Raw genomic sequence first — 72,089 nt, 5'->3', positions numbered from 1 at the left:
CTAACAGTAGTAGTTTACTCCCTAGTGCCCTAAGTAGCAATAATAGTATGCATAGTGTTGTCATAGATGATATTTCGAAAAATTCCGATGCTAGCGCTTCGGGTCCGATCTTCGTGCCAACAACAATCTCGACCGTGTCCACACCCAGCATGTCGCTACCGGCTGCTACAGGCACCGGCACTGGCGCAGGTTCCACAAATGGCACTGTTGGCGGTTGTGGTGGAGGTAACGCAGTGAGCAGCATCGAAATATCGCCAATGAATGTCGCCGTTATCGCTACCACAGGTGCTATGTCTTTAACGTCGACAGCTACTACCACAACAGCATTGGTAACGCCGTCGAATGCCTCACAAGCCAGCAGCATTGAAACGCCGCCCACACTGCCGTCTACCAACGCTTCAGCGACAATCAGCACATCGCTGTCCGGCATGCAGCGTATACCGAGCCTAAAGCGTTTCAGACGCAGCAGTTCGAAGCGCAAAAAGAAGCCCGCTGATGCCGGCAGTGGCGCCGAAGATGACGAGCAACAGCAGCTAAACAATGGCAGTGACAACTCTTGTCTACTGGCTCCACATAGCAATGGCGGCGGCGGCGGCTCTATGCGTTCGGATGCGTTTCTCAGTCCGTCGCGTACACAGCCTGCCAGCGGCGCAACGCTCACAGCCAACAACCAGACGAATCAGCAAAAGACTAAAGATACAAATCGTTTAAGTCCACAAAACTCAATACGTCGTCTCTCCACAACACTTAGTATTGGCAGCATACCGCCGTTGGGTAGCCGTCGTGCCTCTGCGTGCATCTTTAACTCGCAGCTCTATCAAAACCTGAACCAACCGCCCAAATTGTATGCGCCCTCAGCTGCTCACCGACGTATGTCTTCATTTGAGTTGGCCTTCAGCAAGAGTTCACAATTGAATTTACATAATTTGGAGGCGAATCGCAAGTCAATGTCGTACACGAACTCCAAACTCGATTTGGATAAGTGGCAGAATTCGTATATGAATCTGCCAGAGCCAGATATGTTGCAACAATACATACAGGAACGTGAGAAGCGTAAGGGTTCTATTAGTCACTATTCGCGACAGCAGCAGCCGCAGCAAAAACAGCAAAAAGAAAACGAGCTTGAGGATCCACAATATTTGAGCGCTGAACAGCATTCGCGTATGCAGAGCTCTGGTCATATGAGTAAGCTAAAAATACTGATCGAACGCTTAAAACCGACAAACCTCACCGAACAAAGAGAGTCATACTCGCTGTACATTTTCGCGGAAGACAATAGGTAAGTGGCTTTGAAGAAAGAAGTTTATTTCAACGGAAATTCTGGGTTTGCTAACAAGTATATAAAGAATACAAGATCCTTTGTACTATTCCACTTTCTGCAAGTTAACAGTTGGAATTGTTCATAGTCATACCACCATACGAAGCAAGTTACCTGTAGGTCCACAACTGTAATGCGAGGCTCGGTTTTAGTTTCAGCTCCGTAGTATAGCCCATAATCTCTTTTCGGCAGGCGGAGATACTTCAAAGCCTCTTATAGCTGCAAATTTAGTTTCAAAAATATATTTGATACATATTTCGCCTAAAAATTTCATTTGGACCCCGCATTTCACTTTCACCAGAATAAAATAAAAAGCTACACCACCAATTTGCCACAAATTTTGTACTCCGACAATAAAATTCGTGGTAAAACCATTTATGGCAACATTGTTGTCTGTTCTTTTCAGCGGTCGCTTGTGCATTGTGAAGCTGGATTTTCGTACGTCCAACTAGACTACAATTACGAAAAGCTACCTCAATACTTGCAGCTTGTAATCCGCTAGAAAAAATGGCGTACTTTTTTGCACTGCTTTTCTACGTATTCACCTGTTACTTTTTATGCCGCTTCGTTGCTCTCTCGCATTGAGAGCGCAAGGCCATGGGGTTTTTGCACAATGAATGCAGTGAAGCATTTAATTCAGCTGCTATTTTGTAACGGCTCATTGCTAGTAATACTATTACTATGACTGCAATAACAGCAACAACAAGAACTTAAATAAAGTCGTAAGCCTCCCTCAGCAATGAGATAGTTTTTGCACGGTAGTTTTGCATCCTGTTTGTGAAAAGTTCGTTTGCCAAACGAGCATGTAGTGGGCAAATAACATAAATACATAGACATATGTAGATACACAAATGCTGATTATTCGCTTCCGTAATCCCAACAGTATCCAGCTGTGCATGCAACCGGTCAGGAGTCAACTCAATGAGTTGACTATCCACGTGACCAGTCATACATACATATGTATATTCAAATAAAAGATGTAGGAAACACCAGCAGCAAGCTTCCCTAGTCTGCAATTCATACATTTATACAGTCATAAGCTCAATACTAGCGACAGAAAATCCATTTACGGCTCGGCACTTACTATTTGACAATGTAATTGGCTTCAAGAATTCGAACAGGCAGGTGGTCACAGGCGTTTGTAATGCTTGATTAACCCTGTAGGGAATAAGATTGTAGGGTGTGGAACAATTCGGAACTTTAAAAAGTAGACAAAGCTTGCTGCACTACAAAACATGGAACAAACCAAGTTCCACTAAAAATCTCAGAGACAGCCACAGAATTGGCAATCTTAAATATTTTCAATCGATCAAATTATGTAGAGGAGCAACCCCTAACGGATCCATGCTACACCCATATTACATTCAGAGATCCCTTGAATGCTTAATATTGTACTCGAAACCCTGATCTTCCTCTTCCATGGCTCTAAAACCTTTAATACACATGAAATGAAACCGAAAACCTAGTGAGATTTCGTTTGCCTTAACATCTTCTCCAAAGTATTCCTTGCTGTCATTTTCTACACTTAAAAACCGACACCTAAAAAATCTTTATCAACACTGTTCCAGAACTCGAGGTACATATCCGATCTTAGCTCTCAGAGCTCTGGTAATGGCGTGTGTGTTAGACCAACAGGCATTAAGACTAAAGACTTTCTTCCTTGACTTCATTCAAGGTTTTCTAGAGATTTTCTAATCAATCCCTAATACTTTCGACAAACCGTAAAATACAGGTTTATTGCATGTTTCAAGTAGGGCTGACCTTTTTATGTTCTCATTTAGGCACTGCCTTTTCATAGAGTTTGTGAAATTGGATACGATATCATTGCTTAGTGTCCGAACTCACATTTCTCGCAAGAAATGCGCTCCAACGTCTGCCAATGCTCACATTTTCTCCGCATACTCATTCACATTTTATTTTATTTACTTTGTTGCATTTACACTTATTTTGTTACTTTTTTTCTTGCCATGCTCAACAGGTTCCGTGAGCTGTGTACGTGGTTTGTTGAACAGAAATGGTTCGACAATGTTGTCCTGCTGTTTATCGCACTCAATTGTATTACATTGGCTATGGAACGACCAAATATACCGCCAACGAGTCACGAACGTTTATTCCTTGCCACAGCCAACAACGTGTTCACAGCCATTTTTACAGTGGAAATGCTCATTAAGGTAAGTCCAGCTTTAATAACAACAACAATGATAATGCGAAAAGCGCTCACTAAGCAGCAACGCAATCGGTTGACTGCCACCTGCATTTACATATGTATATATGTAAGTAAGAGTATAACTGTCTTCCTTTGTGACTTCTGTATCCAACCATATCGTATAACCTCAAATTGCACATTTACCGCAGCAGCAGTCTCCTTTGATTAAGCCCTACTGTCGAATCTAGTGCTCGGCTTTAATAATAATAGCGCTAAAATTTCGGCAACTAACGGTTGCAGTTACGGTACTTTCCTTGCACAGCGTGTGCGAAATCCAAAGAGCTGAGTATTTGCTGTTGCTTGCACCGCTTTCCAGCTGTGCTTTGCTCATTGTACCACTCGTCTTTGGTATTTGCCACGAGTGCTTTTGATCTTTGCGACTTTGCTTTTGGGAAAATGTGTCGACTTTCGCATAGAAACCCTTTGAATGTTGGTATTCTTGGGTAAATGTTTGGCAGGTGGCAACCATTGTATGAGTCTGACTCCGATAGAAGTGCTGGTTAATTAGCCTAATTGTAGTGATGTTGCTTCAAACTGGATGAATTGAAAGGGATTCGTATTTAGGTGCTAATTTTGAAACGAAAGCGAACGCTGAAATCCGTGTTATAAAGGATTGAATGGGGCATTTTAAGAGAATTCCGTAGGGAAGAGAGGGATGAACTTTATTATCTTTTATTTGCATCCAGTTGCTATTTTACCGATGTAGAGTTGTAAAAATTTAGTCAGCATTCTTCTCGTATTTGTCATTTAAAGTCACTACTTAAAAGTTGTAAGATGTTTTCTTCGACTTATTCGACATTCGACTTATGACTCTGGGTCTAGAGTCCACCAATCTCTTTTTGATAGTAACGCATTCAATTGGCTTGACAGGAAAGCTACCCTCAATAAAATTTCCAGAATCTGATATAACACCATCTTAGCCATATACTCAAATTCCGTGCTTAACACTTGGTGGGTCGTGAGAACCGAGACGAGATTGAAACGATTCGAAATAGAAATGAAACACGAAACCAATACGGTTCCCAGCACAGCAAGAATCAGACCCGAATTTAAATCTCGATCGTTGTATAGGAATTTTAAGTAAAACAACGGACGGGCGTTCTTGGCTTACCAATTGAAATTGGCGATTGTAAGAAGATCGATCTTTTTAACCTAACATAACCTCAACGTAATACTAGAAAATCTCACATTTAAAAGAGATAAGATTTAGAATCAAACCTTCGGGGGTGAATTTTTTAGATGAAAAAGTTGTTTATGAAAGCTGTGAGCAATTCAAGGACTGTTGGTAACTTACAAGACCCTCTAAACATAGCGAACGCTACAACAAGCATCGGAACCTGTCTAGGACTCTGAAAATCGACTAAACTCGTTTACTTTTTTTTGTCACTAATAGCCCTGCAGTCCCTATATTAGTTCTGAAAGCCATACTGACTTCAATAATTGTACCTTCTTCTTCCCTAGGTGGTATCGACTGGCATGTTTTATGGACCCGATGCATATTTCACATCCGGCTGGAATATTATGGATGGCTCATTGGTTACAATATCAATCATTGATTTACTAATGTCATTGTTTAGCCAATCGAGCTCTAAGATATTTGGGATTTTAAGGGTAAGTAGCGGACAAAAAATATTGATTAACGGCATATAAATACACACGCATACATATAAATGCATAGATATGATTACTGAAGGGGTTAAGTTAATGTTTATATACAGAGGTGATGTACTTATGGCTTAGCGAGCTGGGCGCTTATTGTAGAAAAGTTAACAAGGGGGTACTAATTATTAAAGACAGACAAAATAATTAAAAAAAAAAGAATTAATATCGTCGCCTAAAATGCAAAATAAAGTACCATCACTTTTCAAAAGTTTACAGGTGAAGGAAAAGCGATATAATAGAAAACACTCACATTGAAAGAAAATTTTAGGTTTGGTTATAAAATAGTTATCTATTGGTTATCATACACTCATATTGAAAAAAATTTGAGTTTTGGTTATAAAATGGTTATATAGTGGTTATTATATCTGACAGTGATTTTCGATGTTTTTCTTATGTATAAAGCTTAATGTTTTGCATTTTAGGTAACGATATACAGTAAGAAAAAAGGGCTTGATATTTTATTGTGAGGGCGATGATTATATACAACAAAATGTGTTTGGTTTTAAGAATGTTAAGAACTAGTTACAAATTAACCTTTAGCGGTTTACAAACATGAAGTAGCCAACAAAACCGATATTATTCACACAGGCGTGTTTTAAGAACCAAAAACCTCTACAACTTCACAGCAATAACGGATAAAGTAACGAAGATTTCCAAACAAAACAACTGTTAAGATTTCAAGATATAACCTAAAAATCCAGAACAATTTCAATACTTTGGTAGAAAAGTTTTTCATTTGGCCAGATAATAAATGTTTCATAGTTGAGTTAGCCATGTTAACATCAAGGGAACAATAAGAAAAATAGTGATTTGAGGTTATGGCTGAAAATACATATGTATATGCCAAAATCATTGAAAGCAACAAAAACTAAATTTAATATATTTTTACAGCTACATATGCGTGTAATTTCTTAAAATTGTTGAAATTTTGTCTATTTGTATATGCAAATTTGGTGTAAAATAATTTTATTTCAAAAAGTAGTTTTTTGACTTAAATTTTTGTTTACGTTTTCTGCACGTTTCGATAATTTATTTTCAAAATTGACTCAAACCTCTAAAACCTTTCACCTTTAACCTTAACTTCCAACCACACTGAGCTTCAATTTTTAATAAAAAATAATAATAATTTTAACGCATCGTAGTAAATTCACCTTTCCAAAAAAGTGTTAATATATTTTTTATTGTAAATGAGTAAGGTATTTACGTTTTACATATTGTAGGTGCGTTTATTGTTGTTTTTGTACATTTAAATTATATTTGTATATGTGATGCTTTGGGGGTTAATAGAAATTTGTAAAATTATTGCGTTCTATTCTTTAAGAAAATCTAAATGTTCCCAAAAAAATGCAATTTTGTAAAAAAAATTGCAAAAAAAAAAGCAAACTTGACCTTTTCTCGCATTTTTCTTAAACCCTGCGCTTGTTAGTTTGTAGATAATAATTTATTTTATAAAAATTTACTGAATTATTACTAATTTTTAAAAACTTTTTTCTTCATACATATATCACATGGACTTGCAACGATTGGTTATGAATTTTCCTTATTGCTTCCAATAATATTAAATACCCCTCAAATTCCCCACACCTCGATCTTATGTTTTATACCAATTAATCCGCAACACTATCCTTAACCTATTTACGTATTAATTATAAATGGCTTAACTAAATTTCTTAAAATTCCACACACTCATGCTAAAATAACCTTAAAAAAATTATAAACCAAAAAATGGTTTACCATAATTTGTCAATATTCACCATACCATTCTCCACGATGACGGAAAAATTGCATATATACAAAATTATCAAACTAAACCACTCTTCCAATTACAAATACGATAAACTTCATCTAAATTGCCTAAAAAAACTTTTTTTATATTCACCACACCCATATTTACTCGTTTAAAACAATAAAAACCCACATTCCTTGTGATGTTTTTAAATCCTATAAACCAAAAAATGGTTTACATTACACTTTTCCAAATTTTGACGGAAAAATTAAATTAAACAAAAATTATCATACAAACTCACTCTTCCAAACACAAATACAATAAAATTCAACAAAAATACCTAATCAACTTTCTTATATTCGCCACAAAAATTTTCATTGCTATCTCAAAAAACGATGAAATCCGAAACTGTCAATAAAAATACTTAAAATTCGGCTTTCTTTAATTATTAATACAAAATCCTAAATAATTGATCCTTAATGGGCCTAACATCGTCCTCATATTCACCACACTAATATTGACGCCATCTAACTCGCAATTCTTACTTAAACCCTTTTAAACATTTTTATATTTATTATGTGCCCCCTCCTGCTCCCGACCACCGCACCAATCGCTCGTCCAACACTCTGCCCATTAACTCATTGCAGGTGTTTCGACTACTTCGTTCCCTACGGCCGCTGCGTGTGATCAACCGCGCCCCGGGTCTGAAATTAGTCGTGCAAACGCTCTTATCGTCCCTACGACCCATCGGCAACATCGTGCTGATCTGCTGTACATTTTTCATCATATTCGGCATTTTGGGCGTGCAACTCTTCAAGGGCACCTTCTACTACTGTGAGGGCGAGAATATTAAAACAGTACGCACAAAAATGGACTGCTATGAACAAGGGTACGAGTGGAAGAATCGCAAATATAACTTCGATGACCTTGGCAATGCATTGATGTCATTATTCGTATTGAGCTCACGTGACGGTTGGGTGAATATTATGTATACCGGTTTGGATGCGGTGGGCGAGGACATGCAACCAATTGTCAATTACAATGAATGGCGTCTACTCTATTTCATTGCATTTATATTGCTCGTCGGTTTCTTTGTGCTCAACATGTTTGTTGGCGTGGTGGTTGAGAATTTCCATCGTTGTCGCGAGGAGCAGGAAAAAGAGGAGAAAATTCGACGCGCCGCTAAACGCGCTTTGCAAATGGAGAAGAAACGCAAACGTATGCACGAGCCACCTTACTATATAAACTATTCACCGACACGTATGTTCGTGCATAATGTTGTGACATCGAAATACTTCGATTTGGCTATAGCCGCTGTAATCGGTCTCAATGTGGTCACCATGGCGTTGGAGTATTATGGCATGAAGGAGCCACTAATCTATGCGCTGAAGGTCTTCAACTATTTCTTCACGGCCGTCTTCATATTGGAGGCGAGCATGAAAGTGTTGGCGCTTGGTTGGCCGGTTTACCTGAAGGATCGTTGGAATCAACTCGACGTGGGAATTGTGTTGTTATCGGTATCCGGCATTATTTTGGAGGAATGGCATACGCAGAAAATTCCAATTAATCCGACGATAATACGTGTAATGCGTGTACTGCGTATTGCGCGTGTGCTGAAACTACTCAAAATGGCTAAGGGTATGCGTGCGCTGCTCGACACCGTGATGCAGGCTTTGCCGCAAGTCGGTAACTTGGGCCTGCTCTTCTTTTTGCTCTTCTTTATTTTCGCCGCCCTTGGCGTGGAATTGTTCGGTCGCCTAGAATGCTCCGAACGTAATCCATGTCAGGGCTTAGGCGAACATGCACATTTCGCCAATTTCGGGATGGCTTTCCTCACATTGTTTCGCGTAGCGACTGGCGACAACTGGAACGGGATCATGAAGGATACACTGCGAGAGGACTGTGATGATGCGGATGATTGCGTGCGCGATTGTTGCGTTAGCCGGGTCATAGCTCCAATATTCTTTGTGATATTCGTTCTAATGGCGCAGTTCGTATTGGTGAATGTCGTCGTGGCTGTACTGATGAAACACCTCGAGGAGAGCCACAAACAGATGGAAGACGAAATGGACATGGAAGTAGAGCTAGAGCGTGAACTTGTGCGCGAGCAGGAGTTTGAGAGCGAACAGAAGCTGTGCCAGCAGTTAGAACAGCAGACGCAACCGCCGCCACCAGCACGCCAGCTGAACAAGATCAAATCGTTGCCGAAGAACTTTACCTACAGCACGCCATCGCTGGATAAGAAATTCCCAAGCGTGTTGAGCGGCATAGGCATCGGTGGTGGTGTTAGAGCCGCCGGCCTTGCTGGCCGCCGTCAAACCGTGCAATACATCAATCAACCGAATAGCATTGGTTTGGCCGAACTGGGACGCGGCACACAAATTGGCGCCGGTGTAGGTGCTGCTGTTGGCAGCAATGTTGCGGCTGGTGGTAGCGGTGGTGTTGGCGCAAGTGGTGCACTACTCGCACCGCAAGCGCTCAATGCGCGTCTTAACGCATCAGCTGCGGAGAACAGCTTCGATACAAAACTCCAACTTCAACCGACCGCCGGTGCACTGGGACGTCGTGGCCGTCGCAGTTCGACCGCGTTCCGTAGTAAACGCGGCCTGCTCGCCAAAGAGCGCTCTCTCGATGAGCAGGCCATACGCCGACGCACGCTCGAATCGAAGCGTATGAGTTGTGACTCGCTGCCGTGGGGCGGCGATAGCAACGATTATCGGCGTGGCACTATTTTCGAAAGTCTCGAATCGGATGGCGGCGGTAGCCCCTCTTCAACGTATGATGTGCGTAGCATACGCAGCGAAGACGTAGCTGCGACAGCTAAAGCTACAGCACACGGTAGTGGCGCCTCCGATGCGCTGAGCATTGTGAGCGCCAGCGTAATCAGTGAAAAGATCACAACACCTATAATAACACCCTTATCAACGAATGTGGCAGCGGCAGCTTTGCCGAGCGTTGGCACAACAGCCAACGCAACGGCGCCACGTCGCACCTATGGACGTTCACTCTCCACCGACCAAGCATATGCGTCTAGTGTGGGCGGTTCGAGTAGCGGACGCGGCGGCTTACTGTCCGTACCGCGTAGCATGCCACCACGCAGCCGTAGTGGCAGCACAAAACAATTATTTAAGCAACAAGCACTCGACGAAGATCCCGATATGGATGAGAACACTCTACTATTACCCATTGTGGTCGAGAGCAGCTGTGATGGCAATGCGACCAAAAACAGCAATGGCATCACAACTGCCAACGGCAATGGTAATGGCAACATGCACAACACTAACGACAAACTTAACAATAATAGCTGTAGCGGCGCTAATAATCGCATTGCCACCGTCAATGGCAACGGCGCTACAGCTGCGGTCGTGGAACAGCTTGCTTTAAGCAAATCTGACTCGGCCGATATAATGCGCATCATTTCGGAGCGCAGGCGCATGGATCAGCGTGATAATAGCGGCAATGAGGATTCAGACTACAAAGAATTGCTGCTGGTGAAGTCGCCGCACTCCTCCACGGATGGCTAAATGGAATTAAATACTATAAGCTAGAAGGTAGTGTGCTAGATTAAGTTAATATTTACGTGCTACGTAAATGGAATTTTAGTAGTAAGCTATATAGTCCTTCTAACGAGTATGCGCAAGAATTGAAATATTTTTATTGCAAATTGTATATAGAAACGTGTCCTCTAAGTGCTAAATTTGGTGCATACAACAGTGGCTAGTTTCAAGAAAACTTCATTTTTCGTGGAATACTTAAACCTACGAACTCAAAAGCAGTAGCAAAAACTTTGAAATATCTTAGTGGACTTTTTAAAACTTTTTCTGCCACAAATAAAGACAATTCGACCTAACCTTTAACACACAAAACTCATGCTTTCTCAGCATCACTAACTCGAACAACTCAGAAGGAATGCGTGGCCAGCCAAATTTTTTTCACTGCAATTTCAAATGTAACTGAAAGTCTTGCAACTTTCGCCGCTAAAACTTATGTAAATGTGCCACTACTGAAATATCAGAAAGCCATTAGCTCTTTTGAGAAAAACAATGAATTTAGCAAAGTTCTGCACCAATTATAGCTTGTTTACACCATGTTATCCCCAGTATTTCGGCATAAACAACATAAAATCAGTAGTTTAAAGCTAAAATTCGAAAATATAGAAATTTCTTCATTTCAGCCCTATAAACGTATGGAAATTTATATGAAAGGCAAAACACAACAAATTTGTTGAATTTAACAAAATTCACCACCAATCAGCACTTGTTATCATTTAGCCGAGCACTAAACCGGCGCTTTAATAGCTTTTGACACACTTGAAAAAAAATACTTCTGCTATTAAATAATAATATTTTTCTCGGTGTAAGCAAATTTCGTGCGCTGAGCATAGCATCATAACAATTATTACTTTTTCAGTTAACCTTACTGCATACAACTCTGTAGTTATGATAGTGGGGCGCTTGTGTCAACTTTTAGGGAATTTTCTTAGCTATACCACTAACTGTATAAATGTTTAGCACTAAATTCGAAAAATCGACTTTCTGTTTTCAATTTTTCAACGAAAAACAGGAAATAGAAACTAATAGTATTAAATGAAAAATGTAAAAAAACATACTTTTAAGAAAAACTTGCAAAAAAATATGTATTTATGTACAGATGACATCAACTTTAGACTAGTGCAGTTGTTGACAAGTAATTTTTGAAAAATTAAAACAACAAAAACGATTGTTTCATATTACAGTTATGTAAATGCAACACTGTAAAAGTTGCAAATTTGTCTCTAAAAATCATCAACTCTGTGATTAGCTGTAAAAAAAATGTTGATTAAAAATCATAGCTCAAAGATGTTGAGAAGATATAATATACATATGTACGTATGTAGCTACAAATTACTTTTAATTAATTACAATTGTTTGTATATAAACGAAACTATTACAATGCAGCCATAATTGCAAATATATTGCAAATTATATTATTATACAATTTTAATTGATAACAAAGAGGTAAAACGTTGTTTGGCGCAAAAGTTGGCAACACTTGAGCGCATAACCTTCCTAAACACAACAAGTGGTGCAGATTGTGCAAAAATTGCATCTATCGATACAAAAAATGTGTAAAAATATAGAAAATATGTGTTTAGCAATTAAGTTTAGTTAGCGTTTAAAGGAAAAGTAGCGTTAAAAACTGAACAAAAGTCTTATAAAAACTTTTAGCACACAGAGCTGACGGTTCACAAAAGCCTTGTGAAAACTGTTAGCACACAGAGCTGGCGCGTAACTACAAAATTTATGAAACGTGTTTAAAATGAAGCATTATTTAGCATTAATTATTGTGTAGTACTAAAAAAAAGTGCGGTTGTTGTCAACGAAACGCATTGAAATATTGTTTTTTAAATAAATGCAATATTAGCGATAAGCGATAAACGATTAACGATTAAAGTAAAACGATATGTACCACACAACAGTTATGAAAAAGAAAATAATAGGCAGAAATATTATGTACACTATGAAAACTTTCCTAAAACAAAAAATTCAAATTAAAGAATTTAAATAATAGAATTAGTAATTAAATAATAAGAATTAAAAACAAAAGATGAATATATTTCAATAACAAACAAATTTAAATTTAATAAGAAAAAAATTAGAAACAACAAAATATATTATAAAAGGAAATGAAAACAGTTGTAGCGCATTTCTTCTCCCTGAAACGTCTTCCTCATCTTTAAGCAAATATGAAAAATAATAAAATATATCTACAAATGTATTACTGCAAGGTAGAGAAAATACTATTAAAAATTTAGGAGCTGTAAAAATGAAATTGTTTAAAAATTAGTGAATTTGTGCAGCATTTAGATGTAAATTGTACTAATATTTGTAAAATAGAACTTGTTATGCGCCAATAAATGAAGATTTAGTAATATTTCGTTGAAAAAAAAAAACAAAAAAAATATGTAAATAAAGATTTAGTAATATTTCGTTAAAACATAAACGAAAAAAAAATATATGTAAACTGCAATAGTAACAAATATATTCTATAAGAAAATTCATGTAAAAAATCATAGAAAAAGTTACACACAACACTCTACTGTTAAACGAAAAAGATTTTAATAAACACAGATTTTCAACAAATGACAATCCGAGCACACTGCTTTTTATTTTTGTTGCTATTGTTTTACGGTTTGTTTAATCCAGATTACTATTTTTCAGCACATGCCTTTCTCAAACATGCATTTTTTAAATTACATAAAATTTTGTTTCAAATATTTTAAATTCAAAGTAACAGTTTTTTATTGCGATTTTTGCAATTCAAATATTATCGTCAGACACTGCACTCAAATCACCTACATTGTAATGATTTAATGTTCGCAGCAGTTTTGCAACAACAAAAAGTTGAATTTATGGTGATGTGATCCAAAGTAGGCCACCAAGGAAGAATGTATGTTATAGGATATAACTTTTCTACAAACTTTTGTTCTTATATTGAGTGAATTGTAAGAAGAAAATATGAATCAAAATCGAACTCACTGCAAGGACTCAAAAGGTTATAAGGAGAAACAGACTTAAGACCAATTCAACTTCAAATCTACAAGTTCGTACTCTTGAATTCAAACATTACTCAACATATTTAAGCTATGCTTGTTTAAAATGGAAGAATTTGTGCAAAATCGTATAAAAGAACTTTCACAAGTGTTCAACAACAAAGCGTCAAATTTTGTTTTGAGCATTAAAGGTTTTACACCTAATACAAGGTCAATACTCGGAAAGTTGAAAAATAATGTAAAATGTCAACAAAAAATTTGTTCAAAAGCGTAGATCAGACCTATCAAGGATCATATTATATTTTTTATTAATTAAGTTAACAAACTTACCGTTCATATTTCATTTGACAGCTGCTATATCAGGCGATGCGTATTTTTCATTACACAAAATTTATTTATTTTACGTTCATTTATTAATATTGTCTCTAGTTTTGTTTTTAAAATTTTACGTTTTTTTATTGACACACAAAACACCACTTTTTTGATATTTTTTTACAGAACACACTAAGGAAATTTTAATTTTTCCTATTTTCTTATTTGCACACAACCACTTATTTTATTTTTATTTTTTCAAAACGCCACTTTATATTTTGCCTTATTATTTACTTTTTTCTTTTTTATTACTTTAGTGAAAATTTTAATTTTCACATATTTATACTTATTTACACACAACCAAATTTTTTTCAAAACGCCACTTTACATTCAGCTTTATTTTTTATTACTTTTTTTCTTAACACCTAACTAAAAATTAAAAATTTAAATTTTCACTTATTTACACACACATCTACTTTTTACTTTTTTTGCTTTATTTGCACTTATTACACACACACATCTACTTTATATTACCTTTTTTTATTTATTTATTTTTTCTTATTTTATATTTTTTATTTCATTTTTTATATTTTTATTTAATAAACCTTTTACCTTTTTCCATTATTCACACACACATCTACATTTCACTTTTTTAACTTATTTCTTCTTTTTTTTCAAAGACTAACTTGGGAAATTTCAACTTTCCTCTTTTTGCTATTTATTATTTACACATTTTACTTTATTCTTCACTTTTTAACTTTTTTTTTAAACTTTTTTTTTACTTTTTTTTACATTTTTCGTAACACACTATTAATGGAAAACTTAAATTTTCACCTTTTTTGCATTGATTTACACATACAGACATATTACTCTTTTACTTTACATTCACTTACTTCTATTACTTCTACTACTTTTTTCTTGGGAAAATTTTAATTTTATCCAAATTTTTTACTAACTTTGGCATTTTTTTCATTTTCTCTTTTTTCTTATTTGCCCACGCACCCATTTACTTTCATATTTTATTTTTTGCTTTTTTCTTTTTTTACACATTTATTTATTTTATTTTTCAACATTTTCACAATTGCACACACATTATTTACATTTTCACTTAAATATTTTAATTAACACACTACACACTTCCGATTTACTATTTTGCATAATTTTTTTCATAAACGCGCACACAATATGCAATTTTTCATTGTTATTAGTCTGATCTTCTACAAACTTTATGTTCAAACCTGCACAAACATGATGTGCTCTTTACCCGTTATTTTCACTGCAGTTTCTTGACGTGTATTAAAAAGTTTTATTGTTATTGTTTATACAAAATTCTGTTTATTTCCTTCACTATTATCACTTTTATCAGTAGCTTACTTTTTATTTTACGCAATTGTGATATTTTTAAGTATTTTCCGTATTTTCCAATTAATTATTTAGCCTTTATATAAAACACAAGAGTTCGTCACTTTAAACTTCGTTTTTTGCTTTACTTCACGTCAAACTGCAAACATCATACGTTCAAACTTGCACAAACATGAAATGCATTTTCCCGTTGTTTTCACTGCAGTCTATCACCGAATCTGTTATAGCTATTTATGCAGAATTCTGTTATTTTCCTTCACAATTTTTACTTTTATCATTAGTTTACGCTTTATTTTACACAATTGTGATATTTTCAAGTATTTTCCGTCTTTTCCAATTAATTATTTTTCGTCTTTACATGTAAGCAAATGTTCACCGCTTTAAGCTCCGCTTTCTGCACACACACAAGGTCACTCTCAAACTGAGCCTTGCCACATCAACACACTGAAAGAAATAATGACAAAAATTTAAAATGTAAATCTATTACAATTTTTTCGAATTATGTTATGTTTTTTGTAGATATACATATAATGAAATGTTGTATTATCATTGCATAATTTTACTGGAAGTAATGAGAAAAAAGAAAACGGTAGAAGTCCATGTCAGTACAGGTGGACTTGTACCGTTCTTTCTTCTCACTGCTGCCGGCGCATAAACTAAAATATTTAATTAAGCTAATTTAAGTAGTTAAGATATGCTATAAGTTTTATAATAGCGAATTTGTGCATAACACACTAACAAACAAACAAACTTACAAAGAGTTTCGTGTTACTGTAGATATTCATACATTGTAGACAGACTTAAACTGTATATTTAATAAGAAAAAATAGCAGGAAATTTTAAAACAAAAAACTAGCGAATTTTCTGCATATATTAAAGCGTGTATGTATGTATGTATTGAAACTTTATATACAACTTACTATTGCCTTTTTCTGAAAACTTTTTAAAAAATGTAGCATAGCATGTGTTTAACACACTAAAAAATCTAATGTATAGAAATATTACTAACAAAACACTTTTTACAGCAAGTTTGTAAAATTAAAAAAATAAAATAACTTTATAAAAATACTAAATTGTAGCGAAATTGTAAAAGCAAAATATATATACAACTGTACAACTTACACAAATATATTGACTATATAGTTATAGTGTGCTATTCAACGAATTAGAACTTGTAAATTTTTTAAAACTATGAAAGAAAAAATTTCGAAATTAGAAAAGTTGCAGCAAAAGAAATTTTGCGAAGAAAAATTGCAAATTTATGCCTAAAAAATAACTGTCAATTTCATGTTTTTATGTTTTTCTCTCATAAAAAAAACAAAATTTAAAAACAAAAAATTTAGAAAAAAAACAAAAATTTAGAAAAAAAACAAAAATTTTCAAACCTACAAATTTTTTTTTAACTTCAAAATTTCTATATTTTTTTATATAAACAAACTTTAAATTTACTATTCACTATAATAAAGCATATTTTTTGTTTTCTACACAAAAGCACTCAATTTTTGTGTCACTCATACGCACCTTACCTGACTTTCTCACATAGAAACATACAAACACAAATTTCAAGCTGTGACTGCGCACGTTGATCGTGTAGCTAAACCTTTTAGTATGAAAAGTTATAGTAAAACTTAATAAAAATTTACTAAAAATAATTACAAATGAGAGAAACATAATTTCTTCTGTGCCTTTCTACTCAAAACAAAAATTAAAAAAAATCTCTATACCTATTACTATATACACTGTGAAAAAACACACATTTACACTTTCGAACTCAACAAAAAAAATTACCTTAAGTGACTTTCACTCGCGCCACACGTTCACATTCACTTCGTATTCAATTTTGGTAAACTAAAAAGAGAAGAGTAAAAAAACATGGAAATTAGCGAAAGTAGTTGATATATATTGCAAACAGTTATACTAACAAATATGTATAAATAAAATTTAGTTAAAAAGATTAAGAACACCATCTAAGCTGATTTAAGTAACATAATAACTAAGCATAATATAAAAAAATGAATAAATAAATAATGAAAAAAATTAGAAATTATTATATGTAAAATGTTTATATAAACAATAAAAATATTTATGGCATATAGAAAAGAAATTATAAAAAAATATTAATTTTAAAATTTTTAATCGGTACAATTTGCTGATAAAATTGGTTACATCTAAATTATTTTGGTTATTTTTGAGGTTATAAATTAAAAAAATTATGTTTTTCAAAGTTTTATACGATAAAATTTACTGAAAACTACTTTCAGTTGGTACTAAATTATTTTGCTTTCTTTTGAGGTTATAATTTTTTTTATTACTTGTTTTACTGATGCTGAACCATGCTATTTTTTTTCATTTTTTAATCATTTTTTACTATTTGTTGTTTTTTTTAATTTTTTATTTATTATTTTAAAATTTTTGAATTGTTTAATTTAATTTTTTTTTATTTAAAATTTTTTTTTAGTTTAAAATTTTTTTTTTAGTTGTATTTATTTATAAAAAACGATTTTTCACAGAAATAAATTTGTAAAAATTAAAAAAAATTTAAGAACAGTTGAAAAAAATTAATTAAAATTAGCATGAGTTAGAATTGGAAATTAAAAGCTTATTAGAAAGCCAAAAATATCAGTAACAACGCTAACAAATACCAAAACAATAGCTTAGAAAATTTGAAAATTTAATTGTTTGAGAAACATTAATTTTATAAGTATTTCGAGAATGCATATAAATTGATGAATTTTAAAAAATAGCAAACAGCATATTACAGTAAAAATGTGTTAAATTGAACTTACAAATAATTAGCGAAATTATATGGAAAACAACAATAAAATAGCAGTAAATAGAAAGCAAAGCAAACAAACTGAAATATTTTGAAAATTACGTTGCAAATGTTACATAAATATTTAAGATAAAAATATTTTAATATAAAACAATAAAAAACTAAGCAAATGCAAGCGAAATTAAACAATAAATTGACAACAACAATACAATGAATTGAACATACTTTCACTGACAAGTATTTCGAATGCATTTAAGTAAAAAAAACTAAAAAAAAAATACAAATAAAAAATAAAACTTTTACGAGTTGCCAATTTACGTAAATAAAATTATTTAACAAAAATATAATAAAAAAAATTGCAGCATTAAAAGTTACTAACAAAAAGGCAGTTTAAAGATAAATAAAAAAAACCGCTGTGTGGCAAGTGCAGAGCCAAAATTTCTGCGCTTCGGTTGTAAAAGTTCAAAAGTGAATCAATTTATTTACGAAAATTTACATTTAACGAATTTTCACTGTATTCCATAATTAAGTGAAAAAGTAAGCTGCAAACCAATTGGCAACGTCAATGTAACTGCTCATAAATCATTACAAAAAAAAACAGAACAATGTAAACAAACACAAATGTTAAATATGTTTGACAATTATGAAAAATACTGAAAAAAAATTATAAATTCAGCAAACAAAATTGTAAAATGCAGCATATAAAAATATATTTGTTAAAAATAGCAATTCGCATTGATAAAATGAAATCTGAGAAAACAAAAATATTAAAAGCAAACTAAAAACATATGCTAAGGCGTAAACTATATAAATATAAAGTACATTTACAAACATATATACAATTAGTAACAATTTAATACAGCAGTGTGCAAGTGTAACCTTAATTATAATTAAAATTAACAAAATGTCAACAAAAAAATATTTATTTAGTTTTCAGTGCGAAAAATAGTGGTGAAAAAATTATAATGAGTGAATTATTAATAAAAATTATAAAAAAAAATATATAATGTTGTTTTATTTTAGGCACAAGGAAACGAGTTTTGGTTTTTTTTTTTTTTTTTGAAAATATATTTTATTTTATTTAACGCAAAACACAAAGCTGCAACTTTGAGCAATCATTATGCTGTCAGTTTTTATTAATAAATATAAGCTATTTACACTATTCTCAACTAATTGCAAAACAAAACGTCAACAAAATCTTCTTCGTCCTCAACTATTATCCACTAAAAGTAATTTCAAAAGTGATATTTTTCCCCTTTTACGGATCATTGCGGCAAATAATCGATATGCGACGATCCTTTTTCACGTGTTGTCCCTGAAAATGTGACACATCGTTGCCCAGTATTTCATGCGTAAAGTTATAGCGTGAAGAGTGACTGTAATTAAAAAAAAAAATTAAAATTATACGATAGTCGCTTCAATGCACGCACGCACCTCATTATGTACAAGGAGCGACGACGCAGCAGCACATCAACATAAAAATTGTTTTCCAAAGTGGTTTCTGGACGATTGCGATATGCATCATCTGCATCCGCAGTATTTTGTGCAGCTGTGCTGGCAACCTCCGGCGTTTCCACAGCCTTGCCTTGTAGGTATTTACGCTCCTCAACGCGCACCAAACGCATAACACTATCACTTAGTAAGCTAATGCCGGCTATTGTGTTGCCGCAATACTAAAATGTTAGAAAACTTTATTGTTAACTGAAGAAAATTTATATTCTATAACGTAGTCTAACAGTCATACCCTGGTGCTATCCACATGCGGCTTAATGACGCCCTCTGCAGCCAAATCCAGTATGTGTACATAAGGCATTATTGCACCATCGAAGGCTGTTTGACGCACTCGCTCGAGTACTGCGCGGTTGTGTGGATACCATTGTTTACGCTCCGTTTCGCGGAAGCCGTGTATAGCCTGTGTAAATAAATTTATTTTGTTAAAGCTTATTTTTCCTATTTGCTACACATTACATCGTCCCAGTGATCATATTCGTAATGCAGTCGCTTCATGTAAGGTTCAATTTCTTCCAGCAATTTGGTTTCTTCCTCGTTGGTTATGAAATCTGTATGCAAACGCAAATCTTTTATTAAAAGCTGTTGCTCCTCGGCCGGCCATTGTCCATGGAATTCAAAGAGCGTCAACATATCTGAGTAGATAAGCGAATTATGGTTTTAATTATTGTTTTTAACAGCATGATTATAATCATGTAGGCATTATTTACCTTTGGATGAGGTTTTGTTTTGCTCTTGCACCGGCTCTAGCGAACGACGTAAGCATTTTGTGTTGCTTATTTCCCTAATTTGTATAGCTCTGCTGTTGTTAAAGCAAAGCAAAATATTTTTTGTACACTGCTGCAGTTGGCGCAAATTCATTTTATATTTTTAAGCCACAAATTGCTTTAAAATAAACCATTTACACTATTTTATGATTTTGCACAGTTTTGAAAGCACTGTTGTTAACAGCTGTTAATTGTTTGATAAGACTTTAAAGGGTTGTCGAACCACAGACAATATTAAAATTTTAAGATTTTGTTTCCTGCACAATACTCGATTCGCTCAAAATAATAATTTTTTTCACTAATTTCTTTTTTATAAAAAATTGTGCAACCTATTTCGTTGTTAAATATTGATATTTTCACAAACTTTATTATTAATTTAATAATATTTCATTAAACCTGGCATGTCTACTAGCTATCGGCAACAGTTCTCTCTGTTTATGTTATTCCTCTCTGTTATTGTTTTGGCTGTCAGAACTGTCTATTTAGATATCAGCTGTTGCAAGTTGGCGACTATTTTTAGTAACATTTTTTGCGCTAAGCAATTAAAAACATATTTGCACTTTTCTACTTTTCTAAAGCAGGAAAAAACGAAAATAAGTTGTTTCGATTCAAAAAAAAAAAATAATAATAAAGTGACGAAAAATTTACGTAAAACATAAGCCACAAATGTAAACTGTTTTTTGTGTCGTGTCAATTAAGAGCCTACCCACCGAAAACCAAGCCAAAGCATAACACAAGATGCTACATTTACGCACAGGCAGCAGCGTAGCAGTCAAAATACCCGAATGTTGGCGTTTCCAGCAGCTGCTGGCTACACGATTACCACTCTCCACCACCGTATGCACGCTCCAACAGCAAGCCGACTCAGGCGAACCGGCGCAAGCAAATGTGCTGCGAAAGCGTAAATTCAAGCCACACGAGCCGGATAGTGTTGCAGCCATGATCAAGCTGCCTGAACAGGCGCGTGTCGTTATATGTGGCGGCGGCACTGTGGGTGCATCGCTTGCCTACCACCTGGCACTGCAGGGCTGGGGCAAAGACACCATACTCATTGAACAAGATAAAGTGGGTGGCGGCAATCCATGGGCCGCTAGCGGTTTGGCTGGTCGCTTCGAGCCTAGCTACACAGAATTGAAGCTGGCTGAATACTCCATTGACTTGATTAAATCGCTAACGGAACAGGGACTGTCCACGGGTTGGCAGCCAGTTGGTAGCTTGAATTTGGCACGCACTTTCGATCGTATGACCGCTTTCCATCGCATGCGCTCGCAAGGCCGTGCCTGGGGCATCAATTGTGAGATATTAACACCGGAACAATGTCAGGAACGCTGTCCCTTGATTAAGACAAGCGATCTAGCTGGTGGTCTGTGGATACCAGAAGATGGTGTATGTGATCCACATCAAGTTTGTCTCTCCTTCGCTGAGGAGGCACAACGTTTGGGCGTGCAAGTAGTGGAGCAATGTGCGGTACTGAAGATTAACAGTGCGCACGGTAAAGTCAGTCGCATTGAAACTACGGCAGGAGATGTATTGTGTGACTTCTTTGTCAATTGTACCGGTTTCTGGGCGCGCGGTGTGGGCACGCTATCGACGCCGCAAGTGAAAGTGCCGCTGAAAGCGGTGGAACATCACTACTTGCATACGAAACCGATAGAGGGACTCGATCCCATGACGCCGTTCGTGCGCGACTACGACGGTGGTGTGTACTTTCGCGAGCGCAATGGGCGCATATTGGCAGGTGATGTTAAATAATAATAAAAATTTACTGAAGTATAATTTAACTTTGTTTTAGGCGGTTTTGAGCGCGAAGCGAAAATGCTCTACGAAGACGGCATTATACCGCTGTCGCAGGAAGAACGCGAGCTGCCGCCCGACTGGGATCATTTTCACAGCATGCTCGACGAGCTACTGCATCGCGTGCCAATGCTAAAGTCATCGCTACTCGATCGCTTAACAAACTCACTGGAAGCCTTTTCGCCCGATTGCAAATGGATTTTGGGTGAAGCGCCCGAAATACAAAATTACTATGTGTCGGCGGGCATGAAAACGATAGGCGTGTCGGCAGCAGGTGGCATCGGACGTGCGCTCGCCGATTTAATAACGAAGGGCACTACGTACTTGGATCTACATATATTGGATATCAGTCGCTTTTTGGGACTGCATAATAATCGTAAATTTCTGCGTGATCGCTGCAAAGAGGTGCCGGGCAAACACTTCGAAATCAATTATCCATTTCACGAATTCAAAACGGGACGCAATCTGCGCATGTCACCCATCTACCCGGCGCTTAAGGAAGCAGGTGCCGTTTTTGGCCAAACTATGGGTTATGAACGCCCCAACTATTTCGATCCGAATGACAAGAAAGGTGAGCGCGTAAGCGTGAAAATTAAAAAAATAACTCATTTTTTTATTTACTGCGCAGACGAGTTTGGCATAACACGCTTTCGTACCGCCGAAACGCATACTTTCGGCAAACCGCCATGGTTCGATCATGTCGCTAACGAGTACAATGCCTGCCGCGAGCGTATCGGCATCGCCGACTATAGTTCGTTTACCAAATATGATCTATGGTCGAAGGGACACGAAGTTGTCGAATTGCTGCAATATCTCTGTTCCAACGATGTCGATGTGCCGGTGGGTGCAATTATACACACGGGCATGCAGAACCATTTGGGTGGCTATGAGAATGACTGTTCAATAGCGCGGCTCTCAGAACGACAGTGAGTAACATTAGTAGTAGTAAGGTCGTGCATACCTTATTTCAAAACTAATTTGTAACAACAGCTGGAAAACATAATTTTTTTCTATTTCTTTTAGCTATATGATGATAGCGCCGACGGTGCAGCAAACACGCTCCATCACCTGGATACGCAAACACATGCCAAATCATTTGCGATCTGGTGTAAATGTGGCCGATGTGACATCGATGTACACGGCAATTTGCATACTGGGCCCATACACACGCATTTTGCTCTCCGAATTGACTGATACAGACTTGACACCAAAGAACTTCCCATTTTTCACTTACAAAGTGAGTACAGGGTGTTGCTAAAGTTTTATTTTATATTTTGTTATCTTTTTGCAATGCTTTTAACGCAGGAACTTGATGTTGGCTTAGCTAACGGTATACGTGTGCTGAATATAACGCACACCGGCGAATTAGGTTATGTTTTGTATATACCCAATGAATTTGCGTTACACGTATACACACGCCTGTATCAGGCTGGACAGAAATTCGGCATACATCATGCGGGTAAGCAAAATTGTATTTAAATTTGTTATCACCCAACTAACGCATTGCCGCTAGGCTACTACGCCACGCGCACATTGCGCATTGAGAAATTCTACGCGTTCTGGGGTCAAGATTTGGACACGTTTACCACACCGCTGGAGTGCGGACGCAGCTGGCGCGTTAAATTGAATGTTTGTACTGCATTTTTAAGTTTCAACGCGTTAAAAACTAACATTTTTTGCACACACAGAAACCGATAAATTTCATCGGACGCGATGCGCTGCTCAAACAACGCGAAGAGGGCGTCAAACGCATGTACGTGCAGCTGCTGCTTAACGATCACGATCACGAGATCGATTTATGGTGCTGGGGTGGCGAACCGATCTATCGTGATGGCAAATATGTTGGCATGACCACCACCACCGGTTACGGCTTCACATTCAAGAAGCAAGTTTGTCTCGGTTTTGTGCGCAATTTCGCCGAAGATGGCAGCGAGCTGCCAGTTACCAATGAATATATACTTTCTGGCCACTATGAAGTAGAAGTGGCGGGCATGCGTTTCGAGGCGAAGGTCAATTTACACTCACCCAATTTGCCAACGAAATTCCCCGACAAAGAGCGCGAGGCATATCACGCGACACGCGACAAGCAAGGTCAGGCCGATTTGCTATCCTACGAGACGAAGTATTGAGAAGTGCTTTTATGCACTTGCGGAGTCACTGCGTCTATAGACTTGAAGTTTGGATATTAATTTTTAGCATTGAAATTTTTTTAAGATTTCATTGGTTTTATTATAATATTTTTTTTTATTACCATGTATATTGATTTAACTGTAAATGTTAAATTTTTTTGTTATTAGCTGACTTAGGCGCCATTAATGATATTATGCGCGTAATTTAGTGTGTTCGACTTGTTATTATGCTTATTTTATTGATGTGCTTAATATGTTATTTGCATATTCATACACATATAATTATGCTTTTTAAAAATTTTAAAATATTTGTTGCATAATTACACTGATATTTGGAAATTACAAAAAAAACTCTAAAAATTAATGCAACGAACCAGCTACATATGTACATTCATACAAACATATATATTTGTTTTTTTTTTATATTTTGTGCAACTTAAGCATCATTGGTATCAAAAAAGTCTGAAAAGAACATTGCATTTATCAAAACAAAAAAATTGTATAAGAAAAACTTAATTTAAAAAAATTTGTAAAAAATATTAATTTGTAAAAAAACATTGTAACAAAAAATCAATTTTGTATAAAAAATTAATTTGAAAAAATTTGTATAAGAAATCAATTTGAAAAAATTTGCCTAAAAAATAATTTGTAAACATTTTTATAACAAACAAGTAACAGTGCATATTTGCTATAAACAAAAACATTGAAATCAATTATTATAAAGCAGTTAATTAATTTCAAAAATGTTGCCGCATTTTGCCAAATATGTATGTATATAACAGATGCTGTATATTTGTACATATGTATGTATACCAAAAAAATCTTTTTTGTTGTAGAAACATACAACAAAGTGCGAAAAAGTTGTTACAGTAATCAAAATATAATCAAAATAAAAATATATATACATACATACATATATACCTCTATTAAATGTAAAAAAAAATACTTAAAAATGTCGAATAACTTAGCTGAGCCAAGCTATAAGCATTGTATAAATTTGGTTTAGCAAAAAAATAAACTAAAAATGTTATTATAACTTAACTATTTGAAAATCCTTCCCTAGTTTATACATATTAATGCATTATTATTATAAAAATGTAAAACTTTACTTTATTTGTTCCTAACCTCACATATTTGCTCATATACAATTGTGAAAATAAATAAAAAAAATATTTGTAGAAAAGTAAGAGCAGATTGTTGGATTTATAAAGGATATAAAACTAAATTTTTGTGGCTTAAAAAAACTACATAGAAAGAAACGGAACCGTACGGTGTCGAACTGAAATTTTTAATTACATAGAAACATTTGTAATTACTTATAAGAGATCAGACGAGCACGAAAATGTTGTATACCTCTTGTATATGCTAAAATATATTTGTTGTTGCATAAATATGTAAATATTTAAGGTCACAAAAAGCCTGGGAAAAAGTTAGGTTAATCAATACTTGATTAGTCAGGCATATATGTACATATATACATATGCATGCAGAAATGCAATAGCAGTTAACATTTTATGTATAACAGCACTACTACATGTTTGATCGTGTAGCTTGTTTATGTATAAATGCAGCATACAGCTTTTACACAAATATCCTTGTGCCACAAGTGCCCCTGTCCTATTTCGATGTGTCACTGCAGCTGAGTTACACGCAGCAACAGCGGTGCATGCACCAAATATTGGTATACTAACAAGATATAGTAAAAACAACAACAATTTTGATATATGTATGCAGGAATAAATGAACTACGACATAGTGCTCGTCAGACCCGGAAAAATTCTCTATACCCAAAAGCAGCTGTGTATGTGCACAAAAACTGGCGCTCCCCCACCCAATTGGCAATGAGGCAGACAGGCAGGTCAACTAGCTACTTATATACACATACTATGTATATACATATATGTAGTACATGTCATGTTCAGCGTGAGCACATGACTCAATTGTAAATAAACATTTACCTATTTGTTTATATTATGTAAAAGGCAAAGCAATGAAAACGCGCCAAAAATCCTGGGTGTAAGGCAAGTATGTAGCCATAAAAATATACACCTATTCATTTGTACTTACATGCATACTATATAAGGCACAAACGTTCCGTTGGGTGGTATACATGCTTGTGTTGCGCGTGCTGGAGCGCAGTTGCGCGCAGCAGAAGTAGTGGAGTACTGTCGGTTGAGGGCTTGGAAAGCCAACAATACGGCGCGGAAACGTTTGCCTATAAATAGAGTTGACTTTAAGGGAAGGCACGTAGGCAGCATCAAAGTTACATATATACGTACATTTGTAGCGCATACACACCCTCCAAGACTAATTTTAAATTCTTCTGCGCATAAAAAACACATTTGTATACAAATAAGTATGTATGTAACTATAAAAATCACTGTTTTGCAAAGAAAAACTACTTTTTAAACAATTTTTTAAGAAATTTGTTAAAATGCACAGCAATTGAAATTTTGCGATCACCAAAAATTTATGTATACTATCGCTGCAGTGTTGTTGCAAAAGTTAGCGGTTTTGCATATTCGTACGGCGGAAGTGTTGCCAAACAGTTCCGGTGTTATTTGCTTTCAAAAACTGCATTAGCAACTTATAACTATTAAATAAGCTTAAATTACTACAGCGCAGCTTAGTTTAACTATAAATAATTGTTATTGTTGCAAATTTGTTGTATTTAAAGGAAATAATTTTGTATCTGCCACTATAGTTTGAAGTTTTAGCGGAAATGGAACCGGGTAGTTCCGGTACGCAAAGCAAGTAACCACTTATTTACCTGCATCAATGTGGCAACATCTGATCTTATTGAAAGTTGTTGACAGAAGCGATATGGTAACTAACTGAAATGTCAAATATAAAAGAGGAAGGAATTAACAAAATTAAATTGGTTTGCAAAATTCGAAATTTGAAATTTAAGAATTGAAATTAACAAATTCTAATTGGAAATGTAAAATGTAGAATTTAGGTATTGCATAAAAACTATATTAATGAATTAGTGCACCATGAAAGTGGAATTGTAGATAATGAAAAATTTCATGTCTCAGATATGAAGCAGCTTGCTACCAAAGAAAGTACATACATATGTCAAGTGGAACTTCAAGAATTGGCTTTTAGAGTATGAACACTACCAATTAGCATTATGCAACAACTGCAGCTTAATCTTTGTAGAATACGTAATTATTTATATACATACATACACACTAGAATGGTAAGGAAAATTTTGGTTAGCATTAGCAAGTGGAAAATATGCTTTATAAGGCAGGCAGGCAAGTAAAACTGACTTCGTGGTACAGCTAAGTCGTTAAATAAATATTAGAAAATATTTAGCTTATATGTAAGTATGTATGTATGTAGTTTAAAGAATATATTTTTTTAGATTTTAGTTTTGGTGCCAATAATCTACAAAGAGGGTCTGTATACGAGCTTTTATGTACATTTGTATGTATGTATACGGCTTGCAAACAAGATCAACTGTATCTAGGTTAGTTAAATTAACTCGATATTTTGAATATGTTTTCAAATTCTTGTATGAAAACGTTTTATCTATGGGGGTTTTATAGTAGTCTCGGTGCCACGGTAGATACTACTTTTCTTGTTTTAAAATAGGCACAATTGTGGATTTGTATAAACCTGTTATAATTTTTAATTTTTAATTAAATATAATTTGTGTTGTGACAAATAATTTCTGAATAGTAGTAGTGAAAATAAATACTAGCACATATGTACATATTTACAAGCTAAACTTTTAAGCTATATAAATACGTATTCGCATATAAATGTATTATTTATATATGTACATACCTACATACATATGTATGTACATACATACATATATGTATATGTGTGCATTTATGTACTTAAATCCTAGAAAGTATCAGTGCACTTGTGCGCGTTTGAGCTCATAAACTGTCCCAGACCATGGCCAACTTTTTACGCGAACAAGTGGTGAAAATATGTCCATATACATATATGTACATAAGTATGTATAAAGGACATGCGATCGATATTCCCAGCGCAGTCGAACGCAACGTATGCTGCAGAACAACAATAGCAACATAATAACAAGAACTGGCATGCAAAGATTTCTCTACTTGGCGTGTAAACCCGCCACCTTCGCCAAGCAACCCCCTCTCTCTTTCTTCAAGCAGCGCATGCGCCTCTTGCATAGGGCACTTCCGGTGCACGAATGGGGTTGCTAGCAGTGGGTGGCTTGGGTGAGTGCTTTTCATCGTATACATATATTTGTTGTTTTGGAGAATTTTCACGTACACAGCAACAACGAAATATCAGAATGGGAACCGTAGACAATAGGTGTAGTAAAAAATAGTAAAATGCGAATGGAAGTAATGGCAGAAGGTGGAAGTTAACTTCCAATTCGTATACTAATTCATTATTTACTGGTTTTAAGGAAGTAGCTAATGCGAAAGAGGAGCGAAAAAGGTAAAGCCAGTTTTGTACAGTGGACAACAAAGCGTAGGACCGCACAAATCTGTGTTGGAGTATGAGATTTTTTAAAATATATGCCTCATAAAATATCTATGTAGGTCAATATTGCGAAAAAAGGCCGAAAGGAATATATACTATATACCGCCAGCACAGCAGTGGTTTAGTCCAAAAGTCAAAATTTAGTGTTCGTTCAATTGAATATTTGTACATAACCTAAACTGAGCATATAGTTTACGTTACTTAGGCACGTTTTCTAAATCTATGGTTAACAGACATCTGTCAGTTAAGTTCTGGTTAACTTAAACAAGAGTCCTTCTTTCGGTAGAGAACATTATTTTTATTTTCATCTGTCAGTTTGTATGGCAACTACATATGTATATCCTATAGTGGTCCGATCTGTACAATTCGTTCGCAGATTGTAACGTTGCTTTGAACAGTAATAGCTGACAAATTTCGTGAAGATATCTTGGAAAATAAAAAAGTTTTCCGCATAAGAATTTAATTTTGATCGTTCAGTTTGTATGACAGCTATATGTTATAGTAGTTCAATTTTAAAAATTTTTTCGAAAAATGTAGCTTTGTTTTTAGTAATAATCTATGCCAAATTTCGTGAAGATATCGCGTCAAATAAAAAAGTTTTCCATACAAAAACTTAATTTTTATCAATCAGTTTATATGGCAACTATACGCCATAGAGATCCGATATCGGCGGTCCGACAAATAAGGAGCTGCTTGGATAGGAAAGGAGGTGTGGAAATCTCAGAGACTAGTTCGCGTATATACTGAACTGAATATAACCTATTCAGCGTATAAAAATATGTTTGTATGTATGTATTCTTTACTGTTATTTGTTATGTGTTTTCTAATTAACTACTCTCTTTCCAGATTGCTCAATGAACAGCAAATCGATGCAAATGAAATTAATAATTAAAATTTTACAATAACAACGAACTGTTAGTTATGTATACAAATTAATATACAGAAAATGTACAACAACTGCACTGCGCCGTCAAATTGACTGCAGTCCAAGCTTTATTAGTTACTGTTGTTGCTTCACTAGTTGCAGCTACTTTCCCAAGCACGAAGTACTTTGCAGCAAATTGCATTGAAAAATATGTATAATTTACTCTTCACACGCCTCTCTCACCGCTCAGTGCTGCTGACATTCTAGGGTAGATGAACTTGTACTTGCCATTTGTGGGCTGGCAAGCTGGAATGGCAGCAGCAACAACTATTGCAACTACAATGCTGGCAAATGTTTGCGGTTATACGCAATTTTAACAACAACAAAAACATCAACTAGTATGAAATGCTTGCAATTCATTGCTGATTGTTTTTGCTCGTTCATGCGTGCTGCAACGCTCGCTCGCGCTCACTGCGTCAATTTTCTTTGCATTTCGCACGTTGTTGCTGACATGCTGCGCTGTGCAATGCATGCACATACATATGTACATATATACACATACAGACATGCATGGATAAGGGCTCATTTTGCAAGCAGCAACACTCTCACGCTCGTCATTTATGGCATAACACAACCACCGTTGACTCGATTTGCTTTTGCTTTTGTTTTTGTACATGCTCATTAAGGTTGGATGCATTGGACATGCCTTTTCTTTTGTGATTTTGTTATTTTTATTGCAAATGCAACGGTTAACTCGGCTTTCATGGCTTCACTTAATGCTTTGGCTTCGCTTAACAGTTATTTTTATAAGCTTGGCATGGAAAATTTCCATGGATTTGACATTTCAAATCGATGCTGTTGACAGCAAATGAGGAAATAACAGACAAATTTATTTTAAAATCTCAAAATGAAATTATTAAAGTACTTACGGAGGCTTTGAAACTTAACAAAGCAGAAGTAGATTACGCTTGGTAGTCGCAAGAGCCAAAGTGGCTCAAAGACGGAGGGACTAGTTCGTTCGGACAGACTTTAGTGGTATGATATTGGCGGTTCCGAGAAATAAGCAGCTAGAACCATGTCTTCGAAACCTATAAACATTTCTAATTGAATTGTGGAGAGAGACGTTAACAACAGAAAGAAATCTCAGGAGGTCTTTGGTAGAAAAAACACAAGCTTTGAACATATTTTCGACAGAACGCAACCACTGTTCGTTGACAACGTGAGATTGATTGAAGCTGTCAAAATTCATTTAGATTTCCAAAAGAATACGGTACAAAAGTCAGCCCAATTAAAACCAGATGCCTCAGTCCGCATTTTTTCATCCTCGGAATCTTGTGAGTTTTCTTAGATTCTTTGTTTACCAGTATATGGAGCTCTGCTTTGAGAACTGACTTTCATTCAAACGACATGGTCAAACCAATCGCTTTTGTTTCGAGAGCTTTATGGCTTCCAGGTCCTAAATGAGTTCATAGAGCTTACGTTTTACCCTCATTTGATTCAAAAAACGGCAATGCTGTCACGTACAATGTTTCCAATCCACTAAAAATGTCGAATGACCTTGATGTGCTATTTGTTACTGGCAACTCACTTAAATTCCACCGGTTTTTAGGTTACATCATAGGGTTAGAATGGTTATGAGCCCCCGTTTTGAAGTTATGTTTCCTTGTACAAAACGACAATATGGTCTCCAAGTAGTTTTCAATCCATTAAAATATCGAGTGACCTGGACTGAAAGAAATCCCACAAATTTTTAGGTGAGGTTCATTGGTAAGAAATGACATAATGTCCCCAATCGCTTTCGGTCCACGAAAACATTCAAGAACCTTGACGTGGGTTTTATGTTAAGTTCCATGGGAAAAAAACGTCAATGGGTCCCGGAACAGGTTTTAATCGGCTAAAATGTTGGATGACCTTGGCTCACTAATTACTATCACAAACAACACCTGCTTTTATTTCTAGAAATTCCCCAAATTGCGCACGATTGACCAAATTAACGCTAATAACACCTCAGAGCCCCACACATATGTATACATAAGTATGTACATATGTTTCTCATCTCATGCGCTGTTCGAAATTACAAATTCGTGCGTCCGCATCATTCACTCATGTATCATGTACATATGTACATACATATGTATATGAGTATTGGACTCTACCCGTTTGCACCTGTGCAAACACACAAAAATAAACACGATTAGGTACATGCATGATTGTAGACCTTGAATACGTAACGGCTTAATACTTAGCGCGCTATATTAAGCTAGCCTAAGAGTCAGTTAGTGAGTAAATGGAGCGATTTTTCATTGACAGCGCTGAATGCATGTACATACAGGCACACGAAAGACGAAAGAGTGACACGATCCGTAAACAGCTTTGTGACGTCAGAGGATGAGAGTCGTGTCAATTGAAATAAATATTTATATAATGATGTGGTGGGTGAGTGTTTGGCCTGGTTTAATAAAATAACAGAGTGTGAAGCTCAGTAATTAATAATAAGTTTTAATTGAGGCCTGGAGTACAAAATATTGCAACTACAGGGTTCCATAATATTTGTATACCCGTAACAGTCAGTCTGTATGGGAACTACATCCTCAGACTTTAAAAAATTGATATGGAATTTCGCAAACATTCTTTTTTCCCGTAGGAACTGCTAATTTTTCGAAAGCAGCGCTATCGGACGGCAAAAGCATAGAGCTGCCATACAAATTGATCTGTGAAAATCAATTGCTCTTATGGAAAACTTCTTTGTATGACAAGACATCTTCGCCAAATTTGACATGGATTATTATCCAAGGCAGCGCTACAATCCTCGAAGAAATTGTTTGTTTCGGACCACTATAGCATATAGCTGCCTTACAAATTAATCTGTCAAAATCAATTCCTCGAAGAAAATTTATTTTTATGTCAAGATATCTTCGCCAAATTTGACATGGATTATTATTCAAGGTAGCGCTACAATCTGTAAAGAAATTGTTCAGATCGGACCACTAGAGCATATGGCTACCATACAAACTAAACGATGAAGATCCAATTCTTGTATGGATAACTTTTTCATTTTATGAAATATCTTCTTGAAATTTGGCATAGATTATTATCCAAAGCAGCACTACAATCCTCGAACAAATTGTTCAGATCGGACCACTATAGCTTACAGCTCCCATACAAACTGACCGATAAAAATAAAGATGAAGATAAAAACGAAGTGTTTTATAAGCTTTTATACTCTAAGAACTGCAACTGTGAAGGATATTATTGTTTTTTTTTTTAACAATTTAGCGTTTATTGCTAAAAAGCACATAAACTTGTTATTTTCTAATTATAGCTTTTTTCATTTGAGCTCATTGGCTTTGCATTTCCGAAATTGCGGTTGTAAATTATCATCAAACCCCATTATTAGCGCTTGGATACAAAAAATTTATGTTTAGACATTATGATATATACATACATATGTATATATATTTATGTACTTAATCTATTATGTGAGTTGATTATATGCATATTTACATAGTCACATTTCAACAAAGGCCAAACGGCACCATCCGGACTCATATTGTATACATATGTATGTAATATGTAAGTGTATATGTACATACATTTGTATGTATCAACATATTTAAGTATTTTTTTAATGCTTATCCGACTTCTATGCCATAACGCTGGCGGTCATTGTAACCTGCGTGTGGCAAATAGTAAAGAAAATCTCGCCAAAGATGCTTCCAATTCCAATCAGAATACATATTTTTACGCTTAGCCACTTGCCGCTAGCATTTCCTTGCCGCAACACGCCTCCTTTTCCGCTTGACATCACGTTTATCGTTGCTTTATTTAACGACTGCTCGTAAGCGCCTCCAACAACGCGCTCTTTGCTCTTTCCATGGCGCACAGTTGCGCTTTCCACTTCCATCTTGTGCTTAGAATTATTTTTTAATGTTTTGTTTATTGTTTTCTTTTCAGTTCCACACACTTTTATCGATTTCTGTACCCATACGCATTCGTGTCCAGTCGAACGTTCATTGCCTTGCTACATATACAGGCGCAAGCGCACATAGATGCAAACATGCATACAAAAATACTACATACATACATACATTCATATACATTAACATACAGATGGAAATAGCTCGAAAAGTGATTGTGAGGCGACGCGCCTATACATATACTATATATATAAATATGTACATATGTATGTATAACTACACGCCAGCTAGCACTGATACATGTACATATGTATGTTCACACATACGTACACATACAATTTACAAACATACAATGCTCCCCAATCGCTAAACTAATCCAAAAGTGCGCGCGCATACGAAAACCAGTTCGCTTCCCAGCATCATTTTGAATCAACTATTTGCCATCGTCATCGCCAAAAACATTTTTACACAGTTTAGTTGTTGTTTTTGTAAATTTTTAGTGTTTTTTTTTTGTGACCAAACACGCATACCTGCGCGCCCACCCAACCATTTTTACAATAGCTGCTTGCGCCCGCCGTCCTCGCCGCCCTGCATCCAGTGACGTCACAAAACTGGCTGCCGAAACTGGTTTTCACACCACAGAAATGCGCATTTGCAATTGCTGTTGTCGTTTGTGCTCGTAAATGCGCTCTCATCAACACTCCCAATCGATAAAACAATAATCAAGCTGAACTTGACTGTTATTCTGCTTGGTGCTGTTGCTGAAGCCGGTTTTGCCTTAACTGGTTTTCCTCAAGTGCCAAATACACATATTTTGTGACGTCACCATGTGGTGACTGCGCATGCCATAATCGTTTGAGCAGCACAATTGAGCGCAGTGCCGGCACAGTGGGGCGAGGCGAGGTATTACTTACGACACAAAACCTTTACGTTATGACTTGATGATGGTTCAGTGGTTTGGGCAGCATGGTGGACCTCAAAAAATTTTAGAAAATATTGTTTTCGAAAGCAAAGATTTCTGGTTTCGTACTTATTTCTGGTATGGAACTAAATTTTATAAAATATCATTTTTAGTTCTAGAGGGCTTGAAACACGCTCAACAGCGCTTGAACTTCGAAACCTTCATTAAATTGAGGTAATATTGCTAAATCACCTACTTTCGAAAGCATTGAGACAAGACTAGTTTTATCGTGTCTATGGTACAATATCCGGCCATATTTATAGAGTTACGACAACGAAACTGCTAAAACTATGGATAAGGGTATTGATGCTGATGCAGGATACCAGGTTGGCGATAAGTGTCTTTCTGAAAAGTTTCTATAAAAGCTCTGGGATCGTCGAAAAACTCATAATTAGAACTAACAATTTGTGTTTCTAAATGCCAATAGACAAGCCGAGGTTCCTCCAAAAACAATCTCCTGGACTTGCGAAACGTTTATAAGGGAAATTCACCTTCATGTATAATTTAAAAGCTCTTGGGTTGACGAAAAAGTCGAAAATGTTATTGTAAGAAACCTGTGACTCTCCCAATTCAAAGGATTTAAATATTGAATCTTTGTAGACGTACTGACTTCATTGTGAGCCACTACTCTGTCTGCAAGTAACTGTCTGCAAGTTGCGCTGCGAAAATCTTAAGACGATTCTAGGACAGTAAAAGTGACCAGTATAACTATTTAAATATTCCTTTATTACGAATTGTGGAAAGACTTAAAGGGATTCTAGGACAAAAATAGTTTTTAAGTATTCCTTTATTGCGAATTTTCAACATGACTGAGGTGACATTAGAGGGAACTATATTTTGCAGATGAGGCCTTCCTGACCTGCAAAGAAGACATTTGAGGTGGAAAAAAGCTCTCTTGCCTAGACGGTGGACCTACATAACTGAAACGGAGTGGAGAACTGTCACCAAAGCAGACTTTCAAAAAGTTTTGAGAAATAAATGCTACAACAGCAGCAAAAATAAATTTCCGGCACTAAGAAATGTCAGGTTATATGGGCGAAGCCATAAGAACCTCAGAAATGACAGAGATCGTCAATAAAGCTAAGACTTCGCCAACTCGAACACTCTAATATTGCGCAAAACTGTCAATTGTTTGTTATAAGGGACCAACGCACTTCTAATATATACAGTTAATCGTATATACCGTAATTGTGCGCAAGAAAACTCCACCACAATACCACAGTGCGGTGAGAACTGTACTTGGAAAAGTATCTGAAGTTGAAACGCGACCATGCGCAAGCTGCCCCACAACAATACAAACAACAAGAGAGCGTTACAGCTGCCGAACAGCTTTTACGATTGGAATTCACAGCGAGCGATATTTAGATACTTGCCACGAAAGTCATGCAGCTACAAGAGGCGCTGTATCAGCATTTTATGAGGTCGTCGAAGAAGAGTGGTGGGCTGGCTGGTTAGGGGCTTGGTGTAAACACGCATAGCCGTACATACGCACATATAGCATGCATACGAGTGATTCACAAAAATGCTCAACGAATCAGTTTATGTATCTCCGCCCTCTCTTAGCTCCGCTACCATGCAGCTTTGGCTCAATCGATTGCTGCTAGAATACAGTGCTAGTGGACTGCTAAGCTGATATACAAAGCAACAAAAAAAATAACAAGAAAAACAAGAGCGCTAAACATAAGTAAACAAAATGTGTACTCTTGAGTTGAACGAGAGAATGCAACGAGATAAGACGAAATGCGATGCGATAAAGCGGCAGCGGAAGAGTGCATGTGTGTGTGGAGCGCTTTGGTGGCGAAAGAGGCCAAGAGTAGGCCGTTGGCAACTTGTGATACACATACATACATATGTACATATTCTATACTATATATGTATGAAATAGTTGCCGAACAACTGTCGGTGTTGTTGTTATCGTTTCGTCTTTACGCTACACATTGAGGCCGCGCTATCTGCTGTGTATATATGTATGTACATATGTACAGACGTGTGTATGTACTGACTGTTCGGTTTCTTTGACTCTGCCGTTTCACATTTTTGTTTTATCACAGCTCCAACGTGAACGTTCTAATTGTTTTTGCTTTCCTTTGGGGCTGTTTGTTGTGTTTTTGCCTTCTTGCTGCTGTTTGCTGTCGTTGCTATTTAGTGTGTATACTTTGAATTTCGTTGAGCAGGCACAAACACACACACACACATACATGAAACGTCTAATATACACATACAATGCACATCTTGAGCACTACGTCGTCGAAACACGTCGTGCAACGTGAACAATGCCGACGAAATCGTTCACATGTAAAATCTAGCGGAGTCAACGATGAACGGGGAGCAGCCAGTAGCTTGATAGCACACCACGTATACGAGTGCGCTGTGAACGAGTAAGGCACAGTGGTGCAGGATCATGTAACGGTTGAGGCAAGAACTTTTAAAAATTTTATCCATAACGCCAAGCTAATGCTAAGTATTTGATGGGATCAGAAAGGCGTGCCATATTATGAACTTGTAAACTCGGGTGAAGTCATTAATGAGAAATACTACCGACATCAACTAATCGAATGAAAGTGAACGATTACCGAAAACGAGCGGAAATTGCGACTAGGCACGAGGCAATAAATTGCAAGACCGGCTAAAAAAGTATTTGAAAAACAGCGGCTGGGAATTCGTGCCTCAGCCGCCTGATAGTCTAAGCCTTGCTTCTGCTGACTACCATTTGTACCTGTCGATGCAGAACGTCTTCAATGGAATACGGTTCACATCAGAATATACTTAATATCAGTACTGGTTTGATTCCTTCGTGGCTGACAAGCCGGTGCTGTTCTTTTAGGCTGGAATACATAAATTCGCAGATGGGCGGTTCTTTGAACAATACGACTGTAGTTTTTTTTAATAAATGTTAAAATTTTGAAACTTAAAACCGTATGTAACCACCGTACCAACCGTACGTAACCTCAAACAGAAATTTATACCTTGGAAGAGAGGAATAAAAAAGAACTGCTTGGATAAGAGAGCAATTAGAAAATATGGTATTAAAGTATATAGAGCGCCAAAAGGGAGCAGAAAATCGATCAAAATAATTCCATCAGAAGTCTTGCAGTATATAGAGCGCCAAAAGGAAACGGAAAATCGATCAAAGATCTTTTTACACTAAAAAGTTTTTGAAGGAACTATTGATAGAGAGATCTGTATTCGAATGCCGTGCCAGTAAACTTATAGAAATTGATTTTTTCGAGACATAAATAGCTGAAATCCTCAAATATACATACAAACAACCAGATACTATAGTCACGAGGTCGTTATAGCCGGCTCGCATGCTTGACTACCACTAGGTACTACGTGGACTCAAATACCTAGCAAAATCTAGCACTGAGTTCAACCACACGCGCCCACTGTACCGCATACCTACTGACTCAAAGTTCGTGAGTATACAAATCAGTCAGCCAGAGCGAGTCAGCCATGCACATTACCGAATACATACACGGCCAGCTCAGTAGCTAACCAGCCAACGGATACATTTTTCCGACATTCAATAGGAATAATTTGTTATTTCGCAGACGGCATTCGAGGAAGACACATGCAAGCGAGCATATAAACCGGACGAACGCAGACGAGCAGAACCGTTTTAGTGAGCGCGTGTGAATACCAGAGTTAAATTGTGTACATATACACCAAATATAAAGTGAAGTGTACATACATACATATGTACAACTATATAAAAAAGGTGTGCAATTTACAGATAATTTATTAGCGCCAAGCAATTGCAACGCGTTTTCATAAATACTAATAAATTAGCAGCGATCGCTTTGGAAATAGTGCAAAAATAGCGAGTGTGAGAACAAATGAATAAAAATTAATTGCGCGTGTAGTTGTGTGAGCGCATGTATATAGTATAAAGTACTGCTAATTTGTTGTATTTGCGTACTTATGTACTAAGAGTGACCTGCAGTTTGCGACGTGCGCGCATTTGAACTATTCGGAACGGTCGCGCGCGTCGCCATATACCGCAGCAGGCGTATATAATTATGTATATGCGCCTACAAATGACATGTACTTGTATATACATATGTAAACGCATATAAACACATGTAAAGTGCGAAAAATTTCGTGTCTATACGCTGCGCCATTTAGGAAATAAATTTTGCTAGCGTTGCTACCGCGCGAACGTGCTGCGCTGAAGCGTTTCTACGCTACTGGACGCGGCGGTCGCTCACTTCTACTCTTATATATACATACATGCATACATTGTACATATTTAACATTTTACATATGTATACTATTATGTATGTATGTATAAGTGTAAATAAATATGTGTGAACGTGCGCGCATGTTTTCTCGACGTGTTTTTGTTGTAGAGTGTTACGTCTAATTGGCGTAAAGTGTGAGTTTGATAAAGCTGGCAAAGTAGTAGTAGCAATGTAAGCGCGCGGTAAGCGGCGGTAGCAACGCGGCGACGGCATTGAATCAATAATTGCAAACGCGCGCGTGCAAATCAATAGATTTTTTCCATTTCACGAGTATACATAAAAATACAATATAGAACAACAGAACAAGTGAAATTAGCGGATTTTTTTTTTGCAAGGGACGTTTTCAAAATTTAAATTGTATACATAAAGCTTAGAACAGAGCGCCAACTAAGCGCGCGTAAGCAAAATACCAATTAAAAACAAAAAAATAAATAAATAAATAAAACGGTAAATGCTTAACGCGCCGTAACTGTTATTGTAGTGTTTGTCGGCTATGAAGTTAAGCGCAAAAAAACAGGTTTTTGCGCGCCGTTAAAACTTAATGTGCACACAATACTCATATTTTTTGCAATTTGCTGTGCGCTCCGCCAATTCTTTACATGCACAGTCATTTATTAATTATTTACTTATTTTTTATAGGAAAAAAACAGAAAAAGTGTTGTGTAAACAAGTATTAAAAACAAGCACCGGCCAAAAATAGCGCAGCGCTATTAAATAATCGGCAAGAAAACGAAAAAAACGCGCCGAAGTCGGCGAAAAATAAACAAAACGACGCGTGAATAGGCATAAACGCAAGTGAAAAATAAAAATGGAAAATCCACAATTGCCGCGTGAGCTGCGGCTAACGAATTCGGCAAACAGCGGTTGTCAACAACAGTTTTAGTGAGTTTGTGTCGCGAGCGCCAAGCGTGCAAAAGCCCACCCGATTTGCGACGACAAGCGTAAAGTGTATTTAACTGTTTCTAAATTTTATTAAAAACTGCTTTCAAAGGCGCTTCGAAAAATAAAAAACAACAAGCAACACGCAGTTCCTCTAACAGTTGTAACGCACAGTATTGCAAGCGCTTAAACGATTTTCATATTTTAATATATATTTTCGCATACATATGTATAAACAACAAAACCAAGTAAAAATAGCAAAAAACTAGTTATAACGCCGAAAAATCGCTAGCTTATACGTCGACTACAGTGTTTTCTCACGTTGCAGCTGCGCGCATACTAACCGGGTGAGCTTATTGTTGCAAACAGGTCGTGCAGCAGGTTTACGCCACCGCTACATACATACATACATACAAAAGCGAAATTTGTGCAAGAAAAACAAAGCAATAAACAAACGTGACATAAAAAACCAGTTGCCATTTCGTACGCCCCAGTTAAAAAGCGTGCTGCAAGTGCGCGCGCAACAACGACAACGCATAGTGCAACAACTCACAATATAACAGGGCCAATCAACCACCAACAACAAGCGCAGCACCAGCAGCATCAGCTTTACACCTACGTTGCGAGCTACCCCAGCAACATGTCGCTACAAACAAAACGCCAGCATTGCTACCTATGCGATCTGCCACGCATGCCCTGGGCCATGATCAATGACTTCTCGGAGGCGGTATGTCGCGGCTGTGTCAACTATGAGGGCGCCGATCGCATCGAACTGGTGCTAGATGCCGCGCGTCAAATGAAGCGTCTGCATCAGGCAGCCAAACGTAGTCATGAGAATGGCGAAGTCGTCGCACAGCAGCAACAGCAAGCACAACAGCAGCAGCAGGCCGCTGTAGCGGCTGCACAAGCGCAGCACCGCAGCGCTGGCGGTGCGCCTATCAATGTGGGCGTCGGCGTTGGCGTTGTGGGGCCACAGCAACAGCAGCAACATCATCACGGCTATGCGACACAGCGCATTGGACCGCCACCACCACAGGCCGCGGGCCTGATGGATTTCCCAGTGAAAATGGAGGCACACGACGCAAGCGTGCGACCAGTGCGCATCTCACATATGGCACCGCATCACATGTCAATGACAAATCGCGCTGTGGCTGCAGCCGCCGCCGCTGCAGTGGCATCAAATGTTGGTGTGGTGGGTCCAGTACCGCCAGCGTTATCGGTGAATTTAAAACGACCACCATCCGAGGATGATGATCATTCACATGTCGGTGATGGCGGTGGTGGCGGCGGCGGTGTCGCCGGCAACGGCCCAAATCCGATGAAGCGTAGCGCTATTGAAGATCCCAATGTACCACGTCCACCGCTGACACGCGGCGATTCATTGCCGGCCGCTGTTTCTTTTGTACCCGATAGACAAGCCGGCTTACGTGACAAACATCAACCAGTGCGCGCGCCATCTTTTGACGCGTCCTCCTTCAAGCCAGGTGGTAAGTTGACAAGAGAACGTACTTATCATGGAATTTAGTATATGTATCTTTAAGCTCATTTGTAATATACTCATCAAAACATACATTGGCGTCTACACTCAGTTGTTGTTGTTGGTGGCTTATTTTTACCGAAAACGCGCATAATGGCAATACATAAGTGTCGTCAGCTATCAAGTCATTCTTCTCAGATGTCAAGTAGTGTTGTACATCCGTCATTGTAACATAAATTCATCAGCTGTTTTTCAATCATGCGTGTCAGTGTGTTTTATTGTTAGTAGGGGCAGGGGTTTTTGTTTTAATTATTTTGTAAAGAAAGCTAAATTTGCTGCGAAAGAACGCGTTAACTCTTAGTGGCCCACATAAATATTAAGGGACTTTTTGAATATACCTTCAATGAACAGAAATTTCGTTAACGGTTCTGTCATTTGTATTACCTTATCAGCTGGTTTTATGATACATATTCTTTCATAATAAAGCAGATAATTCCCACTTTTCTTTAATTATTGACTTTAAGTTCGCTGTAAGAGATTGTCTACTTTTACAACGTCAAACATTTCTCGGTTCTCTGCACTTTTCTCAAATATTTACCCATCACATAAACAAATTTCCGTTTCAACGCATTTAATATTTGAATAATTGATAACAAGCGGATGGTGGGTTAGCTGATAAGATTACTCTGCGCTTGATAAGAGAAAGTGCTGATAAAATAAAGCATTGATAAGACCTTGCGCTGAGATAACGCGCATGACTGATAAAAAGTGAGCACTGGGAAACAACTTAGAGTTTCAATAAAAGTTCTTTGCTGTATTAAAATAATTTTTTTTATAATGTTTACTGAACATTTTTACTATAATTTGCTGGTAAATAAACCTTAATCTACTGGAGTCACACTCAGTAAGTGCCTATGGTATTTAAAATTCTTCATTGAGGTATTTGCCTTACTCAGTCATTTGACAGAACTGCATGGGCTTTGAACTCCATCAACAGATAACTAAAATTTAACTTAAAGTAATTATGATAGAGGCACTACTGATTAGCTTAGGAATATATCTCGTGACATTTGTATACCCTTAATATGTGGTTGAAATCTGAAGAATATTTCTTATTCACATGTTTTCAAGGGTTAAACTAAAAAAGTTTTATTTCACTTCTTCAGTTCATATTTGCGATTAAATATTTTTATTGGTTTAAATATTAATTCATTTGTATTTTTAATGCATAATTATTAATTCTATTGAAATAAAACCAATGCTCTAACTTTCCCTCATTTCAACGTTGCAAATCGCTAAACCTATACCACTGGTTAGCAATTCATCGAAAATCGATATCAGTAAACAAAGAGTTCGATTTTAACTGCAATGTCAGCTGAATTTAATTAAGCATTTCATAAGTTTTGTGAATTCTGTTAAATATTGTATATTTTGCGCATTTTTACAAAATAGAAAATATGCGCTTTCCGAAAATTGTTGCAATTAACAGTTTAAAGCACTTTGTAGTTGCAACAAAAACTAAAATCATTTAATCTATATACACACTAAGAACACTAATAATACAAATACATGTATGCGTGTATGTACGTATATGTAATTATGTATGTATACCTGCCACCCTCGCCCACCACCCACTGCTGGGCTGGGTTCGGTGCCACTACGCAATCGGCCTGTCGCGTCAGTTTCGTGTGTATCTACAATGGAAAATTCTTCTAGTTTGCTGTTTATTTTTGTTTTTGTATGTTTTCATGCCAATTTCGACTTTTTACTTTCTTTCTGTATCTATACTATACATACATAGAAGATATATACGTGCGGCGTGTATGGCTGCCAGGCCGTGCATTTATGTAGTGCCGAGTGGTGGACGGCCTCTGCCTCTAAAGTGCAAGAATTCAGTTGTGTATAACAGTGTTGTGTTTGTTTTAACTTCTTTTTTTGCCTTTTCTTGGACGTGGTGGGTCAGTTGTGATGCGTCTCTTACACACAACAACGCAGTGACTTGTTTTCTATAATATACTTTGGGGTTGCTTGCGCGTGTCGCAAGAGGGTGGTGGTGGTGGTGGTGGTGACCGCAGTACGAGCTTTGCCTTTGTCACTACACAATTATAACGAGGTTACCCCAAACAGCATGTTGTGTATCTACACTCACGAGATATCGACATTGCGTCTGCGTTGTCAGTAGTGCATGCCAGAGAAATGGTTGCCAAGCGAGCGCGAGCAATTGGCAAAACGTGCAATTGGCAAATGGCCCAGGGCAGTTAGGTGTAGAGAAAAAATAATACATACATATACATATGTTTATGCATGTACATATGTATGTACATATGCATATATGTAAAGCTTATATACTTGTGTCGGTATATAGGCGCGCATGCAACCATGCATGCAGGCATGACTTTAAACTTGCAACAATATGTTTGTATGATTTACATGTCCAGCTTGCTTATACATATAAAAATGCTAATGTATTTGTATACATATATGTATAAATGCATGTAGCTATGTGCTGTTACGATGCATTCCCTTTTGCTGACTTTTGCGTCGAAAGTGTCATGCGCAGCAACGTGTTCCAATGCAATTGCCTCCAAACATGCAACAAAGCGCCATAGCTGCAACAACAAACCGCATATAATTCATAAAACGGCAGAGCGCCGCATATACTATACGCGACATGCGCAGCGTTACATACAAAGCATATGCTGTGCACGCCAGCTTCCTCATCGACCTCGTCATTTCCTCATGCTCATCATATGCGCCTCTCAACGTCATCATCATCATTATTAGTGTGCTACGCAACGTCAACATCGCCTGATACTCGGCAACTAGCGACACACATACATACAAATAAATAAATATGTATATATTTTTGTTCTAGCGCCTCACTTTCGTGCTTGATTTTCTTTCACGAAATCGCATGCATTTCGTTTCGTTGGCATATCGCCAACGTATCGTGCAAAATTTCGTCCTCAGCGTCGTTAAAAATATTTGTATATACATACATATGTACATACATATATTTATATCCATTATATATCGTCTACAACTGCATATAGTTAAATTTGTATATCCGCTTGTCGCGCTTGCCGCTCCGCCTGCTAAATGTGCGCCCCTGCTGCGCTCAAACGAATTACACATTCGTTTTTGTTTTCATTCGCTGTTCTTCAACGCGTATTTTTATACTTTTTCTACGCTATTTAGCATACACTTAGCTTCAGCTCAAGTGGTGTCGCTGCTTTTTACACGACTTTACGATATATCTACTATATATGTACATATGTAAGTACGCAAAATGTATACTAAGAACATTTTCGTCGTCTTCGTCGTTGTCGTCGTCATTAAACTTGTTTTCATTCGAGAACGAGAATGGCAACAGCATACGCGACGAACGACTTCGGTGGCAACAACAATGCGACCTGCGACAGCGTTTATAATGACAACAGCAAATGAGTACAAGCGCGCCGCCGTAGCACGCAATGTCGACGACACACATAGACGTAACACGCCTGGTTTGTCCCAATCTCAACTATACTATACGTCTAATCTATACTAGAAGTCATGCTGCGCGTATAACCGTGTATAAATAATGTATTATGTAGAGTGTGTACCTACATTACGTTCTGGTATTTCGTAAGATGTCAGCGCGCTCAAAGCAGCTAGTAGCCGGCCCATACAGCCATAATATGTGCTAATAAATCATTAGTTGCTGCTTAGCGCGCCAGCATACATAGGTCTTCAAATACACCGCAATACTGGCAAGTCTGCTGCTGTGACGTGTTTTGTGTCGGCAGCGGCATGGTGCAGCGCGCAAAACCGGCTAACTAACTGGTTGCTGTTTGCCTTGCTGACTACAACTAAGTGGCACGCTGTCTAACTGGTTATAAAGCTGACTAAGTACCCAGTTAAGTCGCTACACAGCCTTCACATACACTTTGCTTATGCACTTAGTTGACTTTACAAGTACACGCCGTGCTCAACTGACCTGTCTAACCGCTTTGGCTTGACTTGGCTCAGAATCATTGGCAGGGTAGAACATCTGCGCACAAGTTTTGCATGCAAGCACGAAGCTGTGGCTCGGCGTTGCAGTTGTTTAGCAATGAAGTGGTTGCATGGCTTTGCGAGATATTGATTAAATTAATGGCATAAGTTTCATTGATTTGGTTCTAAGTGTCACGTCAAGGAAATTTTCATTCAAACTACTCTGTAATTCTCAAACGTGTTATAGGCATTTACTACGAGAAATAATGGTTCAAAAAGTGGCAGAAAACGTTGTTGTTGTAGCGGCAGAATTATACTGAGTTGGCGGTCATTGGCCGGATAAAAATCTGCGTCCGCTCCGATTACGTAGACCCAACTGTTGTGAGGACGGTAGTAGGAATTTTTCTTGTTTTGACCAAAAATGTAATAATTTGGCTTAAATGTACGTCGAACAATTTTTCAGTCAAATTCCCAACCGGTTTATATGTGTCTTCAGAAAATAAAATAATTTCTGCTTAAAAGTTAATTAAAATAATTGTTTGAGATATGATATGAAATTTTGCACACGCCTTTTTCTCCTCAAGAAACTACATACTCTCTTATCGAAACTGCCAATATCAGGCGACGAAAAAAGTAAATTTTCAAGCTACCATAATCTAACCGATCAAAATCAAGTTTTTGTATGGAGAACTTGTAAACTTTTGTCATTTTCCATGCCTCTCATCTTTTTTCTGAATTTAATGCTTACTTGCTTAAAAATGTTACTAAATTTTTGTGCTAATCAACACAAACAATTGTTCCCCCACTTGTCATTGCAATTTCACAACCGCAATTTATTTAGCATCACAACACAAAACCCCGCTTATTATCACTCGCGCTCTAAAGTCACACACGCACACCGACAAAAATTGATTTACTCATTTCAATGAGCTAATCAATCGTTTTATTGATCATTATTTTGCTAAGTATACAAATAATTTCCTTTGAATTGTTGACTCGTGGCCCGCGATTTCCCTTGAAGTGCATATTTTTAAATATACATTTGTATATGCAGTTAGTGGTATTTGTATAATTTACACAAATAAATCACAGTGCAAATTACTGATAAAGTTTAAACGCTCATAGAAGCATTAATTGTTGTAGCATTTATAAATAATTTGAATGATAGCGTTTATTTGTGAATAAGAGGAGGGCGTACTGTAAATTTATCGATTTCGATAAATGTTTGGTTCATAAGGTTTTAGTTGAGTAGTGTAGGCGTAATATTATAGGTAGTAGTGGGAACACCTTGTAAGGTTAGTGTAAAAATGAATGAACTAGCAGAATGCATTAAGGTGCGTTCACATTGGATACTTTCGCATATAACTCACTATTTTGAAATATTATTTTGAATTCAGTCACCATTTTCTAGGCTTAAAAAAGAAAAAAGTATGGCAATATTCTATAAATATTTAATTTTAGAAATATATTAAATAAGAAAAAAAAATAAATATATCAAATTTGACTTAAAGAAATTATATAATAACTATGAGAATAACTTTTCCTGTCACAATCGCTCAGCAACAGTCATTTCCAGTTTTTTCTAAGTAAATTTTAATTTTTATATAAATTATGTACGTCAAAACGCGCTCTAAGGTTTATGCATAGAACTCTTAGCATTTTGTTGAACTTTTCGCCTTACACTCCAAAAAATATATATTTTTTTATTGAACTATAAACTTTCCTGTTAAACCTCGTACTACAACTAGCTGCAAAATTCAAATATTCGCTGTGTATTGCTAAGCAGCTTCATTTCCAGTTTCTTAGTAAATAAATTTGGCCTTCCAAGCACACAGCTCGTGGACCTTGACACCATAGATTTTAGCTGAACAAAATGCTGTGCGCGTAGACTAAGAACTATGCGGTACATATGCATATGTATATAAACAATACTTTGCACTTAAAATAAACTACATATATTTACACGATAATCAAATAAAAATGAAGTGGAAAAGAAAACAAAACATCGCACACGTTACGATCAAAAGAAATCAACCTGTGTGAACTGTCAAATTAGACAGTAAATAATTATGCAAAACATACTTTCCGCCAACTTATTGGGCGTGTAGACAAACGATAATACAATGTAATGAAAAATTATTCAAAAAAAATAATGAGTGTGTTAACAAATTCTTGAATTCGAAAAAAATGTCTACACCCAAAGACATCCTTCCATAAATTGTGAAATTTCTCAGTTCAATTGTCAACGTCAGCACACAATTGTCAAGCGCGTTGACAGACATGACAGCGCGCTATTTTTAACTCGCATTTAAATGCGCCTATAATGAAGCTACAAAATGCAATGACGAATTGTGGAAAAAAGTGAGCAACAACAGCGCGCTTATCTGCTGCTGATTAGACTATCTGTGACATATGAGCGCAAGTAGGCGAGTATGAAGGCTGCAAACGCGTCAGTTACACATCACACATATAAGCGTGTATGTATGTGTGTGCAATATATGCCTACAAGCGCTATCAATTGTCAACAGCTGTATGTGTTTGTTTTGACATGGCGTAAGCGTTATGGGGCCGCTCGTTATCAGCGCATGAAGGCAAAAGCAGAAAACAAAGTATGTGTGGAAACTGTAGTGCATGCGTGGCCGGCAGCGTTGCTACAGTTAACGCAACTGTGGCGTATAGCATTATTATAGGTTCTGCTATGCAATTGATTCATATATTTTGACGCAGCGCACAGTAGACGCGCTTTGTGTGGCATTAACTGTCATGCTACGAAATGCAACCAAATGCGCCGCGTCAATTGAGTCAGCTGCCTAATCAATGCATTGCTTTTAATTCCACGCCTGCTAATCGCCTCCCGTTACGCCTCATCGCATGCATCAGCGTTTCAAATGCGGCGTACAACGGTCAAATTATAACAACAAAGCAACTGCACTGTGCGCGCGTGCGTGTGCGTAGTGGGCGCATACATACGCGCAACGCTGATAAGCGAGCGCGTTCATTTTAACGTAAACAGCTGCGATAAGCGCGGCATAGTACAGTATTATAATTAAAGAAAGCCTACTTTTCGCTGAAATTTTAAACCAGCAAGGTTGCTATTGCCTGCAGCTGCTGCTTCCGCCTCAATTATATTTATTGCTTGGGTATTTTTGTGCTTTTTTTGAGTTCAAATAAAATACATATGTATGCGTAAACATGCGAAGAAGTTGTTATCTTATCGTTGGCAATGCAGAGACAAAGGCGTCGCTCGCATTTCGCCTGATAAGCCGCCAGCAGCAGCGTGTTATCAGCTAGGCAATTAACCAAGAAATAAGTAAACGGCATATTTCGCGGCGCGTTTGCGGGCGAACATACTCGAAATGTGTAATATTTGTTTATTTTCGGATTTTCTTACGACACGACACGCTGATAAGAGCGAAGTGGGCAAATACACACACACACTAGCTTACTTACATATGTATGTGTATGTTTATCTTATCGCGCGCGTTTTATAGCCGACAGCTAGCTTTTCCCATTATTTTAAACAAATAAATTTTGTATGCAGGAGATAATTAAATGTTTCACAAAGAAAAATTAAAATCCAAAAAAAAAAGACACAGAAATAGAAATAGACTTTTAAAAGAATAAATTGAAAAAATTAAACATTATTTTTAAAAAATAGAAATAGACTTTTTAAAGAATAAATTAACAAAATTAAATATTATAATTAAAAAAAATTAAAATTAATTAAAAAAAATTAAAATTAGTTTAAAAAATTAAAATTAGTTAAAAAAACTAAAATTAAAATAATTAGTAAAAAATTAAATTTTTATTAAAAAAATTGCAATTAAAAATAAAAAAAAGTGTTTTTTAAATAAAAAATTTAGAATCAAAATTTCATCAAAACTTGTCTATAAATAAATTTTAAATATAGTGTAAACAGAAATCAAAAAAATAAATTACTGAAAAAAATTACCAAAAATTGTTTGGTCATTAATGGTTTTTATCGCAAATTAAATTACAAATTTTAAAAAGTGAACAAACAAGATTAAATAAATAAAATTTAATAAAATAAAAAATATTAAATCTGATTAAAATTAAAAAAAAATAAGAAAATGCAAGAAAAATTAAATAAATTTTAATAAAATAAAAAAATGTTAAAATTAAAGTAAAAAAGTTAAAGATAGAAAACTAGATTAAAAAAATTAAAAAATAAAAAAATCTATAATTTAAAAAAATTAAGAAATATATAAATTTATAATAAAAAAATTAAATTAAATTAAAAAAAATTAAATTCATATTTTTGTTTATATTAATCTTATATTTCAATAAAAAATTTAAAAATTGGGAAAATTTAAAAAAAATTAAATAAAAAAAATAAAACAAAAAATTTTAACAATACTTGTCTATAAATAAATTCTATATACAGAAGTTAATTCACTTTCTTAAAAAAAATTAAGACGTCTGCTCTACCGATAAAAAAAAAATTAATAATAAAAATTAAAGAAATTTAAAAAAAAGTTAAAAGAATTAGAAAAGAATTCTTGAAAAAAATTAAATTAAGAGAACTAAAAAAAGTGAAATGTTAAGCTAATTAAAAAATAATGAAAGCAAAAGCAAATAAAATAAAACTTCTTATCAAAAACTAGATGAAATCAAATTTCTATCCACACCCGTACATATTTTTAGCAGCACACTTTTATTCGACACTGTTATTATTACTTTGCCTGTTATCGCCAATTTTAGCAGCAAGTTTTTAGCTCAAGTTGCGATTTTTTGCAATTTTTATCAGTTATTTATTTTACGGAGATGATTAAACATATTTCACATTTTTATCAGCTGCTTATCAGCGTTATTTTTGCTGGAATTTCTTATCATGCAAGCGCTTATCGGAATTTGGCGAAAACCATGCGCAAATATTTACAGAAAAATATGGCAAATAAGAAAAAAACGCACGCATTTTATAGCAGCTTTTATAATTAAAGATTTTTTAGTCGTTATGTAAAATATTTTAGCAACTCGTGGCCTTGATATACCTTTTTTTTTATTAATTAAATGAAGGAGTTTTTTGGGTCATGTGGCGTAACGTGTGGTGAGTTTATACAGCTTGCAAAAAATATGCGGCAAAGTAGTACAGAGAGTGATTGCATTTGATTACTACTAGTTATTGATACATTATATAGTTGGCTCATAGGATTAAAATTTATCGATTTATCGTTTAAATGGCATTTGGTGGGATTTTTGGTGGTTTGTAATAAGAAATGTGATGCAGAGCAGCAGAAAAAGTGATTTAATTCAAATTATCGTTATTATTCGGTTGGTTTATAGCTTTTTTAAAACTTATCGATATATCGATAAACGAAGTTTTGGTTCTTTAGAGGTGCAAATGCAAGCGAAATAAGATGAAACCGTTGTGTAACACTTAACGAGTTTGCTTAAACCAAACGAAGGTATTATTTCGAAAATAATCGATAGGCAGCGTGATTTTTTTTTAGAGAATTATAGAAATAACAATGAAATTATACACAATAAGTTTGATCTCTTTACAAGTGATGCTTCTTAAATATGTAGAGAATTATAAAAGATAAAAATTGATATTGTAAGAAATAACGGTATTTTTTTACAACAGCTGAAATTAAGCGATAAGTATGCTTCGATTGAAAATTATAGAAAAAGCAATGAAATTATTTGCAATAACAGTCGATTTTATTACAAACGATGCTTCGTAAATATTTCGAGAATTCTAAAGGATCGAAATTGATATTTTCAAAAATAACGGTATTTTTCAACAGCTGATATTAAGCGATAAATATGTATGTCTAAAGTATTACGATAGAAAAAAGTTGGTTTTCAAAACTGCTTCTGAATAGTTTTCTGCTCAACAGCTCAGCTGATACTAATCGATAAAGATTAAAAAAAAAGTCTTTTTAAAAAAAATAAAATAAAATTGATTAACAAAAGTAGTTATTCTTAATATTTCGCTTTTCAACTCCTCAAAATACTTTGCTAATTTGACGTATCCGCAAATTTTATAGTCTAAATCAATCAGTGATTCCCTTATATAGCTCTACATAAATTTTTATTACTTGGAAAATCTTAGCAACACTTACTTTTAGTTAACAACCAACAAATGTATCGGTTAGAATTCGGTTAATTTTCGTCAAACAACATCAAACATGCCAACTTTAAGTACGCTGATAAGCTTGTTTCCGCTCTTGGCATTGCGGCCCCACCCCCATCTGTTTGGAATTGTTTTAATTAAATGGCGTTTAATCACAAACGACCTTAGCACATTTGAAATTTTTTTATGAAGGTCATTAAAAACCATTAAATGTGTCTGAAAATATCAAGGTTGCGTTTCTATCAGATGATGTGAGACAGTTATGTGAGAATCTATAAGACTGTGAGACCTCAGTTAATGTGAGTATATGTATGTATATAAAATTACGGAAAAAAACAACATTTTGGAAGAAAAAAGTATAGTTAACCGACTAATAGCGATACTAAAAGCTACAGAAAGAAAAATTCTCCACTTATATAAAACTTCTAGAAATTTGTAGCCGTTCTAAGAAATTCAGTTATACCATGCCACACCTTAACGTGAAAATATTTGAAAAAAACTTTATCGGCTTTTTTACATTCAACAATATGTTATCTAATCTTGAAACATGCACACAAATTCCCTTAATCTTATCGCAAGTTATCGGTGAAATTTCAGTTAAGTTATGATAGCTGCTAACTAGCAAGTCAAAGAATTTGTTGACGTAGGTACATATATTTATGAATTGTTGATTTTTCAAATAATAAAAAATGTATGCAATTGAAATAAAGCGCAGAGTTGCTTATCAGAGCAGCCAGATAAGAGTGAATTGAGATTATCGATATTTTTGGGAGTGACTTGCATCTTATTAAATAATTGTATGGCATAAAAAGGCATAAGGAAATGCAAGTCACTTCGAAATTTGTAAAAAAGTTTAAATAATGTAGCTATGGAATAATAACCACCGTGTGCTGTACACAGCGTAGCGATAACCAAACACACTGATTTTAACGATAGCAAAATCAATGAATAATCGAAATTAATCGATTGTCGTAACTGAAAACGCCCACGAGCATAACATTAACAAAACAACACAAGCTTATAGATAAGACAAGACAATTCAAATATCGAAATTAATCGATTTTAGTACTTTTAAACGGCCACACAGCTTTTATAGATAGCAAAACAAATAAATAATCGAAATTAATCGATTGTTGACACTAAAAACGTTCAGAAGAATAATCTCAACAAAACAGTACAAGCTACAAACATTTGAAAAAGCGAACATAATCGATTCCAGTAATTGAAAACGCCCAAAACAAGGCAATAGAATAACAATACAAGCTTATAGCACTGTTTAAATCGATTAATAATCGATATTTACGTATCACAGTAACGTAAAACGTTCACAGCATGCTGCAATTAATCGATTGCAGCAATTTTAAACACCCGCAGCAAAGCGATAAACCTTATGCGTTGCCGAAACCGTTAAATAATCGAAGTTAAGAGACCCATACAAGCTTATAGCGCTGTCAAAACAAATTTAATAATCGATAATTATCGCTTGCAGTAACATCACTTGCTTACGGCGTAAATTAAGCACAAATATTGACTGTTTATGCGCTTAACTACGCAAATTTTCGCAAAAAATTTATGAAATGTCAATATAAAATAAATCTCTTTTAACATAACTTAATATTATCTATGCGAAAATAATTAATTGCTTTTATCATAAGGCTTAAATGCGCTTAGCAGTGATAATATATCATTTTTATTTAGATAAAAAATGCCGTATTGCTTATCTACTAGCCGCTATTTGGCATACTGTGCACAAATAGTGACCATGACCTGATTCGATTTTGCGTTCCACTGCCAGAAGAATTTTTTATGATTTTTCACGCGCACGAGTGTGTGACGAATGCGACTTTATGGATTATTTAAGAAGATTTTAGTGTGTGTTTTTGATTTTTATTTATTTTTTTATTTGTTGGCAACAGAAGACAAAATCAAAATTTTTTTCACAGCTGAAAGCAGAGTAAGATTTTTTTCCAATTTTGATAAGCAAACAGATTATAAATAATCTGTATCTGTACTTATTGTCAACTTGACAGCTATCTACTAAATTAAATGAGCAGCTGATTAGCACGTAGAAACTGTCTGCTGCCGCGCGTTTAAAAATAAATTTTAAAAATAACGTTACAAAAATTGCGTTATCAAAATCAGGGTTGTAATTCAGCGCTGTTGCAATGCCTATGCCCAACAAGCATATAAATTTGGTTGCAAACAACCGTTTATCACTTATTTTACTATTTATATACGCGGCTGGCGTCGGAGCTGAGCGCGCTGATTTACTTCGTTGCTGTTGAAAATTTGCAACGTTTTTTCTCTAGTTGCGCTCGCGCATTTTTAATGAAATTTTATTGATTTTGTGCATGCCAGTCGCGTTGCCAACGTCGACAACAACGCCGTTGGCAAGCGCGCTGTGAGCGTGTCAATTTGTATGTTGGCGTGCGGCATGCTAGCATTTGTGTGACTTGAATTTTCCACTATGCGCGCACATGCGTCGCGTTTTTCTTCAACAAAACTAGCAGCAAGCACGCGAGGCGGCCACAAAGCGGCACATAAGGTACACCATGTATCTAAAACTATATATACAAATATATGTAATTATGTATGTATATGTTCGCATGTGGCCAGTGCGCGTATGTATTTATAAATTTGTGCGTGCTTGCGCTCGTCAATTAAAAACAGCGAACGAAAAAAAGTCATGCAACATTTGCACAATTAGCATTATAAACAAAATAGCTGCTATAAATACGAAACACGAATGCGCATCTTTGTTGAATTTTAAACACAGTCGTCGCAATTGCCAATTGCTAAGCTAAACATTTATGTACATTTCGATATTTTCGATTTTATTTTTATTTACGTATTTTTATTTTTTTTAATTTCGTATTTTTATTTTTTTAATTTTCTCTCTCTTACAACTCGTACGAAATTCATTAATATGCAGTGTGCGCGCGGAATGCCATTCAAAAACATCGAGGAAAATGCTTTACACATCCAGGTCTAATAAATGCAATTACGCTTGTGTGCACGTTTCTGTGCAGGCAGTGCAAATTTTTCTCAATAATTTGGAAAAACTAGTCGCATGGCAACTAGTCCGATGCTCAGTCTGCGCACTGCCTAATTATGGCTCGAAAATATGTTTTTGAACATTTTACAACGACTTTTAGTCATAACTTTTCGAACCTTTAAAATGGTAAATAAAACATAAGGCCTAAATAGACTTTGAAAAAAAAGCTAATGGTGTGTTTACACAAAGCCAAATGCTTAAGAAAGATTTCACAATGTGAAAGTTTGGAAAATGTACATACTTCCTTCCATGTTTTTGGATAATGGAAATATGCTTAAGATGTGTTCACATAGAATAAAGTGCTTAAAATGTCGAAAACTTTGTGGCAGAAATGCCACGAATACATGGGAACAGACGCAAAAATCAGTCAAAGCTCAATATGCTTTGGACTAGTGCTGGTTACCAACAAGTACTACAACGCCTACTTGCTTCGCACTCCTCCCTATATATTACTTAAGGCAATATTTTAGCGTACTCATCACGTACGCGTCCTCAAGTGCCCGTTTGTACCTTAGCTATTGTCCGCAGAGCAAATCACCACCCGCTCCAACAACACTGTCAATAATACATTTGATTAAGCGATGACAGTTTGGCTACATAACGGCCGGTATAACGTTATTGCCTTTGTACGCGACATGCGCGCAGTCGTGACTCTCGGTTTTATTACGCATACGTGACGAAGTGAACTTTGCAATATTACCTTTCAATGCTGCGTTGTTTGTGGTGCGGTAGAGCTTTTTTTATGAGCGCTGTAAAGTAGACGATTGTTGCTTTAGTAGTTTAGAATATACGCGCCTGCAGAATCTTGATGAAGTCTCAAATATTGTTAGAAGCTTTACGATCGTTATGGAATACTCTGCGTTCATAACTGTAGTTCGCATTTGCAGTGCTCGAAATGTGCGGAGGTAAAATTTTAGGGCTTATATGACTATAACGGTGCTTATTGCGTTTTCAGTATTCAAGTTGTCAGGAACTGAGTGGCGATAACAGTACTTATTGCTTTTGTAGCGAGCCTTCAAAATTCCAAAACCTTTCTTTTTGCTATAACCACTAGGTCCGAAGGATGGGGGGTAATGGCAGTCGTCTCTTGTCCGGCGATTTTAGCATCATCGATTTAACTTATGTATCACAAAAGCTTCGTATAACCTTCAAAAACGTTTGCGTATGAGTCTTAAAGCTCTTGAGACCACATTTATTTGTCAGCTGAGTTCAATGACTTCTGTTGTACTCTGGTAAGACCTACTCGCTTGGTTACAAAATCCATTAGAGCCACTACCGCGCTGCGCCACACACATTAACTACCTTACTTGGCGCGCTGCACACCCTTATTGGCATTGAATTTGAGGATTACATTTGAATAATGTCTTCGGTTTGGCCGAAGGCACCGCGTACATATATTTGAATCTAATTATAATTTCAAATCCCAAATTGCGCCTTTTGCGTCCATTGTTATTGCTGCCATGGTAAGCCATTCAACCTTCAAGGTTTTCTTAGTGGAAAATTATGAATTCCGCAAGCAACTTTTGTGCAGCACGTTTACAAATTTACGAGCATATGCTACATCGTTGCTACTTCGTCAATCCTTCAATTTTGTAAACCATACGCGTCTTTGGTGTTGTATGTGTCTCTTACATATGCTGGTCATGACTGCGTAGCCATCAGCAATAAGTTCAAGAAGTTTTTTCCTTCTTTCTTTTTTTCTTATTATTTGTCTTCACATTATACTAAGCACTTCCACAGCATTTGAGTTCAGTTCCGGTGCTCAGTGGCGGTAGGCAGGAATACGAGTACTTATGTGTGCGCATATGTATGTGGCAAGTCGCCATACAGCTTGGCGTTGGTCCCAATGTAGCGCTTCTTAAACACGTTGTCCGCATATTAAACGTGCATGGATTTGCGTTCTTTTTCGATTGATGGTCGAGTTGAGTTCAACTGGAATGCTTTTCTGGTATTTTGTGCCGAGTCTGCATAGGTCGCTTCCGCAAAAGAAGCTTTGGAATCATTAAGATCCCTTTTTTTGATAACTTAATATTTTTTTACTAATTGGGCGCTGGAACTTAGAACATCAATAAGGTTTTTCTAGCATTTCAGGCCTTTTGTATTTGCGACGTTTTCAGTTCCCTGCTGTCATTGGCTAGTTCGCACAATACCGACCTTATCGCGGTTGTTTTTGGCTCGCCTCGACTGCTTTTCCTAATTATATGGTTCGCTTTATCGACTGAACCGGAGCTGCGTGCAGTAGAAACTCTATGAAAACGTCTCGTCATATCCTTGGTCATATTTTCGAAGGATGAAGTTAATAGTATCTGAAGTTTCCTTTAAGTTCCAGAAACCTTTGTTGATATCTCTGATATCCGCCCTCCATGGAATTCACGGCCTTCATATAATCCCAGTTCGTCCAACACCAAAAGCTGACTGATTTGATATTTTAAGAGCTTGCCTTCTTCATAAAATGAAAATTTCCGTCAAAAGAAGTTTCTTAAAACTCCCGCAGCAGCCTTGGGAATATTTAAATCTCACACTGTATCGTGTATAAGGTTTCTTCAAGTTCCAGAAACCTTGGTTCATATCTAACCAATATCGCAAATAGCTTATGCTTAACGGTTGATCCGGATCTGTGTGAAGCAGAAAATCCATGAAATTCACGCCTTTCATATCATTTTAGTTCGAACCACAGCGAAAGTGGACTTGGTGATATTTTAGGAGTTCACCGTCACCCTCACCATCAAAACGAGGTTCCTGAAACTTCCTTTATAGCCTTCTTCATCTTCTTTACTGGCTTTACTTCAAACGAATGTTCTTTGGCTACCCAGAGGATACTTGGTCTAGGACGGGAAGTCGTGAGTTGTTTGTGTCATATGTAAAAGAATCGTTTCTAGCCACTTCGAAGTGAACGTCAATCAGAGAACTTTCCTCACTTGCGTGAACTTCTACAAATGACTCCATCTTCCCCTTAGTGATATTTAATTGGCACTGTTCAGTCTCACATTGTAGCTTTTGGGGTATTAAAGCCGGACTACTTAGTTTGAAGCAACCATGCTATTTGACATGATCTGAGTTTGGTTTCCTTAGCTTCATAAAATATTGTATAGTTCTTTGAAACCAATAAGTTCCAGAAATTTCTATTGATAACGAGCAATATCGTGCATTTGATTTTAATCACTGACCAGGCATAACTCGGCGGGAACTTCATAGTGTTCCGTATCTCTGGAATCTCAGTTCAATTCTCGCCGAATCCCTGCTTGTCACGTATTATTTCCGTCGATTTAATCCAATAACACAGAAATAAACCATTGGGAATTTCATTATCTTCCATATCTTCAGAAATATCATGTTAATTCTCACCGTTAAGCTATTGAGTTGATCTTTCATGAACTCACTTTCTTCAAGTAACAACAGTTTCCAGGAATATATCTTCTTTGGCACTCTTGTCATACATAGGTCTGGATGACAGTGTCCTGGAACAATCCTTCTGTGGGACTCTGGTCATATGTTTAAGATGGTCTGTTTATCTGGAGAGTTAAAAGAGAGTACGGTCGAGTTGCGTTGCTCTAAGAACTCATCATTCTGTAGGGTTTTCTTCTAATGATATCCAGAAACCGTCGAGCAAACTCAGTACCTAGTTGAACAACGGAGTTTAAAGCTTTGTAAGAGCTTCCTTTAACGAGCTTTTACTTTAAAGATTGCGACACGCGTCAAATCTTGAACTTTTCTGTGTTCTAAGTCTCCTTTCCTCTCTAGCTAGTTGCCACGCACTCACTCCACCATATTCGTAACTAGTTTTCTTCAACTTCCCCATTGGGACCCCTTGCCGCAATTGGTTTGCACATGTCGTAGCGATTTTCCTCGTATGCGCGGCAGCAACTACTCGTACAATACCCACTTGAGCGACGTGATACGTTGCCGCTACTGCCTTTTAATGCCTATTGCTCATTTGTTGTCATCCGTTGTTTCTTTGCCTCATTGTCTGCTGCGCCATAGCTTGGCGTTTTCTTTTTTTTCCTTTTTGTACACGTTTGTGATAACTAAGCATAAAAAGTTGATTAACTTTTGCACGAAGTAAAAATTAACATACTGTTTGGTATGCAAGACAATACGCCGGTCGTTTGAGCGTGTTTTGCTGACTCGCATGCTGTTGTTGGCAGCCAAGCTTAGCCGGTTACACGCCACGACGTTTATTAAGCAGTCAGTGCGCGTACAAATGCCTGTGACTCTTCGTGAGTGTGTTGTGGTTGCTGGCTTATCGGTGGCGTCGCGACGCGTGGGGCGGCAAATGCGACCTAGGCGTTTGCTATTACGTTTACGCGCACATTTGTGGCGTGTCGAACCGGTTGTCGCGTACGCGCTGCTTTTGTATGTGGTGTGCTATGTCGTACGTGTACTTGTCCGTAGAACAGCTGAGCGGTGCGGCGGTGCGGACGCTATCTTGCCGCACGTCTTGCACGACCGGTTTCGGTTTGCTTTTTTATTTACTTTGCGCTTATTTGAATAACATACATATATTTTCTATGTATACCGCCTAACTCCACGGACTGCGTGTAAACTGGTTTTTCTCACTCATTTCTCGCTCACTTTATTGCGCCTTTTTTCGCTGGCCGCAACTGGTCGCATTTTTTTGCATTTGCTTTTACTTTATTCTCTTTTGTTTTTTTCTGCTTTTCTGCATTTGTCAATGCGATGTTGTCGGTGTCGCAGGTCGCATACAAACAGCAAGCGTGCACTTGCATTACTCGTTTTCAATGGCAACAGCGTTGCATCGGCGCTAACGCCATTTTTTGCACTTAACGGGTTTTGCAGGCGCAAATAAACGCGCGCTCTCAATCGTGTATCAAAAAATGCAAGCCCGTTTCATTTTGCAATGTCGCTTGTTTACGCCAAATGCAAAAACTTGCGTGTCAATGCAAATTTCCGTGCAAAAAATTTAGAGCAGCGAGTCCAAAATTTATACGTCGTAATTTCAGCTTCGACTTTTCAAGGTTTTTTTGTTTCTAAAGCTGAGTGCAAAGTTTGCACTTGCTTTCAATGCTCCTCAACAACTTCTTACGATACTCACAACTGCACGCTCTCCTTTTCTAAACCCTGAAAGGGAGTATCAAGTTTGCCACGAAGTTTTTAACACTATTGGCGCCAATTGGAGATTCCAAGGCTAGCCGCCAGGTCCTTCTCCACCTGGTGTTTCCAACACAGTGAAGGTTTCCCTCTGCCTTCCCTGGCGGCTACTACGTCGAATACTCTCAGAACTGGAGTATTTTTTATCCAGCCGGACGACATGCCCTAGCCAGCGTAGTCACTGTCTCTTAATTCGCTGAACTATATACATATGTATATCAATGACGCCGTATAAGCTCGTACAGCTAATCGTTCCATCGACTGCGGTATTCGGCGTTGCCAATGCGCAAAGGACCACACATCTTCCGTAGATTCTTTCTAACGAAAACTCGTAACGCCGACTTATCAGATGCTGTCATCGTCCATGTTTCGACGCCATATAGCAGGGCGGGGATGATGATTGACTTTTAGAATTTGGTCTTTTTTCGTCGAGGGAGGACTTAACTTCTCAATCTTCCGTGTTGGAGTTCGAGTTATACTGCGTTGGATTCCGAGACCGACGTTGTTGTTGGTCTTAATGCTGGTTCCAAGATAGACAAAATTATCTACGACTTCCAAGTTATGACTGTCAACAGGTACGTGGGAGCCAAGACGCGAGTGCGACAACTGTTTCTTTGATGACAGGAGATATTCGTCTTGCTCTCGTTCATTACCAAACCCATTTGCGTCGCTTCTGTGCCCAACCTGAAGAATGCAGAACAATGTTATCGATGTTATCGGCGTACGCCAGCAGTTGTCATTCTTGGATAGCGTGACGATCAGAATCGATTTAGTGGTATCCGTCACTCTGTATGTGCGCGAACTAGTCCTTCAGTTTTTGAGATATCAAGCTAAAATTTTGCACATGTCCTTTGCTCCCTAAGCAGCTGCTCATTTGTCGGAACCGACGATATCGGACCACTTAATCATGTAGCTGTCATACAAACTGATCGATCAAGATCAAGTTTTCGACTGGAAAACTTCTTTATTTGACAAGATCTGCCTCCGAAATTTAGTACAGAAGATTATGTAAGACAGCACTCAAATAAATTGTTCAAATCGGACCACTACAGCATATAGCTGCCATACAAACTGAACGATAGAAATCAAACAATGATACTTTGATACCCTTTATGGTCTAAGATATACACCTGTGTAGGGTATTACAGCTTCGTTGCAGCCGTAAGTTAATGTGTTTTCTTGTTTTACGCCTTTCCTGAATAAAAAATTCGCCTTGAGGCTTACTCCAGTATTTTCTTATGAATGCGCACAAACCCGTTTTTCAACATATAGCATTCTGTACTATCCCACGTTGCGCTACAAACACACAGAGACACACAAATATACTAGTATGTCAGCCCCATTCACTAGCTCTACTAGCAGCACTTGAACAGCAGGCGTTCCGCAACGTAGCAGTGAATTTTGGGGTCGTTGCGTCGTCACAACGTCACGAAAATACGCGCGCTCATACATAAATACACAGCTGCACACATATACGCTTATAAAAATACGCTAGTTCACACACATAAGGGCACAAAATACTTATATGAATATAGTATAGTAAATACAAAGGCGACAAAAGCTTGTTTGAAAGGCAGTCAGCCCGTTTGGGCAGGGTATGTCAGTGGATTTAGGAGGCTTGCAGCGGCGTAAATGGAATTCATTACCACTACAGCAACAGTAACAGCAACAACATAAGTGACGTATGCATATATTATAAATACATACATATGTTTTTGTTGTTATTGTTGTCGCTTTGTGCAAATGAATGAGTGCGACTTGCATATTCAGCAAATACTTTTGCAAGCATGTGTGTGTGTGGGTGTAGTGTACAGCATAAGCAATCTATTCTAAACTTATACTATTTATATTACATACACACATATGTATATAAATGACTACATAGTATATTTAGTATGTACGTACATACATAAATTATTTTGCTAATTTCAAAGCAACACGAATTTTCAAAACATATGTAGATGAGCACAAAAATTCCCTTATTTTCATTTTCTTTTTTGTGAGCGGCTGGCTATCGTCATTCGCAGCTGAAATTTACATAAACAAGCAGATGTTGACATGCTCCCATTAGCTGCATACTTTGTAAATAGATATGTATGTATGTATGTGATGAGAATGGTGATAAAGAGGAACTTCTAGTATATTTGTAATGAGCGGCTAGACCCTTTCCGAGCAGTTTACTTGCTGATAATTTGTTGAAAGTATCCGAAAACATTTATATAGTGAGAATAGTCTTCAATTATACGGATTAACCGAAAATCGCAATATCCGCTAGCCCAAACGAAAAATTGGCTATGTTCAGTCGTTCGGATAAAAGAAAAATTACGATATAGAGTCGTATAAACTGAAAATCACAATATCTGATAGTCCAAACAAAAAACTGTCGATTTTTAGTTGTTCGGATAAAAGATAAAATGCGATATAGAGTCGTATAAACGGAAGATTGCATTATCCACTACCCTAAATGAAAAATTACCGATTTTCTATTATTCCGATTAAAGAAAAAATGCGATATAGAATCATATAAACCAAAAACTATGCTATCCGCTATCCTAAATGAAAAATTAACGATTTTCGCTTATTCGGATAAGAGAAAAAAGCGATATAGAATCGTATAACCGAACATTACATTATTCGCTAACCTTAATTTAAAATTACCGCTTTTCGATTATTCGGATACAAGATAAAATGCGATATAGAATCGTAAACTGAAAATTACATTATCCGCTAACCTAAAGGACAAATTAGCGATTTTCGATTATTCGGATAAGAGAAAAAATGCGATATAGAATCGTATAAACCGAATATTACATTATCCGCTAACCGAAATGAAAAATTACCGATTTTCTATTACTCGGATATAAAAGAAAACATGCGACATAGAATCGTATAAACCAAAAATTATGTTATCCGCTATCATAAATGAAAACTTAACGATTTTCACTTATTCGGATAATAACCGAAATCAAAAAAAGGCCGCATAAAATAAATTTATAAATAGGAAACGCAGAAAATTTGTTGAAATTATCTGGATAAACCGAAAATTACATTCTCCGTTGGCTCTAAACAAAAATATCCTGGATATCCTGGTTGTCGGGTTTTTGGATATCAGCAAAATACTGCATAAAAGAAATATTTAAATGGCAAACACTGACAACTTACTGAATCTAACCGGATAAACCGAAAATTGCCTTATCCGTTGGTTCCAAACGAAAATTTAAAGATTTTCTATAAGTAATTGAATATCCGGGTATTAGCGAAAAAACGTATTTATATACCGGAACGCTGATAATTTGTTGAAACTACCGTGATAAACCTAAAATTACCGGATAAAACGATTTTCAGTTGTTCGAATAGTAATTTGACATTCGGATATCAGAAAAAATGCAAATTTGGATAAATATATTAATGGTAAACGCTGATAATTTGTTGAAACTATCCGGTTTAGGTTAAAATTACATTATCCGCTATTAAGAAGAAAAAATTTCCGAATTTCAATTATTTTGATAATAGTTAAATATGCGAATATTAGAAAGCATGAGGTGAAGGGCAGCCATACAGTTTGATAATAAGGAAAGTTTACCCGTTTCGGTGTTAGCTTTAAAAATCTAAAAAAAGGGTGTCAAAAACCCTTTAAAAAAATAATAACTTCATGTTAACGAAATAATAACCGGGTATCAGATTTCTATCCGTGTACATGGGAAACGATTTGTTAACCGTATATTTCATTAAACTAGTTTTATTCATGTCAAGGGAAGAACGGATATCGGGATATTTGCACAAATAAATTTTAATTGAATTCCAACAAGATCTATACTATTACGTTTTTATCCTTGTCAACAAAAAACGTATTTTAGGGACTTTTGTAAAACCGGATAATCGGTTAATCGCACAAATTAATTATTGTGTAATGGTATAATAAGAATTATATTATCCGGGTTTTATCCGTGTCAATAAAAAATTAAAATTAACCGGATTTGCGTGAATTTGCATAACCGGATAATTGCATAAATGAAATGTAATGGAATAATAAAAATATTCATACTATCCGGGTTTATCCATGCGAACGGATAAGGCGTTTGCAGTTTCTTAGAATGAAAAATCTGCTTTTTTAAATAGTTTTCCCTATAAATTGTTCTGAAACAGTTAAAATCAATTCAATTAACGGTAAAAGGGCTTCTGAAGTTTTCTAGCAACAATTTGCGTATTCCAGAGAAATCCATGTACATACATATGTATGTATGTGCATATGTAGACTTAAACTTCTTTGGATAGGAACGATAATAATGGACTTCAATGTAAGCATATCCCTAGTTTTTATTAGCGTGATTAGTTTTCGAGCCGGAGATCACTGGATTCCCAAATATTTGTCAAAAGATCGGCCCTTTGTGATACCAAAAACTCTTAGCTATGGACCAAGAGATCGTCAAGTAACGACGTAGCGTTTTCCACCTCACAAATTAAGCGCTGTACGTTTTATATCATGATCTCACGCTAATGTTGCAACATTGCTATAATTATAATTATATTTTTTTGTTGTACGACTAGTTTTCAAGAATATTTTCCAACTTGAAAGTTTGTTTATTTATACAAAACATTTTCTATTTTTTTGTTTAGTTTAGCAACGTTCGCATAGTGTGAAGAATTCTTATTGAAATTAACATTATAGGTTTTGTAAACAGAAATTCTTTCCACACGGTGCTTGCGTTCCCCCATTGCTCTGCGTTATTGCTCGTGCTCATGTTTATTAAAGTGTGTTTCTGCTATAAAAGAAGAATGCGTCTGTTATAAAAAGCTATTTTTGGACCTCATTCAGCACGAAAATGAAGCTGAAGTCCATTATTCTTCCCTTGGGCCGATGTTTATGCTTACGCGTATACATATACGAACATAAATAAATAAATATGTTCATACATACATACATACATTCTTTGTAGAGGCTGATGTTATTACCAGGCGCATTATGTTTACAATGTTCTACGTGTAGAACGCACGCAACCCCAATATGTATGTATGTAATTATGTGGGTATAATTGAGTGAGTAGCGAGCAATTTTGCGCTCATTCATGCGTCTATATGTATTTAAGTGTGTATTTTTATACTTCCTATCGGATTGAAGTCATTAAACTCCGCTCTATTAGGGAATAGTATATTAGTTTATAGAAGTTTCGGCGTATATACTATATTGAGGGAGTCAATTGACTCGAAATAACTATTTACTCGAAGGGACCATGTTTATTTTTATATACAAAAATGTTTAGGCAGGATCCCCTTTCGATATAAAAAGTAATATTGAATGTTTTTGTCGATAAATAGTCGATAGTTTATCGCGGCTTAAATAAGCATAAAGTAGAGTTTAGAGTACCTATATATTATAGAAAAGAAGTTAAACGAGTTGAAAATAATTATTTTTATATCTACATTTTTATGGGAGCCTCTGTTGCTATAAAAAGCAATGTCGAAATCGATTTTGTCGATAAGTAAGCGGAGATAGAGTTTCAACCTCGAATCAACTTATCGGATTATAGAAATTTCTGCATTAAATTTTACAAAAGGGAGCCAATCGTTTGGAAACTCGTAAAACCAAAGTATGCTAACATGGAGAGCTTAGTCCACACGAAAATTTACGAAAATTTTTCACAAAATGTATTAATTTTTATTTAGAAAAAAATTTAAGAAGCTCTCGTTTCTTTTAAAATGAAATATGCCAGTCTTTTTATCATAAAATTCTGATAAAAAATATCTAAAAACTCGTACTAACTGCACTGAATATCTTGCATGTGTCAAACTACAGCTGTACTACAAAAAAAATTGAGCAAAAAATCTGTGCGGCACCTACCAAATCACTCAACAAACGAAATTTCGAAAATATAATTTTTTTTTTTAACTAAATCGGTGTTAAGTTGCTGTTGTGATTATCTCAAAGCTTGTGACTACATGTGGCTGAGATTTTTTCGTCATAATTATGCAATTTTATTGCAACTTGACACACTGTACAAATGCATATGTATGTATGTAGCTAATAAATTAAATAAATTTAAAAAATAAATTATAATTGCTGTATTGTTGTTGTACGAATGTTGTATAATTTTTTTTATATTAAATGGAGTTGCCAGCCTGTGTTAATTATTTATACTATATTTTTCATATTTAAATAAGTATAATTTCATTTTAGCTGTTTTTATTAATATGAATTTGAGAATAATTTTTTTAATTAAAATGATTTTTCTTCACTTAACATAACTTTTGTATGTATTTTTTATTTCTTTACATAAATACATATATATTTTTTTTATTTTTTCAATTTATATAAATTTTTTAATTTATTTTTTTTTTAATTTAAATAATTTTTTTTACTTATGTACATATATTTTTGCTTACAATTTTATCAATTCCGTTTAAAACTATATTTTTTCAATTATTATTTTTTGAATTAAACTAACTTTTTTAATTTATTTAATTTTTCTAGTTCATATAATTTTGTTTTTAGTTTAAATATGTACACACTATATCTATGCATTTTTTTATTTATATTTTATTTTATGTGTTTTTCTATTAATAAAATTGTTTTAATTTATTAAATTTTTCTAATTTACATATATAGTTTTTTTAATAATAATTTTTTATTGTTATAATTTTGTTTTTTTAATTCATTTATTTTTTTGAAATAAATATTTTTTTTAAATTTTTTTTATTTATAACTTTTGTTTATTATTTCGGCATACTTTTTAACTAACGCTTCACACATACACACGCCGCAGCAGTGTCATTAATTCTATCGTGAAAGAGAAAGAAGAAAATGCATTTCTATATTGTTTATGTGTGTTAGCTGGTTAATTGTGTGTGCGCGGAATATGAAAATATTTCAAAAATTCAAAACAAACATATGTACATACATAAATAGCAGCCAGAACGTCAAGCATATTTGTCTGATTCGATTCGAATTTTATAGTTTATGTGCCGCCCATGCCACATCCGGTTGTGCCGTTAGGCAATTCGACGTCACCAGCTTTGTCATCACAACAACAACAACATCCACAACAAATATCACTACAACAACAGCAACAACAACAACAACTACCACCTCAATCTATAGCACCACACCAGTCAATAGCACCACCACCTCTGCCACAATTACCAACAACCGCCTGTTCAGTCACTCAATTAGCACAAAGTCCGATGGCTAATCTCATGTCTATTACAGAGACATTACCACCGGGTAGTCCAAGGAATGGACCGAGCCCACCGGGACCGCCGCCGCCGCGCACAGCATCACGCGGCAGCCAACATTCACCGAATAGTTCGGGTGAGTAATGTCCCAGTGCTAAGCGAAACTTAAACAAACAGTAAAGAAAATAACTGTATTTATATATTGGTCTTAGTAATTTTGTTGTAAAATTGGTAGAACTTCTTTGGCGACCATTTTGGTTTAGGTGAAACAGTGAATTCGTAGAAAACTTTGAGATAACGGTGCAGCGTGCGTCCTGTTTGATTTCTTTCGTGGGATTTCGGCAGTTTTTGTGCTGCGTCCAAGTAGAATAACTAATTTCATACCTCATACTACCTGTGCACTCATATTTACACCTAAGCACACAATCACTAGCACACACATACTCATTACTACTAACTGTTTGTAACTGTACTCACTACCAATATTTATCCATGGTTGATGAACTCATTAAAAGTAATTTCTTTCTTTTTAATTCTTTTATTGCAGCCGGCTCATCGTCCGGGCGTCGTTCGTCGGGTTCGCGTCACGTCTCGAGCACCACAGTCACCAGCTCGGAGGTACAATCCAGTCCAGCGAACACACCACAAGTTGGACCGGGCAGCGGCAACAATGTGGGTGGTGGCAACGCCAACAATAACGGCGCAGTCAACGTGAGTAGCGGCAGTGGCGGTAATGCTGGTGGCAATAACGGACCACTACCGCCGGGCGCAAGTGGCGCCGACGCAAATGTCGGTGGCAACAGCAATGGCGGCGGTCCAGGCGGCAATAACAGCAATGGTCCAGCCAGTGGCGGCATGAATGCAGCCAATGCCGCAGCAACTGGTGGCGCGTCCGCGTCAAATGCGGCTGCTGCCGCGCAGAATGCCACACTCAAGTGCACATTGTGTCAGGAGCGGCTAGAGGATACACACTTCGTGCAGTGCCCGTCTGTTAATCATCATAAGTTCTGCTTCCCCTGCAGTCGAGAGAGCATCAAGCGACAAAATGTGAGTTTTGTGTACATCTTTTCAAAAAAATATTTAAACTAATGTTTGTGCAATTTTTTGCAGGGTCTGGGCAATGAAGTTTACTGTCCCAGCGGTGATCGCTGTCCATTGGCTAATTCGACGATTCCGTGGGCTTTTATGCAAGGCGAAATCACCACTATTCTGGGTGAGGAGGTTAAGGTGAAGAAGGAGCGTGAATCTTAATGTCCATTTTATTGTAAAAAGCTACGACGGGCTTTGGAGAATTTTTAAACAAAAACACACTTAACTGGGCGGCAGAGCATAGTAATGTTTTTTTGCGTCAAAACTAATGTATTGAAATTGTATGAGCAGTTGAAAACTCACAAGTTGAATGAATATTGAAACAAAAAGTACAGAAATAAGCATAGAAGTAGAAGTTTAATAGTTGTGCAGCAGTTTGCGATATGTTTACAAAATAAATGACAGTCGAAAACACTTGGAAACCAGTTGGGGACAGCGTTAATGGTGGTCAGTCAAAAAACAAAAAGCTTTTCAAAAGCCAAACGTTTGTATTTAAAGTTAAGAAATGTGCGGCTAATAACCGTTTACGTGTGTGTGGTGATTTAAAAGAAAAACTAGCGTGTGTGTGTGCGCGCGCATAACTGTTTTGTGCAGCAAATGTGCGCGCATTGGCTTTGAATTGGCAACTTGTAACTGGCTGCTAAGCATTTTGTATACAAACCACATTTGTATAGTGGCGAAAAGTTGTATTGAGAACTGTTTACAACGATAACACACGTTGTTATCGATGTTGTTTACACCGCGTACACACAGTTCAGACCACTTTGAGCACCTGGCTTTTGTGCTGGTCCTCCATGCAGGAGTGCAGACTTTGAACTTTCTTGGTAGTTGCTGTGTTTAAACGCACACAGCAACAATAACAAATAGATTTACTTATATAAAACATATAAAATAACTAAAAAAAAATTAATTGCATACTTTTGCGTAAAGCAAATGTCAGTTTGGAGTACAAGAAATTGGGCAAAATAAAAAGCATATAGGAAGAGAGAAAGCCTGTTTAACATTTTTGTGTGGCTAAACAGCCGAAACGGAGTGCAAAAACAAAAAAAAAAACTTTTCAAGCAAAACATGTAAAACAGACGATTTAATAAAAGCTTATGCGTTGACTAGAGTGCAAATTTGTTTTTTAATAGAGCATTATTGATTTTGATTTAAGTGAAACATATTTTAAGTACATATGCACACAAAAACCTATTTATTTTCACTTCTTTGCGTAGCGTAAACTGCTCATTTTTTCAACAACAACAATGATATCATATTATGTGAAAAGTACGTTTTGCCGTTTTCTTTACAATGAAAGCTTTTAAAATTAACATTAAACAAAAATTGGAAAAAAAATCAAAATAAATTTAAAAAAATTAATTGGTTTAATATTAACTGTACATAATGCCTAATTTGTAAGATATGAAAAATAACTTTTCGTTGAAATTTATATTTGTAGTAACTACAAAAACGAATGCAACTATGTTTTTGATTTTTTCATGTGTTTTAGCTGTAAAACTATTTTTTATAACGGAAACATATTAATGGTTTAACTCTTTAAAAATATGATAATTTAATATTAAATGTAAATTAATGCTAAGTTCAATTATATATTTAGTTTTAAATTACATAACATTTAATGCTAAACAAAAATATTTCTTTAAGTGTATTTGCCAACTATTATGGCGCTTTATTTTACGCATTGTTGTATTTATTATTTATAGTGATCTTACGCAGTTTGGCAAAAAATACACAGAATAAAAATAAAAAAAAATTATAAAAATGAAAAAATATGTAAAAATTTACAGCAAAAAAGTCACCACAAAAAAAATATTAACATTTGACGCGCAGAGTAAAAAATATTAGCATTAATTGTCGTGCGTTTATAACGCCAAAACAGTTTTGTCGTGCATACACACCATTACATTGCGGTGTATGCGCTAAAATTGTGCAAATTTGTATTGCAACAGTCAGTGATTTCTTTGCGTTTAATTAAATAGTCAATGGAAGTTTAAAATTTGGTGCAAACCAACAGTAAACTAAAAGTTATCACAATAAATTCGTTAGCGATTAACAATTTTAACGCAAATTCCAATTCTAAAACGTAAACGTAAATTAATTTTTAACACTTGTTTATAACAGTAAATAAATGAAATATATATACATACATATATTAATTTGTAAATTTTCAACGCCAACCAAGTTGCGGCATACAACAATTATCGTAGTTTTTAGCGGAAAACAAGTAAGCAGTAAATAATTATTTAAATGCAAATTGCAAAACACTAAACAATCCTAACTAATATTATATAATACACATTAGATTTACAAATGCGCATTAAAATAACATTAAAATACATAAATGTATAACATAAAATCAACAACAACAGTGAAATAATTGCAAGCAAACAATTTGTAAACTTACCATGTAAGCATATAAATATTTCAACGTGAATAATAAAATATTGGAAAACATTTCAAATAATTTAGTGGATATGTGAAAAACGAAATTGGCGAATTTTGTATTTATTTAAATAGACAGCCGTAAAACTGGTGCGAATTAAATGTGAGGGAAAAGCAGGGGCAGTAGTTCCAAAATTATTATAAGTAGCACGCTAAGAGTTAAAATTTTTTAAAAAACCGTTTTAAAAGGTTCGCATTTTCATAGTAAGAAATCATTTATATAATTTACTTTTAAAGGATTGCGCTTGCTTATTAAAATTGCTACTCCCATCAAATATACAAAGCTTAAACTGCTCAACGCCTCAAATCACAATTGGAAAACTTGGACGCCCATGCTTCCGGCCTAAGTGGAACGGTATTAAGCTATTGAATGTTGTGAAGCAGACTTAAGGGAATGGCAAGCGAAAACCATGCATTTTAGAAATGCTTCATTGAAAGTGGTTAGAGGTTCTTCCAATAAGTAAGGTTATGTTTTATAAGCAGTGCAAGCAAGCAAGGTAAAAGAAATATTGACTCACCTTTGTTATTGATTGTAGAATAAGAGTGGTTATTAATAGATTACATGGTCCTTGTTACAGCGTTTCTCCAGCAACTTATTGGGAAATCTCAATTGGTCAAAGAAACACTTGTATTACACTCTTGCAAATTTGCTTGTCAGCGGCAGCAGTGAAACTGCACTTCTGTACACAACAGCTTGTGTTATAATTACTTAATTTTGCACACGCGTTTTGTGTTTGGAAATTACCAGAAACACTAGTTCTATTAAAAGTTTAAATAGAAAACTTGTTCAGCTACTTAATTTCACATATTTAAGTTTTTAAACCAGCGGATATTACTGCTATTTCCTTAGATACGCTCGAAGCTTCCGATGAAAAAGAGCTGCGTTTGATGATGACAGTTACAGTGATGCCATAGATATGTTATTTACAATTTTAATGAATTGTCTGAAATTATGGAAAAAACTGACTTTAATTGTAAATGCAGCTGTAAGTTTTAAAAATAAATATATGTATATAAAATAATAGTTTAAACAGTTCTTTTTAACAAAGGTAAGATTGATTCATAGAAATATTTAAAAAATGTTATCAATAACCGTTTCCGCCATAAAGCTGCCACTTATACACAATAAATTCCAGTCACAGAGATGCCACCGTGTTTTATTTTGACAATTTAGCACGTCATTTTGACAGTCGCTAATAAAAAAATTGCTTTTCGGAAGTGTTCCAAAAGCATATCTTTGGAATTCTATTTCTTCATTATTTGCGACGGATAGAGCTACAAAACAGACGAACGAGAATAATGTAGCTTCTTGGTGGAAAATGGCGAAAAATTTAAGTTTTGGTAAAGAAAACTAAGTAAATTCATACAACCAAATAGTGCTGAAGTGTTTTGAGTACAAAATAAATAAATTTTATAAAGCTGCAGCTCGAAAATTAGTGTATAACTGCAGGCACGTCGTTTGCGTGGGCGCTGCAACTTGTAATGGCTGCTGGGAATATGTTTTCAACTATAACATTTTCAAAAATTGTGCAATCACAATACAAATCGTATAAAATATCTCAAACTTGGTCACAATTTAATTACTTGTAGCAATACAATTGATTTTTGTTAGCTTTTAATGCCAGTGGGACATCAGCGTCTGCCGTACATCTCGCTCAGTGTTTACTTATACTTGTTAGTGTGTTTGTATTGGGTTTGTTGAAATTTGGAGTACGGGTGAATCACCATTACTGGGGTAAAGAGCGTGTGTTTGTTTTTTGTTGTTGCTAGCATGTAGCATTGTTGTAGGAGCAGTAGAAGTTGGCGCAATGACTGGCGCCATTTAACCGCTTCAGGGTCAGGGTCAAAACGTTAAGTGTATGCAGTTAAAAAAAAATAATAGCAATTTGTGCTAGTGCATATGCACTGAGCTCACGGCACACAGTGTTTTTGTTGTTTTGGCAGGTGTCCCATTACAGATTTTTAATACGACTAACATTATGAAACTTTTTGCTTTGGCCCACTTACAGATACCGAAAACATTCCTAGGGCAACCGGTTCACCGCCTACAACATCAAATTCAACCCAACAGCTGAATGTGCAGCAGCAACAAAAGACGCCAACAACCGGCACGCGCATCACCAACTACAGCACATCATGTGCCGGCTGCTTGAATGTATTGAATTTGAGTCGTGAGGAGTTCGTCATTGCGCTGGGTCAAGAGTGGCACAGCGATTGCTTTCGTTGTTCCGTGTGTGATG

General features: G+C 36.0%; 5 protein-coding genes across 16 annotated transcripts in view; 4 read left to right on the top strand and 1 right to left on the bottom strand.

The window, feature by feature from the left end:
* Positions 1-12,490, top strand: part of LOC120773499 — a 251,749-nt gene extending 239,259 nt beyond the window's left edge. For 8 of the 9 annotated variants that reach the window (XM_040102449.1, XM_040102446.1, XM_040102448.1 and 5 more), the window contains 4 exons: positions 1-1,279; positions 3,297-3,489; positions 4,986-5,135; positions 7,560-12,490. The exon at positions 1-1,279 is cut by the window's left edge and continues 190 nt beyond it. In XM_040102449.1, coding sequence (XP_039958383.1) covers positions 1-1,279; positions 3,297-3,489; positions 4,986-5,135; positions 7,560-10,436 — 4,499 coding nt within the window. In that variant the 3' untranslated portion in view covers positions 10,437-12,490. The remainder of the gene's footprint in view (positions 1,280-3,296; positions 3,490-4,985; positions 5,136-7,559) is intronic. The other variant, XM_040102445.1, reaches the window with a different exon arrangement.
* A 6,503-nt stretch (positions 12,491-18,993) lies between these two features.
* On the bottom strand, positions 18,994-20,305 carry LOC120774505 (alpha-ketoglutarate-dependent dioxygenase alkB homolog 7, mitochondrial). The gene is made up of 5 exons (XM_040104185.1): positions 20,111-20,305; positions 19,860-20,035; positions 19,636-19,803; positions 19,326-19,564; positions 18,994-19,267 (listed from the first exon to the last, which is right to left on the bottom strand). The coding sequence occupies exons 1-5, from the start codon at positions 20,259-20,261 to the stop codon at positions 19,150-19,152; spliced, it is 852 nt and encodes a 283-aa protein (XP_039960119.1). The 5' UTR covers positions 20,262-20,305; the 3' UTR covers positions 18,994-19,149.
* A 380-nt stretch (positions 20,306-20,685) lies between these two features.
* Positions 20,686-24,434, top strand: LOC120775375 (pyruvate dehydrogenase phosphatase regulatory subunit, mitochondrial). Its single transcript, XM_040105537.1, has 7 exons — positions 20,686-21,905; positions 21,960-22,532; positions 22,590-22,887; positions 22,985-23,198; positions 23,267-23,420; positions 23,475-23,590; positions 23,650-24,434. The coding sequence occupies exons 1-7, from the start codon at positions 20,906-20,908 to the stop codon at positions 24,088-24,090; spliced, it is 2,796 nt and encodes a 931-aa protein (XP_039961471.1). The 5' UTR covers positions 20,686-20,905; the 3' UTR covers positions 24,091-24,434.
* A 13,369-nt stretch (positions 24,435-37,803) lies between these two features.
* Positions 37,804-69,861, top strand: LOC120773889 (interferon regulatory factor 2-binding protein-like A). Of its 3 annotated transcripts, none has more exons than XM_040103058.1 (5): positions 37,804-38,030; positions 39,193-40,919; positions 66,098-66,451; positions 66,863-67,362; positions 67,426-69,861. In XM_040103058.1, exons 2-5 carry the CDS (start codon positions 40,073-40,075, stop codon positions 67,564-67,566), a joined length of 1,842 nt encoding a protein of 613 aa, XP_039958992.1. In that variant the 5' UTR covers positions 37,804-38,030; positions 39,193-40,072; the 3' UTR covers positions 67,567-69,861. The 3 variants fall into 3 exon arrangements, with proteins under 3 accessions (XP_039958992.1, XP_039958993.1, XP_039958995.1); XM_040103059.1 differs by having other exon boundaries at positions 37,805-38,030; positions 66,350-66,451; XM_040103061.1 differs by lacking the exon at positions 66,098-66,451 and having other exon boundaries at positions 37,807-38,030.
* A 1,257-nt stretch (positions 69,862-71,118) lies between these two features.
* The window catches only part of LOC120773949 (LIM domain kinase 1), an 11,098-nt gene continuing 10,127 nt past the window's right edge, over positions 71,119-72,089 (top strand). For both annotated transcript variants that reach the window (XM_040103174.1, XM_040103173.1), the window contains exons 1-2: positions 71,119-71,190; positions 71,859-72,089. The exon at positions 71,859-72,089 is cut by the window's right edge and continues 565 nt beyond it. In XM_040103174.1, the coding sequence (XP_039959108.1) occupies positions 71,169-71,190; positions 71,859-72,089 (253 nt within the window). In that variant the 5' untranslated portion in view covers positions 71,119-71,168. The remainder of the gene's footprint in view (positions 71,191-71,858) is intronic.

Source organism: Bactrocera tryoni, chromosome 4, assembly GCF_016617805.1.
Source record: "Bactrocera tryoni isolate S06 chromosome 4, CSIRO_BtryS06_freeze2, whole genome shotgun sequence".
In the NCBI taxonomy this organism is placed as follows: Eukaryota; Metazoa; Arthropoda; class Insecta; order Diptera; family Tephritidae; genus Bactrocera; species Bactrocera tryoni.
Note: the sequence above shows the minus strand (reverse complement) of the source record. Positions and strands in the feature narration are given on the sequence as shown.

Excerpts from the sequence above, each read along its gene's own strand:
- LOC120773889 (XM_040103058.1), top strand. The coding sequence starts at position 40,073 with ATGTCGCTACAAACAAAACGCCAGCATTGCTACCTATGCGATCTGCCA. Across the intron at positions 66,452-66,862 it reads ACATTCACCGAATAGTTCGG|CCGGCTCATCGTCCGGGCGT; the intron begins GTGAGTAATGTC and ends CTTTTATTGCAG. Across the intron at positions 67,363-67,425 it reads AGAGCATCAAGCGACAAAAT|GGTCTGGGCAATGAAGTTTA; the intron begins GTGAGTTTTGTG and ends AATTTTTTGCAG.
- LOC120774505 (XM_040104185.1), bottom strand. The coding sequence starts at position 20,261 with ATGAATTTGCGCCAACTGCAGCAGTGTACAAAAAATATTTTGCTTTGC. Across the intron at positions 19,804-19,859 it reads AATATGATCACTGGGACGAT|GCTATACACGGCTTCCGCGA; the intron begins GTAATGTGTAGC and ends TTATTTACACAG. Across the intron at positions 19,565-19,635 it reads CGCATGTGGATAGCACCAGG|TATTGCGGCAACACAATAGC; the intron begins GTATGACTGTTA and ends CTAACATTTTAG.
- LOC120775375 (XM_040105537.1), top strand. The coding sequence starts at position 20,906 with ATGCTACATTTACGCACAGGCAGCAGCGTAGCAGTCAAAATACCCGAA. Across the intron at positions 23,199-23,266 it reads TCCCATTTTTCACTTACAAA|GAACTTGATGTTGGCTTAGC; the intron begins GTGAGTACAGGG and ends CTTTTAACGCAG. Across the intron at positions 23,591-23,649 it reads GCTGGCGCGTTAAATTGAAT|AAACCGATAAATTTCATCGG; the intron begins GTTTGTACTGCA and ends TTGCACACACAG.